At 37.3% G+C, this 72,089-nt stretch overlaps 1 protein-coding gene and 1 long non-coding RNA gene across 4 annotated transcripts; one reads left to right on the forward strand and one right to left on the reverse strand.

Moving 5' to 3' along the window:
- The first annotated feature begins 3,097 nt into the window (after positions 1-3,097).
- AdipoR (adiponectin receptor) lies at positions 3,098-33,320 on the forward strand. 3 transcript variants are annotated; one of them, XM_067760476.1, is made up of 8 exons: positions 3,101-3,245; positions 29,482-29,545; positions 29,611-30,118; positions 31,672-31,770; positions 31,858-32,210; positions 32,391-32,692; positions 32,759-32,838; positions 32,908-33,320. In XM_067760476.1, the coding sequence occupies exons 3-8, from the start codon at positions 29,744-29,746 to the stop codon at positions 33,040-33,042; spliced, it is 1,344 nt and encodes a 447-aa protein (XP_067616577.1). In that variant the 5' UTR covers positions 3,101-3,245; positions 29,482-29,545; positions 29,611-29,743; the 3' UTR covers positions 33,043-33,320. The 3 variants fall into 3 exon arrangements, with proteins under 3 accessions (XP_067616576.1, XP_067616578.1, XP_067616577.1); XM_067760475.1 differs by lacking the exon at positions 29,482-29,545 and having other exon boundaries at positions 3,098-3,245; XM_067760477.1 differs by lacking the exon at positions 29,482-29,545 and having other exon boundaries at positions 3,098-3,245; positions 29,653-30,118.
- Positions 33,321-37,023: 3,703 nt separating this feature from the next.
- On the reverse strand, positions 37,024-38,080 carry LOC137242232 (uncharacterized). The gene is made up of 3 exons (XR_010950140.1): positions 37,876-38,080; positions 37,446-37,808; positions 37,024-37,390 (listed from the first exon to the last, which is right to left on the reverse strand). It is a non-coding gene; the product is annotated as an uncharacterized lncRNA (long non-coding RNA).
- Positions 38,081-72,089: the final 34,009 nt, after the last annotated feature.

A 72,089-nucleotide genomic window follows, 5' to 3' on the forward strand; every position in this document is an offset into this window, starting at 1 on the left:
GATATGGGTATCAAATGAAATGTGTTAATGATAATTTTAAAAGGGAGTGGGCCTAAGTTCTATAGGTGGACGTCTTTTCGAGATATCGCCATAAAGGTGGACCAGGGGTGACTCTAGAATTTATTTTGTACGATATGGGTATCAAATAAAAGGTATTAATGAGTATTTTAAAAGAGCGTGGACCTAAGTTCTATAGAAGGACGCCTTGATATGGGTATCAAATGAAAGGTGCTAATGAGTATTTTAAAAGGGTGTGGGCCTTAGTTCTATAGGTGGACGCCTTTTCGAGTAATCGCCATAAAGGTGGACCAGGGGTGACTCTAGAATTTGTTTGTACGATATGGGTATCAAATGAAAGGTGTTAATGACTATTTTAAAAGGGCGTGGGTTTTAGTTCTATAGGTGGACGCCTTTTCGAGATATCTCCATAAAGGTAGACCAGGGGTGACTCTAGAATTTGTTTGTACGATATGGGTATCAAATGAAAGGTGTTAATGAGTATTTTAAAAGGGAGTGGGCCTTAGTTCTATAGGTGGATGCCTTTTCGAGATATCGCCATAAAGGTGGGCCAGGGGTGACTCTAGAACTTTTGTGTACGATATGGGTATCAAATGAAAGGTGTTAATGGGTATTTTAAAAGGGTGTGGGCCTTAGTTCTATAGGTGGACGCCTTTTCCGAGATATCGCCATAAACGTGGACCAGGGGTGACTCTAGAATGTGTTTGTACGATATGGGTATCAAATTAAAGGTATTAATGAGGGTTTTAAAAGTGAGTGGCCCTTAGTTGTATATGTGAAGGCGTTTTCGAGATATCTACCAAAATGTGGACCAGGGTGATCCAGAACATCATCTGTCGGGTACCGCTAGTTTATTTATATATGTAATACCACGTACAGTATTCCTTCCAAGATTCCAAGGGCTTTTGATTTCGCCCTGCAAAACTTTTTCATTTTCTTCTACTTAATATGGTAGGTGTCACACCCATTTTACCAAGTTTTTTTCTAAAGTTATATTTTGCGTCAATAAACTAATCCAATTACCTCACCATGTTTCATCCATTTTTTCGTATTTGGTATATAATTATGGCATTTTTTTCATTTTTCGTAATTTTCGATATCGAAAAAGTTGGCGTGGTCATAGTCGGATTTCGGCCATTTTTTATACCAATACAAAGTGAGTTCAGATAAGTACGTGAACTGAGTTTAGTAAAGATATATCGATTTTTGCTCAAGTTATCGTGTTAACGGCCCAGCGGAAGGCCGTCGACTGTGTATAAAAACTGGGCGTGGCTTCATCCAATTTCGCCCTTTTTCACAGAAAACAGTTATCGTCCTAGAAGCTAAGCGTCTACCAAATTTCACAAGGATTGGTTAATTTTTGTTCGACTTATGGCATTACAAGCATCCTAGACAAATTAAATGAAAAAGGGCGAAGCCACGCCCATTTTGAAAGTTTCTTTTATTTTTGTATTTTTTTGCACCATATTATTACTGGAGTTGAATGTTGGCATAATTTACTTATATGCTGTAAAGATATTAACTTTTCTTTTAAAATTTGAATTAAAAAAAAAATTTTTTTAAAAAGTGGGCGTGGTCGTTCTCCGATTTTGCTAATTTTTATTAAGCAGACATAAAGTAATAAGAATAACGTTCCTGCCAAATTTCATCATGATATCTTCAACGACTGCCAAATTACAGCTTGCAAAACTTCTAAATTACCTTCATTTAAAAGTGGGCGGTGCCACGCCCATTGTCAAAAATGTTACTAGTTTTCTATTCTGCGTCATAAGCTCAACTCACCTACCAATTTCATCGCTTAATGCGTATTTGGTAATGAATTATCGCACTTTTTCGATTTTTCGAAATTTTCGATATCGAAAAAGTGGGCGTGGTTATTGTCCGATATCGTTCATTTTAAATAGCGATCTGAGATGAGTGCCCAGGAACCTACGTACCAAATTTTATCAAGATACCTCAAAATTTACTCAAGTTATCGTGTTAACGGACAGACGGACGGACGGACGGACGGACGGACGGACATGGCTCAATCGAATTTTTTTTCGATACTGATGATTTTGATATATGGAAGTCTATATCTATCTCGATTCCTTTATACCTGTACAACCAACAGTTATGCAATCAAAGTTAATATACTCTGTGAGCTCTGCTCAACTGAGTATAAAAACATGACAAACTCGCTAGTTATGGGGGAATAGTGGCCTCGCTTTTTCATGATAGAATTTTTTTTTGTGTTTTGAAGTTTCGATAAAGTTTCGTTAGTTTTTTTAGCTTGTAATCCAAGCAAAAATAAAGTAGCGTCATATATAATTTTGAAGTGACCAAAGCGTTTTATATAATTTTGCACTTATGCATTTGTGTAAACAGCCTTAGAAGTGAAATTTTTCCATGTTACACGTGTGGCGCTTTATATTTTGACTCTAATTTAAATAAATTTTGCTTTCTTTCCGCATTGTTGCAGGCTACAAGTCTAGTATTCTTATTTCCGCGGAAATATATGCAACTATTACATCTGTAAATACTACAAAGTTTTATTTAGCTATTAAATGCAACTCAGCTTGAAGTACTCTTACGTACCAAAAATGCAACTCTAGACCTTAGATTTGCATCAGGTGAGCGAGGCTGTTTGTAGTTTTGACGTTCATCGCTTAGTTGACACACTTGGTATAGGTACACTATGGTTTTCACCACTATGAGAGTTATATTTTGCCCAAGGCGAATCTATACCAGGTGGTGTCAAAGCGAATTCAATCAATTCGCCGTGCAGATGAATGTCAAGTCAAAAGAAAATTTTCATAGATTTCGATCAAGGCGAATTCATTACAGGTGGTGTTATCCCATCAGCTGATTGCTTCTTCTTGATAATTTTCCATACAAAGTCTTGTACAGCAAAATGTCAGTTAATCGAAATCTATGAAAATTTTCTTTTGACTTGACATTCATCTGCACGGCGAATTGATTGAATTCGCTTTGACACCACCTGGTATAGATTCGCCTTGGATTTCGATTAACTGACATTTTGCTGTACAAGACTTTGTATGGAAAATTATCAAGAAGAAGCAATCAGCTGATGGGATAACACCACCTGTAATGAATTCGCCTTGTATTTTGCCTTGCTAAAAAAGAAAATTCCGTGTTTTTTCGATTCTAATTGTGAAGTTTCGACTTTAATTTTTCAGCATTTTGCTGAAATTTATAATCAAGTAAAACTAATGCTATTTTGCAAGGTATTGTTAAATCTATAAACATTCATATGCAGATATTTGTGTGTCTATTATATTTGCATTCCGGAAGTGCGATGTCGGTAGTGTTATCGAAAACAAACTCAGTTATGAATGAAATTGAGGAGGCATATAAGCAAGTTAAAGGACTTGACTTGGTCTTCCATCCTAAGAAAAATATTTGAATTTATATAAGTTGCACCATATGGGGTTGTTTAGGGAAGAGTATGTATGAATGTGCCTGCCAGATACGTCAGTTGTTTGGCTGTTACCAAATCCATTGCATATGTATATATATTTACATATAACTAATTATATGCCTTTTATCATTATGTCTTATTTTCTATACCAGCTACCATGAACGCAATTATATAAACTTGTATGTCGAGTGGCGTCGCAAATAAATTTATATTGAGGCACAAACAATAAAAGGAATGGAGCTACAAATGCTTTACTGTGTTGTTGTCGTTGAGGGACTCCTTTTTTTTCCTTTTTAACCTGCTGATGCCCCATTTGTAGATCCCCAACAGATCTCAGTATTCGCCCCAGGCCTCTTCACTTTCCGCAAATTTTTCCAGCTTATAAATCTTTACCCGCCGTCTAAGAAGACTCAACTCCATACTCCACGATCGTGGTTTTGCCTTTCCATTGAATTCTCTCAGAGGACAAGCTCTGCTGTTAGTCTTAAGTTATTGCACTCCTCCAACTCCTCTACGGTGGTAACAACTTAAGGTTGCCCAAGTCTTTCTGCTGCATATTTCTGGAATTTGTCTATTGTATTATGCCCGGTTTTTCAGTGCGAGTTTAGCCCTGCCACTTCAGCCGCTTAAGCTGAGATGAGCAGGATTTTTTTGTGCGTTGTCTTATTCCTGGTTTTTCAGTGCGGGTTTGAACTACAGTTAAAGTTAGCTTCATACGGCTGTGTTCTCAGGTGCCGTATTACCTCATAATGCTTACGGAGATGACCCCTTAAGCCCCCTTGGCGTTGTAGGCTCATTAATCAGATGTCTGTTAGGATGCCCAGGTTTCGCTTCCCAAGGCAGTCGGTTCTATGTACCGGAGCGACTCGGGATTTTCCCCGAGCAAAGACTGTCATTTCAGTGTAACCACATTTAATTTGTTGCGTCCCTCCCACAAATTGTCATCCTCCCAGCAGCTCCTTGCAGCGGGACTGCTCCATATTCTCTTGCTCCGGGAAGGTATCGAATCCAATCCGGGTCCGTCTCCTGACCCCTGTCCTGAGAAATGGTTTTAATGCATCTGCCGGAAAAGAATCTTTTTTAGGACGGTCATACTCTGTTCAGTGTGTCTCGTATAAGGGATGGTTGCATCGGACAGGTTGTTTGGGCTTGACCCCAAAACCTGACTTCCACGTAACTTATATAAATCTTTTGTGGCTCCTTGCTGTTCCCGTAGTCTACGCCTAAGCGCCCCACTACCTGCCAGCAGCCCCGCTGCTCAGCAAGCCACAACAAGTACCTACTGCTGCTCGCGTCCCACGGCGACAACAACTCAAACAGCTGCCACCAATCATAACTACTATATCTCGGTAGCAATGCTGAGCATCAGCTCCTGCCCCCGTCTTCTCCCTCTCTCTTTTCCGGTAGCAATCGTGTAGGTCAGGTAAACAGACTCTTAGTCCCTACCTCCGTTTGCACCGTTTGCCAGCACAGAATATATATGTTTGCGACATCCGCCCAATGCAGCTCCTGCCTTGGGTGGTGCCACTTTCCTACATGTTCTGGTCTCCGCGACGGCAACCCCCCGACGGGTTTCATCGCGCCATGTTGCCAGCTCGCAAACCCAAATCATCCGGGTACCCCAATGCTTGCCCAAGGACGCCCAGTCCCAGGGCCACAACAGCAATTGCGTCCTAGCCTTCCTCAACCCAGGCGTAGCTACCCGTCACTTACCCCCAGAGTGGCGACTTTTACAGACAACTTCTTTGCTGCCCTCCCTATCCCGACTGATGCCCGCCAAGGGGAGCGTGCCTTCCGCAAGGTCATTGAATCCGCCTCGGCACGTTTCATTCCCGCCGGGAGAATTCCCGAAATTCGGCTCCACTTCCCGGCGGAGGCCGCAAACTTAGCGAGAGAACGTGACCTTATAAGACAGCTTGATCCAGGCGATCCCCAAATAAGGGATATAAACCAACGCATCAGATTGCTTGTGGATGAACACAAGCGGGCGAAATGAAAGGAGCACCTAATGGCTGTAACCTCTCTACCGGTGTGGGCAAACTTTGGTCCACCGTAAAGTCCCTATCGTATCCGTCTAAGCACAAAGACAAAGTTTCCATCGCCTTTGGCGATAAAGTGCTCTCGGATGCGAAAAAATGCGCGAGCGCTTTCTGCCCACAATATATATGGCATTCTACGGTCGACAAAGATAGACGGAGGGCCAACAGACACGCACATAAACACAAATTCAGCGCGTCACCAATCACTATCACCGCTAAAGAGGTTGAGGACGCCATTGGTCACGCTAAACCATCCAAAGCAGTGGGCCCAGACGGCATAACCATGCCGATGCTTAAAAGCCTAGGGAAAGAGGGTTTCAAATATTTAGCGTATGTCTTCAACCTGTCTCTTTCCACCTTTGTCATACCTGAGAAATGGAAAATGGCCAAGGTGGTCCCACTACTAAAGCCTGGGAAACCAGCTAACATAGGTGAGTCGTATCGTCCGATATCTCTCCTATCGCCAGTGGCAAAGACGCTTGAAGCCATTCTGCTCCCTTATTTCCAAGCAAATTTGCAGCTAGCCTATCATCAGCATGGCTTCAGAAAACTCCATAGTACTACCACCGCGCTAAATGCCATTAGCACCCAGATAAATTGCGGTTTAAATCAAAACCCCCACTATAGAACAATACTCGTAGCGCTAGACCTATCAAAAGCTTTTGATACGGTCAACCATGGCTCGTTACTGCAAGACCTGGAAGGGTCTACCCTTCCCCCATGTCTTAAAAGGTGGACCGCAAATTATCTGGGTGGTCGGCAGGCATCGGTGCAATTTAGAAAAGATACATCAAAACCAAGAAGAATTAAATAAGGGGTGCCACACGGTGGTGTCCTCTCCCCACTTTTGTTTAATTTCTACATATCTAAGCTACCTTCACCACAGGAAGGAGTCACAATCGTTTCCTACGCCGATGACTGCACAATAATGGCCACAGGCCCAGGCCCACAGATCGATGGCAATATGCAATAGAATAAACGGCTACCTCCCTGGTCTCTCCAGTTTTTTCGCCTCGCGAAACCTGGCATTATCACCGAATAAATCTTCCGCAACCTTATTTACAACATGGACACCCAAATATCGACCATTTTGAACATCTACGTCGACGGCACTACGCTACCGACTGTCCTACACCCCAAAATCTTGGGTGTGACGTTTGATCAGGATCTACGTTTTGGTGAGCACGTAGCCGAAATTGTTCCGAGAATTCAGAGCCGTAACAAAATCCTCAAATCCCTCGCTGGCAGTACTTGGGGAAAAGATAAAGAAACGCGCATGACTACATACAAAGCAATTAGCCAGCCGATTACGTGCTACGCGTCACCCATATGGTCGCCAAGCCTAAAAATTACCCACTGGAAGAAGCTACAGGCCTGCGAAAATACTGCTCTCAGAATCGCCACGGACTGTCTTCTTATGTCCCCAGAACACCATCTGCATAATGAGGCGAGAATACTCCCCTTCAGGGAGAGAAATGAGATGCTGACCAAACAGTTCGTGTTGAATACCCATAAACCTGAGCATCCCAACAGACATCTGATTGATGAGCCAGCACCGCCTAAGGGCTTAAGGAGTCATCTCCGTAAGCATTTTGAGGAAATACGGTACCTGAGAACCCAGCCGTATGAAGCGAAAAAACACAAGCAGGTCCTTGGTGAACTCCACAAACAGGCGTCGGAGCTTTATGCCGGGAATTGCCCGGTGAATCCATTACTCAAATAAAAGTATCCAAAACTCCCGGAAGAGGAACACATACTCCCCAGGGAAATGCGTGTCACTCTTGCTCAACTTCGTTCTGGATACTGTAACAGGTTAAACTCTTACATATCCAGAATCAACCCCTACATACAAAATATATGCCCGCTTGCAATGTGTCCCTACATGACACCAACCATCTCTTTAATTGTAATGTGGTGCCAACGCCTCTAACACCCCTTTCCTTATGGTCCACCCCTGTTGAAACAGCAAGTTTCCTTGGACTCCCGTTAGAGGATACTGATGACAATTTGTGATCGGTCGCGGCTGTTAGGTGAGGCGAAGCACTGCTACAACAACAACAATGCCCAGGTTTCTGGGTATTCAACAGAAAATGTTAGGCTAGCATTTCATTTCTCTCCCTAATTGGGAGTATTCTCGCCTTATTATGTAGATGGTGTTCTGGGCACATAAGAAGACAGCCCGTTGCGGTTCTGAGGGCGTTATTTTGGCAGGCCTGTAGCTTCTTCCAGTGAGTATTCTTTAGGCTTGGCGACCATATCGGGGACGCGTAGCAAGCGGTGGTTTATATTTACCGCAAGTACTGTCGGCAAGAGATTTGAGGATTTTATTGCGGCTCTGGGTTTCGGTACAATTGCGGCTGCATGCTCTCCAAAATTTAGATCCTGATCGAACGTCACACCCAAGATTTTGGGGTTTAAGACAGTCGCTAGCGTGGTGCCATCGACGTGAATGTTCAATATGGTCGACATTTGGAGCGGCCATGTTGTAAATAAGGTCGCCGATGATTTAGTCGGTGACAATGTCAGGTTTCGCCAGGCGAAGAAATTGGAGAGATCAGGGAGATAGCTGTTTATTTTGCTACAAAGCTTATCGATCGTAGGAAACGATAGTGCCTCCCTCTGGTGATGAAGGTAGCTTTGATATGTAGAAGTTAAACAAAAGTTGGGATAGGTTTGAATGTTACATTCCGTATTTACTCCGATGCTTGCCCTCCAGACAGATAATTTGCGGTCCACCTCTTAAGACTTCGGGGAAGGGGAAACCCTCCAGCTCTTGCAGTAACGTGCCATGGTTGACCGTATAAAAAGCTTTTGCGGAGTATTATGTTGCAGCGATAAAGACAGTCCCCATAGGTAAAGGCAAAGGACCATCAACATCGATAACACTCCCCAAGGCCTTCGAGGAGTGTTCTTATCGCTACAAAAACAACAACAACGTGATCACTTCGGTATGACCACATGAAACTTGCAAGGCCATACCGCCCTTCCACCCACTAGATGCATGAGGAACTTGGGGTCGCCAGAGCGTCGGAACGGTTAGGTGAGTTTTCAACCTCAAAAAGCTATTAATTGCGCTGGCAACCCCTTGAAAGGATTGCGCTACACAACCCCTTCAATCGTTGGTATTTTAGTCGCCTCATACGGCAGGCGTACCTGCCGCGGGTATATTCTAAGCGCCCTAACCCGTTGGGGTCTGGTTCAGCAGTCTTTAGTAGCGGTACAGCTTTCCGAGGAGACAAAGATGGACAAAGACAGGGTGAACACATGCGCTAGATTTTGCCTCTCTGCTTTAGATGGTTCCCACTCAGCATTTAGATGATTAAATTTTGAATTTCCCTACATACATATAAATACAATTTGATTACTCTTTCTGACTAAATAATAGGGGGACTCATGTAACCGTATAAACGCCTTATAAAGTGTGTAAACGTATAATAGTCCGGGAGGCAGCGTTATTTTCGAGCTTGTTATTTTACCATCGTTGGTTTTTTTTTTTTAATAGTAGTTTAATCTGCGTACATGTACGAAACAGCGGTGGATGTAGGCGCTGGAGCGCCTCCCACGCGTAAAAAATGTTTTTAAATAAAAATATATTACCATAGCTGAAACTTATTTTTTTATTAAATTGTATTATAAAATAATGAAAAATGATAGTCAGCTGTTGATATGCAAATGGAAAATGCATCAGCTGTGAATATAAAGAGTGTAAATAAAAAATAAAAATATTTTACCATCGTTAAAATTTGTTTACATAACAAGAATTATTATTTAAGTGAGGAAAAAGTAAGTCAGCTGGCTGTTAGGCGGGGGAAAGACCGTCAGCTGATGCAATAAACATCATTCGCGGCGAGCGAAACCCAGCGTCCCGCATTGTTTTCTTGGCATCAGCTGACTAGTTTTCCCTTGCATAACAAGCAGCTGATGAGCATTTTCTTTAAATACATGTTAAATAGTATAACATATTTCATTTTCAGCGATGTTAATATTTAATTCGCTTAAATATTTGCACACAAAGGTTCTAAAATATGCAGTAAATGAGAAATATTCTATTTTTTATTTGTAAAACTAAAGTCTTTGTATTAAAATATTTTAATTTGAGAGAACACCAATATTAACATTTTGATCATGAAATTATTAATAATTTTTTAAATAATAATTATTCATCTTCCGAATCAGTTGACTCATTATTTACTTTGTCCGCTATCCTCCTCGTCGCTCGAAGGTAAGGCTTCTGAGGTGTCTAGTTGATTCTCATCATTTTCTATAAATAAAATAAAAATTAATAAATTAATTATTAAGTAAATTTTATTAAAATATATAACGTAAAATATAATACCTTCAGTATTATCTTCAGTTGAGTCGAGTGTAATTTCTGACACTTGTGATGGCAATTGCGTGCCTTCGAACCACTTGAAAATGTACTTCTCTTCTTTTTCTTCCCAACCATAATTTTCTGGAAAAAAATGGAGAAGGATTTTTACAAAAAGCATGAGCCCAGAGATGTGCAATGTAACACGTTCTTAGAAAATGTTGCCGCAATTCGGATTGGCATGGTGGCATTGCATATCCGTCGATACTTTTTTTTGGTAGTTGAAAGACGTCATCGTTGTCCAGTATTTTGTAAGTTTTTACGAAACTCGCTACACGCGCTTTGTTAATCTCATTTATCTTTGTGAAGCCATATATGCGGCAAACATATTCCTCAATTGTTGAAAATTCTTTGTTAATATCTATTTCAGAAATATTACTAATTTTTTTAAAAGCATCTATATATTTTTGTGTTTTCTGTAGCAACTGAAATGGTCGGTTTTTGCCTTTTCGAAAGAAAGCTGGATTGAAGTCGCAACCTAAGAAGAGAATTAAATATTTAATAACAAAAGCATTTTTCAGAAGATATATTTTGTAATATTAATGAACAGTTTATCAGTTTTACCTGTGAGAGCATGAAAACCTGGTAATGCGGCGCTCAACTGTGGACCCAAATTTTTGTACAATTTTGTTATATTAATGAATCGTTGATGATTTCCTATGCCAAATTCCATTGAAATATTAACGTCTTTACGGGTATTTTCCATATTTGCTAGCATTATAATTGCAACATCAGTATCTGAACATCTTATAGTAATATTAGCTTCAAAATTTATTTTGCAAATGTGATATACTATTTTTGTATCTGCCTCCTCGTGCGCTGGACAATTTAAATTAAAATCTTCCGTTCTTTGTACGCAATTATTTACGACCTCATTTTTATAACATTTATCAAAATTTAAATAAATTTGCCTATTTGCTATAAAAGGAGCCATGTAATCACTGTTCCAATCGTCGATAATAAAATTAACCAAAGCCTCTTTGAAATTAAAATTTTTTAACTCAGCTACGAAGTCGGCCGGGCGAATTTGATCACGTCCGGTAATGTGAAAGTTGGAGCGTCTCATTCCTCGTAAAATATGCTCATGATCTTTTATGGATGGAAACATGTATCGGTCAAATGCTATTATAACAATAGAGGCTTTGTTCATGAGAAACATTTGCAAAATTTTTTCCTATACGTTGCCAAACGTTAACGGTACTTCTTTCATTAAATGGAGAATAAAAAAACCATCGAAAACTATGATGTCAGTATGTGCAGGAGGTATATTGTCCGTTTTTTTTTCTAATAATTTCAAAAGAGCTGATTTAGCAGTCGTACAAATAGTACGATCTAAATGGCACAATGAAAAAGGTACAGGTGTTAATGGATATGTCAAGACTTTATCAATATCTAAAGTTTGTTGTAAAGATACGGACAGCAATTGGCCGAATAAATCTCGTTCCATACGGACTTCTACAACTTTACCAGAAACTGACATCTTCTTCTTCTGTACAGTATTACTGAAATTAAAAATTTTATTTTGTTTTATAACTTTTTCAAAGCTGTCTTTATCTGCAGCCCATTCTTCAATAAATCTTTCTCGCTGTTCGTTCCCATTCTTCTCGATGTTCAATAAAAATGTCGCAATATTATCTGGTACTGATTCACCCGTTGAAATGTTAAATAAACAATTACGATCGATATTATTTGAAAAAGGATTAATATTTTCATTAATCGCTTCAATTAACTTATAAATTTGCGTAGAATTTTTTTGAATACGATTTTTTTCAAGATCAGCAGTAATATCCTGGCGCTTCCTTATGCCTGTCTCTTCCATAACAAAAGCAATTATAGTCGATCTAAAACTGTGGCTTTTACACCATCTTTGACGGGCTGCAATAGAATTCGTCATGTGACTTATGCCTGTTAACTTATTTGCAGCATCTGTATTTATAGTTTGCTCCAATGTTAAATCGACAGGTTGTCTGGAAAACGGTTTTTCTGTCCTCTTGATGCCAAACGATCCTTTTCGGAACTGTTCTCCTAAACCAGGATGAGATTCGTCCACCTTCATTAGATTGTCATGATATTTAACCAAATATCGAGAATAATTTTGTAAGTTAAATATAAAAAATAAGTTACTAATTTTTGGTAAAACATACAGAAATGTCTCGAAATTTGCCGCTCTTATGCTGCTATTCAACATGAAATAGTAATCTATTAAATTTATATATATCATGTAAAATTGCGCTGTTTTTCCATATTTTCCTTCGAGCGTTTCTTTTTTATATGTTTCATACAATTGAAATAATTCTATTAATTTAGTTTTGTAACATTGGCATACTATATTTTTCTTTGGTAAAATCTATTAAGTAATTTTTCAATTAATCGGCCACCGTGGTGTGATGGTAGCGTGCTCCGCCTATCACACCGTATGCCCTGGGTTCAACTCCCGGGCAAAGCAACATCAAAATTTTAGAAATAAGGTTTTTCAATTAGAAGAAAATTTTTCTAAGCGGGGTCGCCCCTCGGCAGTGTTTGGCAAGCGCTCCGGGTGTATTTCTGCCATGAAAAGCTCTCAGTGAAAACTCATCTGCCTTGCAGATGCCGTTCGGAGTCGGCATAAAACATGTAGGTCCCGTCCGGCCAATTTGAACGGAAAATCAAGAGGAGCACGACGCAACTTGGAAGAGAAGCTCGGCCTTAGATCTCTTCGGAGGTTATCGCGCCTTACATTTATTTATTTTTAAATAAATTTGCCTATTTGCTATAAAAGGAGCCATGTAATCACTGTTCCAGTCGTCGATAATAAAATTAACCAAAGCCTCTTTGAAATTAACATTTTTTAACTCAGCTACGAAGTCGGCCGGGCGAATTTGATCACGTCCGGTAATGTGAAAGTTCGAGCGTCTCATTCCTCGTAAAATATGCTCATGATCTTTTATGGATGGAAACATGTATCGGTCAAATGCTATTATAACAATAGAGGCTTTGTTCATGAGAAACATTTGCAAAATTTTTTCCTATACGTTGCCAAACGTTAACGGTACTTCTTTCATTAAATGGAGAGTAAAAAAACCATCGAAAACTATGATGTCAGTATGTGCAGGAGGTATATTGTCCGTTTTTTTTCTAATAATTTCAAAAGAGCTGATTTAGCAGTCGTACAAATAGTACTATCTAAATGGCACAATGAAAAAGGTACAGGTGTTAATGGATATGTCAAGACTTTATTAATATCTAAAGTTTGTTGTAAAGATACGGACAGCAATTGGCCGAATAAATTATCGTTCCATACGGACTTCTACAACTTTACCAGAAACTGACATCTTCTTTTTCTGTACAGTATTACTGAAATTAAAAATTTTATTTTGTTTTATAACTTTTTCAAACCTGTCTTTATCTGCAGCCCATTCTTCAATAAATCTTTCTCGCTGTTCGTTCCCATTTTTCTCGATAGTATAACATATTTCATTTTCAGCGATGGTAATATTTAATTCGCTTAAATATTTGCACACAAAGGTTCTAAAATATGCAGTAAATGAGAAATATTCTATTTTTTATTTGTAAAACTAAAGTCTTTGTATTAAAATATTTTAATTTGAGAGAACACCAATATTAACATTTTGATCATGAAACTATTAATAATTTTTTAAATAATAATTATTCATCTTCCGAATCAGTTGACTCATTATTTACTTTGTCCGCTATCCTCCTCGTCGCTCGAAGGTAAGGCTTCTGAGGTGTCTAGTTGATTCTCATCATTTTCTATAAATAAAATAAACATTAATAAATTAATTATTAAGTAAATTTTATTAAAATATATAACGTAAAATATAATACCTTCAGTATTATCTTCAGTTGAGTCGAGTGTAATTTCTGACACTTGTGATGGCAATTGCGTGCCTTCGAACCACTTGAAAATGTACTTCTCTTCTTTTTCTTCCCAACCATAATTTTCTGGAAAAAAATGGAGAAGGATTTTTACAAAAAGCATGAGCCCAGAGATGTGCAATGTAACACGTTCTTAGAAAATGTTGCCGCAATTCGGATTGGCATGGTGGCATTGCAGATCTGTCGATACTTTTTTTTGGTAGTTGAAAGACGTCATCGTTGTCCAGTATTTTGTAAGTTTTTACGAAACTCGCTACACGCGCTTTGTTAATCTCATTTATCTTTGTGAAGCCATATATGCGGCAAACATATTCCTCAATTGTTGAAAATTCTTTGTTAATATCTATTTCAGAAATATTACTAATTTTTTTAAAAGCATCTATATATTTTTGTGTTTTCTGTAGCAACTGAAATGGTCGGTTTTTGCCTTTTCGAAAGAAAGCTGGATTGAAGTCGCAACCTAAGAAGAGAATTAAATATTTAATAACAAAAGCATTTTTCAGAAGATATATTTTGTAATATTAATGAACAGTTTATCAGTTTTACCTGTGAGAGCATGAAAACCTGGTAATGCGGCGCTCAACTGTGGACCCAAATTTTTGTACAATTTTGTTATATTAATGAATCGTTGATGATTTCCTACGCCAAATTCCATTGAAATATTAACGTCTTTACGGGTATTTTCCATATTTGCTAGCATTATAATTGCAACATCAGTATCTGAACATCTTATAGTAATATTAGCTTCAAAATTTATTTTGCAAATGTGATATACTATTTTTGTATCTGCCTCCTCGTGCGCTGGACAATTTAAATTAAAATCTTCCGTTCTTTGTACGCAATTATTTACGACCTCATATTTATAACATTTATCAAAATTTAAATAAATTTGCCTATTTGCTATAAAAGGAGCCATGTAATCACTGTTCCAATCGTCGATAATAAAATTAACCAAAGCCTCTTTGAAATTAACATTTTTTAACTCAGCTTTGATCACGTCCGGTAATGTGAAAGTTGGAGCGTCTCATTCCTCGTAAAATATGCTCATGATCTTTTATGGATGGAAACATGTATCGGTCAAATGCTATTATAACAATAGAGGCTTTGTTCATGAGAAACATTTGCAAAATTTTTTCCTATACGTTGCCAAACGTTAACGGTACTTCTTTCATTAAATGGAGAGTAAAAAAACCATCGAAAACTATGATGTCAGTATGTGCAGGAGGTATATTGTCCGTTTTTTTTCTAATAATTTCAAAAGAGCTGATTTAGCAGTCGTACAAATAGTACTATCTAAATGGCACAATGAAAAAGGTACAGGTGTTAATGGATATGTCAAGACTTTATCAATATCTAAAGTTTGTTGTAAAGATACGGACAGCAATTGGCCGAATAAATCTCGTTCCATACGGACTTCTACAACTTTACCAGAAACTGACATCTTCTTTTTCTGTACAGTATTACTGAAATTAAAAATTTTATTTTGTTTTATAACTTTTTCAAACCTGTCTTTATCTGCAGCCCATTCTTCAATAAATCTTTCTCGCTGTTCGTTCCCATTCTTCTCGATGTTCAATAAAAATGTCGCAATATTATCTGGCACTGATTCACCCGTTGAAATGTTAAATAAACAATTACGATCGATATTATTTGAAAAAGGATTAATATTTTCATTAATCGCTTCAATTAACTTATAAATTTGCGTAGAATTTTTTTGAATACGATTTTTTTCAAGATCAGCAGTAATATCCTGGCGCTTCCTTATGCCTGTCTCTTCCATAACAAAAGCAATTATAGTCGATCTAAAACTGTGGCTTTTACACCATCTTTGACGGGCTGCAATAGAATTCGTCATGTGACTTATGCCTGTTAACTTATTTGCAGCATCTGCATTTATGGTTTGATCCAATGTTAAATCGACAGGTTGTCTGGAAAACGGTTTTTCTGTCCTCTTGATGCCAAACGATCCTTTTCGGAACTGTTCTCCTAAACCAGGATGAGATTCGTCCACCTTCATTAGATTGTCATAATATTTAACCAAATATCGAGAATAATTTTGTAAGTTAAATATAAAAAATAAGTTACTAATTTTTGGTAAAACATACAGAAATGTCTCGAAATTTGCCGCTCTTATGCTGCTATTCAACATGAAATAGTAATCTATTAAATTTATATATATCATGTAAAATTGCGCTGTTTTTCCATATTTTCCTTCGAGCGTTTCTTTTTTATATGTTTCATACAATTGAAATAATTCTATTAATTCAGTTTTGTAACATTGGCATACTATATTTTTCTTTGGTAAAATCTATTAAGTAATTTTTCATCTCATCCGTAAATTCAAGGTTGCACAATTCCAGGAAACTTTCAAAATGCAATATTTGAATAGAAGCTGAAAAAACTGTGTGTAATCGTTTGCATCTATTAAAGTGCTTTCCACTGATGAAACTATTTACAGATCCTCTCGCCAATAATTCACTATTGACCATAATGGTTGGTAGGCCGCAGTTGTCAATAAATTTACCTACGGCTTTAAAAAAAGCCATCATCACGTGAAATGTGCCAACGTGTATAAAAAGATTATCGAAACGTGGTTTTTCGGAAGCCTGTATTTGGAGAGCAATTTTAGCTATCGCTAAATCAACTGTCACTTGCATATGCTCTTCATCGCACTCCAAAGCAACTTTTTGGGACTGTTTCATTATCTCTAATACAACACTTGCGTTTGTTGGTGACAAATTTATTGTTGTTAAATACGAAATTTTTTGTTTTAGCGATAGATCGTTAAAAATGAGGCTATTGAAACCAACCCACATCGGCGTATTTGATATTTTTAAGAAATGCGATACGAACCATATAAAATTTGTTTGCTTCAGTGATGCCAAATTTTCTGGAATAAACGACCGTGGTGGACTATTTAAAGGTTGCAAATATTTACTAAGCTTCGGTTTTTTTGAATAATTTTCTATTTCCGAGGTAACTACGTCAAATGTTCCCCGTCTTTTCTTTGCAATTTCAGAAGGTTCTTCTACATCAACGCAGCGAGTATCATCATTGCTTCCGCTACTTTCAGAAACATTACTAATATTTTGAAATATAATGCCAACAGTGTCATGAAACGTATCTTTTCCAGTCGCTGTATCTACAAATCTATCAAAATTATTAAATGCCAATCCAGTGCCTAAATTTTTATTACGAGAAATATCTTCTGGGCAAATATCAGTGCGAAGGCAAGAAGTGAAAGTAGATTCTGTTTGTAACTCCTCTACTGTTGTGTAACTACAGCAGTGACCATATCTGTGTAAAATATCTAAAATTTTTTTACTATTTGTTAAACTATTTATGGTTATTCCAAGAGAAATGTGCTTTGATGTTTTTATGTTGCCATTAGAAATCGCATATACGTAATCTTCAGAAAATGATTTTGCTAGTCGCTGACAATGAGCACTACGTACACGACGATAATTTCCACCAGAAATTGATTTTAAATGAAACTGAATAATCGATTCTGGAATATTACACTCCCCTTTCATTAAATCAGTAACTGACTGGGCAACTTTTTACGTTCCATTTTTTTCACTTCTGCATTTAAAATGAGGGCTGCTCTCTCCAAAACGTTATTATACTCAGTTGAGCAGAGCTCACAGAGTATATTAAGTTTGATTGGATAACGGTTGGTTGTACATATATAAAGGAATCGAGATAGATATAGACTTCCATATATCAAAATAATCAGGATCGAAAAAAAATTTGATTGAGCCATGTCCGTCCGTCCGTCCGTCCGTCCGTTAACACGATAACTTGAGTAAATTTTGAGCTATCTTGATGAAATTTGGTACGTAGGTTTCTGAGCACTCATCTCAGATCGCTATTTAAAATGAACGATATCGGACTATAACCACGCCCACTTTTTCGATATCGAAAATTTCGAAAAACCGAAAAAGTGCGATAATTCATTACAAAAGACCGATAAAGCGACGAAACTTGGTAGATGAGTTGAACTTATTACGCAAAATATAAAATTAGTAAAATTTTGGACAATGGGCGTGGCACCGCCCACTTTTTAAAGAAGGTAATTTAAAACTTTTGCAAGCTGTAATTTGGCAGTCGTTGAAGATATCATGATGAAATTTGGCAGGAACGTTACTCTTATTACTGTATGTACGCTTAATAAAAATTAGCAAAATCGGAGAAGGACCACGCCCACTTTTAAAAAAAAAATTTTTTAAAGTAAAATTTTAACAAAAAATTTAATATCTTTACAGTATATAAGTAAATTATGTCAAGATTCAACTCCAGTAATGATATGGTGCAACAAAATACAAAAATAAAAGAAAATTTCAAAATGGGCGTGGCTCCGCCCTTTTTCATTTAATTTGTCTACGATACTTTTAATGTCATAAATCGAACAAAAATTAACTAATCCTTTTGAAATTTGGTAGGGGCATAGATTTTATGGCGTTAACTGTTTTCTGTGAAAGTGGGCGAAATCGGTTGATGCCACGCCCAGTTTTTATACACAGTCGTCCGTCTGTCCTTCCGCATGGCCGTTAACACGATAACTTGAGCAAAAATCGATATATCTTTACTAAACTCAGTTCACGTACTTATCTGAACCCGCTTTACCTTGGTATGAAAAATGAACGAAATCCGACTATGACCACGCCCACTTTTTCGATATCGAAAATTACGAAAAATGAAAAAAATGCCATAATTCTATACCAAATACGAAAAAAGGGATGAAACATGGTAAGGTAATTGGATTGTTTTATTGACGCGAAATATAACTTTAGAAAAAACTTTATAAAATGGTTGCGACAACTACCATATTAAGTAGAAGAAAATGAAAAAGTTCTGCAGGGCGAAATAAAACACCCTTAAAATCTTGACAGGTATTACATATATAAATAAATTAGCGGTATCCAACCGATAATGTTCTGGGTCACCCTAGTCCACATTTTGGTCGATATCTGGAAAACGCCTTCACATATACAACTACCCCCACTCCCTTTTAAAACTCTCACTAATACCTTTAATTTGATACCCATATCGTACAAACTCATTCTAGAGTCACCCCTGGTCCACCTTTATGGCGATATCTCGAAAAGGCGTCCACCTATAGAACTAAGCCCCACACCCTTTTAAAATACTCATTAACACCTTTCTTTTGATACCCATATTGTACAAACAAATTCTAGGGTCACCCCTGCTCCACCTTTATGGCGATATCTCGAAACGGCGTCCACCTATGGAACTAAGGAATACTCCCTTTTAAAATACTCATTATCACCTTTCTTTTGATGCCCATATTGTACAAACAAATTCTAGGGTCACCCCTGGTCCACCTTTATGGCGATATCTCGAAAATGCGACCACCTATACAACAACCACCACTCCCTTTTAAAACCCTCATTAATACCTTTAATTTGATACCCATATCGTACAAACACATTCTAGAGTCACCCCTGGTCCACCTTTGTGGCGATATTCCGAAAAGGTGTCCACCTATAGAACTAAGCCCCACACCCTTTTAAAATACTCATTAACACCTTTCTTTTGATACCCATATTGTACAAACAAATTCTAGGGTCACCCCTGGTCCACCTTTATGGCGATATCTCGAAACGGCGTCCACCTATGGAACTAAGGATTACTCCCATTTAAAATACTCATTAACACCTTTCTTTTGATACCCATATTGTACAAACAAATTCTAGGGTCACCCCTGGTCCACCTTTATGGCGATATCTCGAAACGGCGTCCACCTATGGAACTAATGATTACTCCCTTTTAAAATACTCATTAATACCTTTAATTTGATATCCATATCGTACAAACGCATTCTAGAGTCACCCCTGGTCCACATTTATGGCGATATTTCGAAAAGGCGACCACCTATAGAACTAAGGCCCACTCCCTTTTAAAATACTCATTAACACCTTTCGTTTGATGCCCATATTGTACAAACAAATTCTAGGGTCACCCCTGGTCCACCTTTATGGCGATATCTCGAAACGGCGTCCATCTATAGAACTTAGGTCCACGCCCTTTTAAAATACTCATTAATACCTTTCATTTGATACCCATATCGCAAACGCATTCTATAGTCAACCCTGATCCACCTTTATGGCATATCCCTAAATGGCGTCCACCTATAGAACAATGGCGCACTCCCTCATAAAATACTCTTTAATGCCTTTCATTTGATACACATGTCATACAAACACATTCCAGGGTTTCCCTCGGTTCATTTTCCTACATGGTTATTTTCCCTTATGTTGTCACCATAGCTTTCAACTGAGTATGTAATGTTCGGTTACACCCGAACTTAACCTTCCTTACTTGTTTTTTTCTATTTTTAAAATATCACTCCGCAGTAAACCGCCACCGTAAGGTTTAACAATTTTTTTATTGTCTATTTCTACTATTGCAATTTTTTTTGAAAATGTATTCTCCAATCGTTTTTCCAAGTGATATGGCTTTATGTACGAATACTCTAATTTATTCACGTCTTGAACATTTTCCATAAAAAGCGTGTGTAAAAAAGAAAGAAAAAATGACTTCTGGTTTTTAATAATATTTTCGGAAATAAATTGGCACACTTCTTCATAGGCCTTCTTGTTTACATTTCTAACTTTATGCCAGTCTGTCTCCTCACGTTTTGCCGAGACTTGCGAAATAAATTATTTTCATATGCTTTTTTGCAAGTGGAGTGATAATAGATGTGATTATTTTTACGAATAATACTAACTTTATTAAAAAAATTCAAATCGTCTAATTGGACAGCTAAACTTTCTAAATTATCAACTGTTTCTTCGTTACACACGCGTAATATTTCTTCACGGCTTTTAACCTTTTTCCGTTTTTTATCGCAAAATATACATACAGTTTCATTTAATAACTCTATAACATTTTTTTTAATTAAAAATGATTTTAATTATTATGCACTAAAATAGTTAGTAATAAAATCTGTTATAAAAAAAAATATTACTAAACATTAAGAAATAACTATTATTATTTAGAAAGCGATTTTAGAGTCAAATGTAACCAGAAAGTTATTCCAGGTAGAGAGTTCAAGCGGACCCTAAACGCACTTCTCTCCGTCTTCACAGGTAAATAAGCAGGTATACTCTCGGCTGTGTATCGTACTGTATACGCTTTGACTACGAAACTTTCAAATGTATATTTTGCAATTATTTTAACGGTAATTTTAAATTCTTAATAATGTTCGCAAATAATTTAAATTTATATTTCAATCCGATTAACTAAATGCACAAATATAATTAACAGTACAAAATAATTTAAAATTTTTTTATTTGATTCTTCATTTATGTTTTATTAACAGTTCAGTAGTTTTCAATGTACTTACTCATTTTCCTTTGCTGATGATGTTGATGCTTCGCTTTCTTCGATTTCACTCACAATCTCTTCACGTTTGCGATATTTTGGCGGCAAAGCTGTAAATGTTCTATAACACTTGGCATGGTATAATTCAAAGTCGTTTATTTGTTTCGGTAATACTACATTTTTTGACGACAAATTATTTTCTTTACACACACTTAAGATCATTGTTTACTATATAGTTTGGCAGCTTAAGTAGAGGTTATGTTGCGAATAGAGTGGAAGGCAGTGGACTAGGCAGTCGAATGTCATATAATGAAGGAATGGTGTTCGGAGATTTTTCAAAGTTAAAAAAAAAATGATAAAAGCTTTAGTATAAATAAAACTATTGTTTTAATAACAACAAAAACGCCATATGTATTCTGTATACATAAATTTGTAAGGAGTATCTCACTTTAAAATTTGAATTAAATAATCTAAAGTCGAGAACTGTGCGTGTGAATGTTCGAATTTTCATCGATCAGCTGTTAGTTGCGCTACTTGGTAAAATTTACAATGCTTAAGATGTCATTGCATTTCAATAAATTTGTCTCATTAAAGTTTATTAAATTACCCGTTTTTTGCAAACAAAATACACAAAACCGTTGCACTTTAGACATTTTGATTTTACGTTGTACACTGAGGAACAGTTACTTGCGATCTGAGAGCGTCCCCACGCTACTGACCTTCCAGTACCGTACATTATTGTGCAAATATTTATGTACATTAAATATTACCATCGTTGAAAAAGAAATATGTTATACTATTTAACATGTATTTAAAGAAAATACTCGTCAGCTGCTTGTTATGCAAGGGAAAAGTAGTCAGCTGATGCCAAGAAAACAATGCGGGACGCTGGGTTTCGCTCGCCGCGAATGATGTTTATTGCATCAGCTGACGGTCTTTACCCCGCCTAACAGCCAGCTGACTTACTTTTTCCTCACTTAAATAATAATTCTTGTTATGTAAACAAATTTTAACGATGGTAAAATATTTTTATTTTTATTTTTTATTTACACTCTTTATATTCACAGCTGATGTATTTTCCACTTGCATATTAACAGCTGACTATCATTTTTCATTATTTTATAATACAATTAGATCAGAAAACAAATTTCAGCGATGGTAATATAGTTTTATTCCACAAGATTTTTTACGCGTGGGAGGGGCTCTACCGCCTACACCCACCGTTAGTGTGCCAGCTGACCGTCGTTTCCTGAGCGTACGCACAACCAACTACCTTATATGTGAGAGCCAAGGGTAGTAACTTTTGTGCCAAAAATGTGTCGCTGCCTCCCGGACTATAAATTTATCTAGTGCGTAAACGAGCTGTCAAATTTTGTATGAAAAATCATTTACACAACTTGTATAAATTTACGCGCACATTTCATTAGGGGGAGTCATGAAAGCATATAAACTTATAAGGTGTAAAATTATATCCATTTACACACGCTGTTATATGAACGCACCTAGAAATACTCTTGATAAACTTGATTGGTTAGCCGCTGTATTATTGCCAAAAAAAAAATTTTCGATTGTTATACAAATTAAAAAATGCCAAGATTAAGTGAAAAATCAAAACTAAAACGTCTTTACTAAGATATTCTTGTAAATGACTTGCTGATGTTGGAGATTTCTGATGAAAATGCCTGCTGTAATGTCTGCAAGGTTGCATTCCTTTGAGTTTACCGCGTTTACACAATGAAATGTGCATGTAAATTTATACAAATTAGGGGGACTCATGATAGCATATAAACTTATAAAGTGTAAAATTATATCCATTTATAGATTTGATTAAGCTGGTCAACACTTTTTGAATATGTATGTAATAGAAATAGGCTGCAATGACCAAAATTTGCTTTAGTGCAAGTCAAAGGACTCCACTATTCAAGCCCTACGTTTCGCTAATCTTCTTAGCTTCTTCAGGGGCAGACTGCATTTATTAAATAATAGTATAATACACCACACACTTGCACTAAAGCAAATTTTGGTCATTGCAGCCTATTTCTATTACATACATATTCAAAAAGTGTTGACCAGCTTAATCAAATCTAAGAATTTTCGGAAGGCCTGCCGATACAACAAAGCATATAAAATGTTTTGTAATCACACTAGAAACAACAACAACGTGCACCAATTTCATAATGAAGCACTATTATAATCATATAAAATACAAATATGGAGAGCATGTTTGCATAACACTAAAACACTATCAGGCCTGTTCTGGATTCCGATTCCGATCAATTTTTTCGGAATCGAAATGGATTGGTGTTCTCAATTTCGATTCCGACCAAAAATTATCGGTTTGAAAAGTATTGCCTCTGAGCAGTCGGAATGAAAATTAATTGGCAGATTATACACAAATGTTGCGATATTTGTCTTTCAAATAATTTTTTTTAAATTCTTCATTTTATTTGGAAGAGTTGTGTGTACTTTTTGTTTAAATTTGGGTTAAATTGGCATAATAAATCTTTCTTTAAAAACTTCTATCAAGAAATCTATTAGGCAAACAAATCGATGCTGATCGAAATGAAGCCGACCTGTTCTGAATTCCGATCCAGCGCATTTTTACGATTCGCACGCACAATAGCACGTATTCTTGCGTCTGCGCATCAAAAACCATATCTGCAGGCATTTTTTAATTAAAATAAAATTTTATGATACTTAAACCAAAACACATAAACAAAAACAGCTGATTAAACTGGTTACCGAATCGGAATGAAAACGATTCGAAATCGACTTCGAATCGATTTTTTACAATCGGAATTGAGAACACCAAATAGAAACCGAGTCGAAATCAATGTCGTTTTACTTTTCGGAATTCAGAACAGGCCTGTATAGTAAGCAAAAACAAAAACTTGCCAAGCAATTAAACCAATTGAAATTCTTGCTTGAATGCAAGAAATACGATTTAATCCCGAATCATCTCACTAATATCACTAAAGGACTTACTATTAAAACTACATCTGAGAGGGTTAAGCAACAGCTCGAAAGATCCAAACATCTGTTTCTCAAAAAAGTAATAAACGTAGAAATAACGCAAACAAACATAAACATAAAAGCCATTAGGAATAACATATACAACTCCGATCAACAGATAAAACGATACATGAATGATGGAGATTACCGCGCGTTTGTAGATAAACAAGAGTTACTGTACAAAAGAATAACTAAGGAGATAAAAGAAACACACAATAAAAAATTAAAAAAACTTAATCATGAACAAATTTCCAACATGGGAATCCATATGAACAACGATTGGTTCGTAAACAAAATGGACATTGTTTTTCCAGAGGAAGTCAAGTGGCTACTCTCTCTGGGTAGGAAGTTCACTATCCCAACGACTAAAAGAAATTTTACACCAATACATGTCATAGCGGAAATGGAACAAATAATACAGACCTTTGACGATGATAAAACGAAAGACGTAATTAGAAACAAGCTAAGTAATAGAATACTACAATTCAAACGAGGTAATAAGCATAACTCCAAAGAAAAGTTTATTTTGGAAACATTTAAAAAAACCAAATTATTTTTGAATGCACACAAAAATATTATTATAACTGACGCCGACAAAGGAAACAAAACCGTGGTACTATACAAAGAAGAATATACCGAAAAAATGAGTAAAATAATAGACGACAAAAACACATATAAAATACTTAGGAATGATCCTACTAATGAACTCCAAAGGAAAAACAATAGATTAGTAGAAGACTTATACAAAAACAAAGCCATTACCTTAAAAGAAAAACAACAGCTTATGTGCTCAACTGCTAATGCCCCCAGAATGTATGGCTTGCCTAAAATACACAAACCTGGTCATCCATTCCGTCCAATAGTATCGTCCATAAATGTACCATGTTACAGATTATCTAGATATGTTGGAGATATCCTCAAAGATTTAATATCTGATGAACTTAATATAAAAAATGCCTTTGAACTCAAAGAAAAAATCAACAATATAAATCTTTCCGACGACATACTGGTGTCGTTTGATGTAGTATCATTGTTCACTAATATACCTACGATGCTCGCGATCAAGATAATAATGAAAAAATGGGATGAGATCTCCAGAAGAAACTCCATCACAAAAAAACAATTTCTGGGATTACTGAACTTTTGTTTAAAAGATAATAATTATTTTCTGTGGGGCGATAAGCTTTACGCTCAAACCTATGGAATGCCGATGGGAAACCCACTCTCTCCTACTATAGCCGACTTGGTGATGGATGACCTATTAAATTACGCTATGGCAGAACTTAAAGAAAGGTCAAATATAAATATAAAATTCTTATGCAAATGCGTGGATGATATATTTGCTATCGTGAAGAGAAGGGACTTAGATCAAATCCTACATACCCTCAACAAGTACCACAACAAACTCAATTTCACGGTGGAAGTTGAAAATAATGGCAGCATCCCCTTTCTAGACACACGTATCTTCAGAATGTACAATAAACTTGTGCTAGATTGGTATACCAAACCCACTTCATCTGGGCGTTTAATTAATTATCTTTCAGCCCAGCCCTCTAAATATAAAGTGAATACCGCAAAAAACCTCATATACAAAGTGCTGAAAATTTGCCACCAAAAATTCTGGGATAAAAATTTGAAAAAAATCACTAATATATTAATACAAAATAATTACCCTCACACACTCATACAAAATCTAATAAATCAGGAAATGGAACAGATTAAACACACAAAAATCAACAACACTACAGAAAATACCGATGGCAGACCTAAACAATTTTACAGTGTAACATACATACCTAGGCTAACAGACAATTTTAACAAAAGCTTAATCAAAAGCAACAACAACGTATGTTTGGCATATAAATCTAACATAACCCTGTCAAGTATCTACACCAAAACAAAAACCCCGATTCCAACGTCACAACAAAACAATGTAGTTTACGAAATCGAATGTAAGGGAACAGAAAACCAAACATGCAATAAAACATACATAGGAACAACAAAACGTACACTAGGCGTAAGATTAAAAGAACATGCTGCAGACATTAAAAACAACAAAAACAGCACAGCACTATCGCAACATACAACAGCCACTGGCCACATAGCTGACATAAGCAATGCGAAAATATTAGACAAAGAAAAAAGAGGAAAAGTCAGATTGACACTGGAAAGCTTGCGAATAATGCAAAACAGAAGCCGAACTGTAAACAGGAAAGAGGACACTTATGACATTTCATCCGCTTATTTATTATGTTTATAATTGTTGGTTTTTTCTACTTATTGACAAAACGCGGTAAACTCAAAGGAATGCAACCTTGCAGACAACAACAGGCATTTTCTTCAGAAATCTCCAACATCAGCAAGTAAATGCATTTTAGTTTTGATTTTTCACTTAATCTTGGCATTTTTTAATTTGTATAACAATCAAAAAAATTTTGTTCGGTAATAATACAGCTGATAAACATTCAAGTTTATCAATAGTATTCTAGGTGCGTTCATATAACAGCGTGTGTAAATGGATATAATTTTACACCTTATAAGTTTGTATGCTTTCATGAGTCGCCCTAATGAGTTATTATACAATTTAACAAAAGAAATAATCAAATATGAATACTTTTGATGATCAAAAACTGAAAAGTATTTTTCGATCACTTTTTGGAATCATTTTTGAAATCCTTTGATGATTAAATTTTAATATTTCAAAAAAATCAACAAAAAAATAATCAAATATGCTTACCTTTTGATGATCAAACACTGAATATAGTTTTTCAATCACATTTTGAATCATATTGGAATCAAATTGTTTACTTTAGGTGATCAAAAATTTATAATCATTTTTAATTCAGCTTTCTGAATCTTTTCTGATTATATTTGTTGACTGAATGAGTTATACTTGTTAAAATTCTACTTTTCATTGAAGATCTTATTTTTTTCACATACACACATTTTTTCAATCATGAAGTTCAGAAAAAATATGTATATAAAATTATTATTAAGACATTCTTCAAGACAATTTAATGCAAATGCTGCTCGTGCCCGAAGATTTCCCCAACCATTTCTCCACCTTCGGCTTCCCAGAAAATACATAATAGTTATTTGACCAGGTAAGTGAAACTCTCTTGACATATGTACCTGGATATTTCTTCAACATCCCGTACCGTATCGTATTTTAAGATATTGACGATCATAGCTGATGTTGGATGTTGCAGTCGCAGGTATATATCGGTCAAGTTTGATTGCGAGTGACCTGTGGTTCGAATAGCTCACTTCCGCATGCTTTCTTCCCATGATGAAATAAGTTTATTATTTAGTATCTTATTTTGAATGAGATATGAAGAATAAATGCATCGATTGAAATATGTGCACAAGTATGATCAGAAAATGACTGTGAAAAGTAGTCAAATATTACTCTAAAACAATTAAAGATCAATTTTACAATGATACCAAATATGTATAAACGAAATATGAATCATAAATGATTATTCAAGAATAATCACATTTATGGTACATTTTTCTCCCGACGATACATTAATTTTCGAACAGGAAATGCTTTTAAATTTGAACGTTTTTAATCATCTTGGGGTATGATATTTATATATTTTTGATCAAAATTTTCAAAAAATGCTGGCTGGGTTTAGAATAAACGACATCTTCAATTTCTGTGGCTGTGATAGTAATAGGAGACACGGTGTGGTTGTGTTTATGTCCGACTTTGATGGCCTGTCGTTTGGATTTTTCTACCGAGAAATGCATTACATACATATTGTCGGCAAAAACACTGCGAATTTCTTCGCATCCGATAGTATTTTATCGTTGAGGGCGGGATGGTTCCTAACGTGAACCTGGGCCAAAAGAGTGCTTTTGGGGCGCCTGCAGGAAAATACCTTTATATTAGGCGGTGACACTCTTATCAGTCAGTCTCGTGCAGTTTTTTTCCAAACTGTTGTGCCTTCTTGCTACCCCCGCCTAAAAGTCCCTTCATCACCTTCTACATAGCACCAAACCGCATCGACTACCCAGTGCTACGGCGCGAATTTCTATGATTCAGGCATCGTTTCTGTGCAGCTCATGCCTTGGATGATGATGCTTTCCTTGATGTTATATGCTGAGCAACGGTAACTTACAGACGCGTGCATTTGTTGCGCCGTGCTGCCAAGATCAGCATCAAACTTCACCGGGTACCTCGAAGCCATTCTTAGAGTTCACAGCTCAAGCGCTGAAAAAGTAATAGCGACCCAGCCTTATCCGATAATATACATTCACCTGTCCCCGACCCAAAGTGCACGATTCCTTCTTCGCACACTTCAAAATACTGCAAAGCTATCCACACAAGGATATCACAGTTTCTGGTAAAACGTATTTTTTCGAAACTTCGGGTCTGTGTAGTGTTGTTGTTGTAGCAGTGCTTCGCCCCACCTAACAGCCGCGACCGATCACAAATTGTCATCAGTATCCTCTAACGGGAGTCCAAGGATACTTGCTGTTTCAACAGGGGTGGACCATAATGAAAGGGGTGTTAGAGGCGTTGGTTCCACATTACAATTAAAAAGATGGTTGGTGTCATGTGGGGACACATTGCAAGCGGGGCATACATTTTGTATGTCGGGGTTGATTCTGGATAGGTAAAAGTTTAACCTGTTACAGTATCCAGAACGAAGTTGAGCAAGAGTGACACGCGTTTCCCTGGGGAGTATGCGTTCCTCTTCCACAAGTTTTGGGTACTTTTTTTTGAGTACTGGATTCACCGAGGCAATTCCCGGCATAAAGATCCGACGCCTGTTTGTGGAGTTCACCAAGGACCTGCTTGTGTTTTTTTGCTTCATACGGCTGGGTTCTCAGGTGCCGTATTTCCTCAAAATGCTTACGGAGATGACTACTTAAGCCCCTAGGCGGTGTTGGCTCATCAATCAGATGTCTGTTTGGATGCCCAGGTTTCTGGGTATTCAACAGGAACTGTTTGGTTAGCATCTCATTTCTCTCCCTGATGGGGAGTATTCTCGTCTCATTATGTAGATGGTGTTCTGGGGACATAAGAAGCAGCCCGTGACGATTCTGAGAGCAGTATTTTGGCAGGCCTGTAGCTTATTCCAGTGTGTAGTCGCCTCTTCCGACAGCCATGATCCCCGTTGGAATATTTTAGTCCCTTAAAACTGCGAGGAGCCGGTAAAATATAAAACTTGTATCCATCTCAACGCTTGTCAACGATATCTCGTTAGTTAAAGAAGTTCAAAAAACTCAACATTCTGATATTATTTACCACAGTGAACCTTTTGAATATGCCATAGAATTTTGGATTTATTTAAAAAAAAAGAGTTTTAAAACAAATGACAGTTACAAGAATTTACTAAATTTATATGTATGGATAATGAAAATTCAAGCTCATCACTCAAATTAAATAGGTAAATCCATAGATTGTAGAGAAGCTTAGAAGATCCGAAGGGCGCAAGTGTGGAATTGCAATTGGTAACTTTTTATAAGAAATCTTCAAATTGTATAACTGTTTTTAATTTTTTGCGTTTATTTTCCAGTAAAAAATATTACAAAACTTCTTTGTTGCTGAACTCAAACAGATCATCCTCACTTATTGAGTACACACCCAACATCGGAATACAACTCGCTGCGCATCCAAACTCAATTCGTAGTTTTAAGATTAAATAAACAATGGAAAAGGAAACACCGGTCGCAGCAAGCTTAATGACACAAGATGCTGATAGGAAAATTGATCATTTAATAGTTGATGGAAAATTTCCGCTTGCATGTGCCCTGCCAACAGATAATGGTAGTGACTTTGAATCACCTGTGCATTCGTGCGTCGAATCAATAGAACGTAGTGATGAAGATGACGAGGATGAGGAGGATTTCATTTTCCGGGAAGTTAAAATGATTTTGCGCAAACGTCGAGGTTGGGGACCTGAAGATTCTCTTAGTGCTAACGATTTGGATTTGCTCGAATATGACGATGAGTTAGTAGAGGAAGATGATCCTGGTTGCCCGTTACCTTCAACGCCTGAGGATACACAACTTATTGAGGCAGAGGTGAGTAAAGATATGTAAAAGGAGGAATTGTATGTATGAGTGTTATATTGTATTGAAAGTATATTGATCTTGAGTTTTTGTAACACCGTATTGTTTATAAATTAGCTATTTAGTTTAGTTTATTTAATTCAGTCTTGGATCAAAAAGAATCTTACAGACTAGATAAAAAGATATTAAAACTATATAATCAACTTATAAACGTAATTAACATGAAAAAAAGATAAACAATGAGTTAAAAGAATATATAAAAATAAATTAAAGGCACAATTCCAGAGTAGACTTGAACGCAATTCTCGACAAAGATAATTCAATAAGTAAACTCTCTGAGAGTTTATTAAATTCAGTAAGTGCGCGAAAATCGGGTCGGACATGCAATAATTAGCTCTACAAACACGCAAGTAAAAAGGCGAGAATGTACGAAGACACCTATTAGGCACATTAAAATTACCTTTTGCTAGGAGAGCTGAACAATCCAAGAGCCAGCGATGAGATCATACACAAACATTAGTAAATGCACAGCTCTCCTGGTTTCAAGAGATTTGGGATTGATAAGCCTGCAGCGCGAGTAATAGGATGGGGTTTAATCGTCAAAGTTAATAGAAAATAAACAAAATCTAATAAATTTTCTTGAAACCTTTCTATTCTGGCTAAGTGGCCACACTAGATAGGATTCCAGATAACTGAGGCGTATTTTAGTTTTGAGCGAACTAAAGAGATAAAAAGTGCCTTCCTGGTATAAGGATCCTTAAAGTTTTTGGCATATCTACGAAGGAAGGCAAGGTTTCTGTAAGCCTTCAGAAGGACGTAACAGATATGATTAACGAAAGAGAAAGAAGTGTCGAAGACATCTAGATCAATAAATTCTTTGACCGCTTGAAATATCATAGGGCGTGGTATGCAGTTTAGGCGACCTAGAAAACGACATTTGAAAACATTTTTTGACATTTAGGTAGAGAGGATTGGTATTACACCAATCGACTAGATTATTTAGTTCATTTTGTAGGAGCACTCTGACGGGACATTAATTCTACGAAAAATCATAAGGCCGTCTGATTCCTTATATGATTTTAAGTCCAAGTATGAGACAACTGACATTGTGAGCACGCTGCCGCTTACTGTTGCGAACTAGTCTTTTGCTACATCCTGCATAGCTAAGCTGGTTCACAAAAGACACCACCATAGTTTATTATATTCGTTGTGAGTAGCTCCTGTTTTTTTCTCAATAGACGTTCGTACTAAAAATTACTTAGTAAGTAGGAATCCGAAGAAAAACAACATTTTTAATGCAGAAGTCTGTGGCTTTACTGTGGCCGAACGTTTTTTTGGCCTGCGTTCAAATTGAAAGTTCTTGCAGTCCAAATCTTCCATTTGCCGCTCTTATTTGTCAAAGCTAAAGTAACACGTAGAGCTCTATGTGTTTCCAGATAAAGAAGCGATTTGCAAAATAAGTTTTCGTGTCGATAATTAAGTACATATGTAAATGTGTCATATCCTTTAACAAAAACTCCACCGTGTTCAAATTTTGTAATTCTCTTTAATAAAAAAAATTTCAGATGACTGAAGTTCTCAAGGCTGGCGTTTTATCAGATGAGATAGATTTGGGTGCACTTGCCCACAATGCAGCGGAGCAGGCTGAAGAGTTCGTTCGTAAGGTGAGACTTGAATGTTTTTGTTAAAATACTTGGGGTTTGTTGTTAATTAACTGTAATACATTTTTCTTAATCCAAATCAATCTTTAGGTTTGGGAAGCCAGCTGGATGGTGTGCCACTATAAAAATTTACCTAAATGGCTGCAAGATAATGATTTCCTACATCGTGGCCATCGCCCACCACTGCCCTCGTTCAGTGCGTGCTTCAAATCTATGTTTCGTGTGCATACCGAAACGGGCAATATTTGGACACACTTGTTAGGCTGTGTAGCTTTTATCGGTGTGGCATTGTACTTTTTGTCACGCCCCTCTGTTGAGATACAAATTCAAGAAAAGATCATATTTGGCGCATTCTTTGCTGGAGCCATTATTTGTTTGGGCTTTTCATTCGCTTTTCACACGCTTAGCTGTCATTCAGTAGAGATTGGAAAACTGTTCTCAAAGTGAGCAATGGATAATTTTTGAAATTTTTATGCATTTTAAAAATAAGTAAATAGTAGTTATGTGGTTTGAAGGTTGATATAACGAAACTCCCGACTTGATGTATAATGTTCTGTGACTTTCAAACATACTGTTTCTAATTTTCTAAATAAATTTCTTATGATTGGCTATTCATATTTTAGGCTAGACTACTGTGGAATTGCGCTTTTAATAATGGGTTCATTTGTACCGTGGTTATATTATGGATTCTATTGTCATTACCAGCCAAAAGTTATCTACTTATCTGTTGTATGCGTATTAGGCACTATGTCAATTATAGTTTCATTGTGGGATAAATTCTCTGAGCCTGCGCTGAGACCACTTCGGGCTGGTGTCTTCATGAGCTTCGGTTTATCTGGCATCATACCAGCTATACATTACAGTCTGATGGAAGGTTGGTTTAGTCAAATCAGTCAAGCAAGTTTGGGTTGGCTTATTTTAATGGGTAAGTGTATTTAACATTTATTTCTGCTGCAAAATAAACATCAAAATTTTTTTTTTACTTTTTAAGGTCTCCTTTATATACTTGGTGCTATGCTATATGCTTTGCGTGTGCCAGAAAGATGGTTCCCAGGGAAATTCGATATATGGGTTAGTTTCATTCAACCTTTTTATATAGGTTTAGGTTAAACTATAATTATCTTCTATTTTCTTTAAAAGTTCCAATCGCATCAGCTTTTCCACATACTAGTTATTGCAGCTGCGTTTGTGCACTATCATGGGATTTCAGAGATGGCAATGTACCGAGTAACGGTTGGCGAATGCACTGTACCTCATGAGCCTATTACGTTCTAAGCTGAAAGGCGCAAGAAAAAAATTGCCAGATAGATTTATGAGTTAAAATAGGTGACTTTCAAGTAAATCGCGTTTTCCCATTCTATTAAAATCAAAAGCAAATGAAAAAGTTGTAAGCTGATGGCGTATAGAATTGAAATTTTATAAAGAAATATGTAGGAGTCGAAAGTTATATAAGAGTAGTTATTATAATTTGTATGAAACATTTCGAACATTATAACCCAAATTTAAAATAATGTCGTCTAAAAATAGAAAAATTGTTAAATTTAAAAACAAAACTCACGCTTTCATACTTATTAGAGGGAAACAAACATTTTGTTGGTCATTTTCTTATCCAAACTTTCTGTGCTGTATAGAGCAAATTATTTAAATCAAACATGCACATATTTGATATGACATTGAATATGAAATTATTCGAATCGAATATGCAATATTTGAAACTCAATTGAATACTTTCATATTAAATTTTACTACATAGTTTTTGAAAGTGATCTGAATACGAAATATTTGCGTGTTATAAGATGATATTCAAATCCTATTCAAATACGAAATTTTGAATTAAACAACTTTCATGTTTAATTGGTTTTTGAATATTAAATAGTATATTTAAGTTAAAAAATATTTAAACTTGCTTTTGCTGGAATTAAAAAAACGACTTTTATGGTTTTATAGAGACTTATTTTTATTAAATACTAGCTTTACCAGGCGTACCTTGTAACGCCCGAGATCGAATGGATGTTGCGTTATTTTTTCTGTTTTGTTTGTTGATAATTTAATTTATTGTTCTGTAAATTGAATTGAATTTTGTACGCATATTTGGTGAAATTTTCTGTTATTCTTGTATCTTGCTTTGATTACATTCCGAAGAAGCATGACTGGTTAGCCAGTTTTCAAAGTTGATATATGCGCAGGCATTCCTTTTGGTTCTAAGGAGTATAGAAATTCATTTGGATAATTCACAATTTTATCTTCATCTGTAACTGTGTCGATCGATTTATATTTCGTCACTTCACCAGGAAATTGATTTTGAAAGCGATCATTGATTTTGTTAACATGATCATTTTTGGGAGCTAAGATAGTTCGTTCGCATAGCCAAAAAACAAAAACATTTAAATTTAAAATTCTTAATTCTGAAATATGAAAAACTTTCGTCTTGATCGAAGGAACCTCGAGCCAAAATTTGGTGATGATCGAAGTATAGCAAACACGTTTTCATAGGGAACACACACACAGAATTTGATTTTTATAGAAGATGTAGATAGACTGAAGCTAAACATTTTTTTTTAACAGCGGCAGATTACTAACGTCCAAAAGGCATAACAGCTAAACTCAACAATGCAGTCAAACTTTAGGTGTTAAAATAACTTAAGTTTGTACGGCAGTCATAGTTTTTCCCCATTCCACATTTTACTGGAGGTTTTAGGACTTAACGTCACATAGCTCCTTACCAATTTTAATTATCCTACCATTACGACGTCCAGATATATGCAGTATAATATATTCCATTTGTATGGGAGGTTCCACGCCCCCTTTTTCCCAATTCCGCCTTTTCTTGGTGGTGTTAGGGATTGACCTCATATAACTCCTTACTGAATTTCAATGTTCTGGCATGTATACTTTCAAAGTTATGCAGTACCAAAGATTCCATTTGAATGGGAGGTTCCACGCCCCCTTTTTCCCAATTCCGCCTTTTCTTGGTGGTGTTAGGGATTGACCTCATATAACTACTTACTGAATTTCAATGTTCTGGCATGTATACCTTCAAAGTTATGCATTACTAAAGATTCCATTTGTATGGGAGGTGCCACGCCCCTTTCTCGAAATTCAGCATTTTCTTGGTGGTGTTAGGGATGACCTCATATAACTCCTCATTGAATTTCAATGTACTGGCATGTATACCTTCAAAGGTATGCAGTACCAAAGATTCCATTTGTATGGGAGGTGCCACGCCCCTTTTATATATCGAAATTATTTTTAGCCTAAAACCTTCCCGTTGATTGAAGGAACCCATAACCAAAATTTGGTGATGATTGATGTGTGGGAAATACGTTTCCATAGCGAACACACACACACACAGAACTTGGTTTTTATATATACATATATGGCTAAACCGATTTGGGATTTCAAAATCAACTAACCATCATCTCTCCTTCCTGTAGCTTTTCTAAAAATTTCATGGCAATCTCGAGTTATGGAGTGACAATCAAAATGTACACTTCTTTTTATATATATATAGATAACTTTGGTTGTACATATATAGTTATATTAAGGCACAAAATAAGCTTAAATGCTATTACTATATCTAATAAAAGTTCTGCATAATGGAAATCATCTTGATAATTTTTTTGTGGAGCTCATCACCAGCACAGATCTACATATATATAAATAAATATATTATTATTTATAATAACCAACATTTTTCTCTTTTATAACGCTAATAATGCACAGAGTCTTCAAAAAATGCACTGTGTGGTTATTCAGCCACAGAAAAACTGCTCTGCTACGTCCAGCGCTGGTATCATGAACGACGTGGGCAAACATATGTAGGTATGTACATATGCACATGCATATTTGTGCTTACTATTTTGCTTCCAAATGCATTATTTTCTTTAATAAAATACACTTGCACTTTCAATAACAATTTCACAGTTCAAAATATAGTATTACTTACGTTTTTCTTTCGCCAAGCAAAAAAGCTTTTCTCGAAATTCAGCTCTTTTCCAAACTTTCTTCGCAGCACCGGCAATATCACCTTCATTTAAGCAGAAACGATATAATATAGAGACATTGCATAGACGAAAAATCGTGTGAGGCAAGCTTCACAAAATTCTAGTAGGTCACATTCACCACTTACCACAGCAGAATTTGTTAAACTACCACTGTCTGTATTTGTTATTTAATAATTATTTGTACACTTTTTATTCAGCTAATGTGTTCAGAATTTTAACTTTTACTCACTAAAACTTCAATCAGTGTATTTCTGTGCTTAAATTATGTTAAAAATTGTGTTAAAGTTTTTGGTGTGGTGAAAGTGACCTACTAGAATTTTGTTACGCTCCGCTGCTTTCCGCGCATGCAATATCTTTATATTCAAAAATTTTTGATTTAAGTAACTTAAATGACAGAGTTCAATGCCAGCGACTATAACAAAGAATGTTACATGTTTTTAATAAATATTTTACAAAATTTTTTCAGTTATCGGTTAATTCTTTTAGCAGTTTATCTAATTGAAAAAACCGCAACATTCTTTCAGTTGTTCACACAAGTTTCCTTTTCCTTGAAGCTGCTACAAAACCATACCGCTATTAAAAGTTGCCACCTAACTATTATTCATTTGGTAGGTACCGAATTGAATTAAATTGCAGATGTTTCTTCCGCAATATAATTTTAATTGACGAAGCGCACTAATTATAGAACTTCGTTATCTAAATTAATATTTCGATTGAACTTACGTTCTGGATCATTTGGGGACCCTTCTAGGGCCATTTCTGTACGGTAATTTCGTGATCATTTGGGGACCCTTCGGGTATAATTTTTGGATGGTTTTCGGGATCCCGTCAGTTTCATTTCGGGACTAAAGATATAGTTTAAAAAATAAAACTAAAAAAATCTTATCAAACTAAAAAGTGAAAAATAAATACTAACCATATCAAAATAAAATTATAATAAAATCTATGATATTAACAAACAAATTCAATTCAGAGTAAAAAAGCTTTTCATAACTTTCCTCTCATAGATAGTTGCCAATAGGATTGTTAAATTTTATTTAAATATATCAAGGTCCCCCCGCGCTTTTAACTCTGAATTTAATTTTTCTGTGAAAAACTTTGATTTTATTTTGAGGTGATTAATTATGATTGATTGTTCGATCTTCTACTGCTGCAATATTTACTTTTTGCACTTAAACAAATATTTTCTATAATTTAATTCGGTTAGCTATTCACCTTTATTCTGCATTTCGATTACGTTCCCGTTCTACGCTCCGCTTCAATCGAAGTTTGGTATTCTGCATTACGACGGAATCGTAAAGAGAAGAGGAAGATCAAATGATTTTTCGAAATCAGCTGTTGGTACGAAATGTGTGAACATTGGAACAAAATAAATTAAAGAAAATTTGTAAAAAACACTGAAAAACGTTTATATTTTATTATCCACGACATTTTGTACATTGCCGCAGTGTTATATTTTTTGAGTGAAGTGCTTTCATAATTGTAAGTGTGTTTTTGTCGTTCTTTTGGCCAATTCCCTGCCGTGGCCACCAAGTTTTGTTAAAACGGATTCCTGCACGAATATAGTTCACATTTTCTGAATTTTAAGGATGGTAATTTCATTGCACTGGCCTAAAATACTTTATAAAGGTTTATTTATTCTTTCCGCAAGGATTGTTTACGTTTTCGCTTTACCTTCCTCTACGCCGGCAGATTGCTTTGGCATATAACTGGACCCAACGAACAGACACAAATTATAGCTGTCTATTATAATGGAATCAATAGCCGCGGCATTATTTATGGAGTTGGAAAGCAACGCATACGAAAATTCCCAGGCGACAATGGAAAGGCAAATATTGCGAGATTTGTGTAATCCATTTGAGATGAGTGACGAATTGTAAGAAATTGAACTTAAAAGTGGTAAAGTTTAATGACTTATTTTCTTATTTAGGTTCAAAAAGAATTTTCGACTTAACAAGGATGCTTTCAAGTATATGTTAGATACTTTTGCGGGGCAAATACGTCCAAGGACTTCGACATCGACATGTTGTTTTTGACCTGAAAACATATAAAAAAAAAACAATCATCATCAAGCCTTCTACGTTTCTTAACAAGTTTTACTTACATTTTTGTTAAAATTCTGTTATAAATTAATAAAAAATAAAAAGAAAATATTTTTCCGCCAACTAATTTGCAACTTAGAAAAACGGAACTACGATCGAAATGCAGAATACAAAAAATCGAACGATTCGAAGTTAGATCGAAAGAGATTGGAACACAGAATACCAAAATTGCCAAATCGAAAAAATTCCAATCCAATTCGAAATCCAGAATAGGGCTGATTAAACCTTGTTTCTTTTCAGTTTTTAAACTGTTAATTAGAAACGTATAATAGCAAAACGAGCCCAAAAGTCTCGTTCCAAAACGGGCTGAAATGTGTATCAATTTTGAAGTTTATGAAGCACACTGCATAGAATAAATGCTCAATATATGTACATTTGTATGTACTTGCTCCGCTCCGCTCATCTACAAGCATACAAACGTATGTACGACATATATAGGGATGTAGGTAGGCATGTACGCCTGAACACGGTTGCCGTTTACGCCCCGATTCTAGTGTGGTAACAACATTCTTCACCACGGTAACGAAATCATGTGGAAACTTTTACACCCTTTTGGTATTCTATCCACGAAAGTAGCCGGATAATTTTTTACCCACAAAAGTAGGTGGTTACATCGAAATAACCAGACAACAGCTGTTGTTTAGAAAAAGGCAAAACTGAAAAATAAAGAATTGTAAGCGCAAATAAGTAAAGATAATAGTAAAAAAGTGTTGCCTTTTGCTATATATTATATATTTGTTTACATTATGTACTTTAACAGAATAAATTACAATATAGCTATGTAAAATCTTATGCATGTATGTACATATATACACATCGTCTCGTTTATACGTTAACTTCGTATCTACGAGTGACACATTTTCGGTAAAGCCATGGCGGAACCATATAAGGCGGCAGCATGGTGACATACCTACAAACATAAATAAAAATTCCATGTACTTTGTTTTTGTAAATTCGATGGACGAATGTCAAAATCGTACTGCGCCGGAGTTTATATTCAGCTGTCGTATGCTGCCACTTTGTATCGTTCCGCCATGGGTAAAGCGAAGAAAACCAACTTTTAAATTTCACCACAGACATTGGTGAGTTTTTCAGTGATGACATCATTACCACTTTGGCCAGAATCGCGAATAAAATAACTGGTAAAGATTTTCGGTTACATAATGTTCTGAGTACTATTTTACCGGTAACGCTCAGAATCGGCCCGTTAAGCTGATCATGCTTGGTATGCTTATATAAATACGTACGTATTAAAATTTGGTCTGATCGTATTATTTTTGAACACGGACATATTTAAACGCCAATCAAGTAAAAAATAATCATTTTTACTATGCACGCTCATATACCATTCGCCCTATATGTTGCATGTATATATTTGCCTCGATAAGCGGTTACGATTTAATATTGCATCCTAAAATGTACTTGTATGTAGAAATTATTCCGTGAATGCAACAAACAAGATTTTTTCTTTCAACAAAGCAGAAAAATAATCAAAAGTAATAAAAAAAAAAAATCAAAAATAAGCAAAAGTAATCAAAAAGGCCTTTTTTGATTACTTTTGATTATTTTTGATTTTTTTCAATAATCGTAAAAATTCATGATTTTTTTTTGATTATTTTTTTAATCAATTGAAAAGTAAACATTAAAAATAGAAAATAATGGCAAGTAATCATTAAATGGCGTTTAAAGAAAATAATCAATGGAACGGCTAATCATTACCTTTAGTAATCATTATTTAACAGGTCTGCTCACCAGTAGCCGATGCGGACGACAGCAACAACAGGGCTGCTACGACAACAACAATGATAGGGACTGTTCTTGTGAGTGGTCGCACCCATTGAATAGCACAACAACAAGGACAAGACCTTCTATGAGAAATTAGAAAAAACATACGATGACTGCCCCATTTGCAGTAACAGGTTCCAGCATAAAAATATACACCAAGCTACTTGGATGTCCCCTGATCGAAGTACACGAAACCAAATATTTCTGTTACTTTTTGAAAAACGAGCACAAAACCAACATCACATTTGTTTGGTGGCTTTGCAAACTCTTCGACTGTTTCTGCAATGAAAAATTTTTCAGCAAGAGTCATCTGACTTGACAAGAAACGTTCGCAGTTGGCCAAAAACATGTAAGATGACCAATTAATGGAAACAATTAAAAACAGCACACCAAATACTGGAAGAGAAGCGGGCTTAATATCCCCGGATATATATTGCGAAAAAATATTATTACTATAATTTTGAAACGATATACAGGACCATAATTAACAGTAGACTCGGCTGCTTGCGGTTTACCATATATATTTCATGTTCTCGTAAATTAGTACATGATTGTAAGGTTTGGTTAAATTTTTCCTATGAAGAAGCTTCCTTGTTTTAAAAAATCTTTTAATTTTTAAAAACACCACCCTCTACTACTACTGACTCAACGTACTTCATCTTTATATAAAATTTATAGAAGTGCTGTATTTTGAATTTTGGCAGGACTTACAGGTCGCGTAAGCAAAAAATACATTTTACTCCCATTCTCATTCCGTCCGAAAAAGTGCAAAAACGGCGAGCAAACACGTCTTAAGACACGAACAGTGAGTTTACGCCAAACAAAATTCTATCCATCTATGCGTATGCAATGAGAACATCAACAAACAGATATTACATGATATTTTTCAGTTTTCAATTCGACCCAAAAAACGTAGTAGTAGTCAACGAACTGATTTGATATTTTCAGTGGGGCTTCAAACCCGATAAATCTAGTATCGACCAGATGTTCACGATGCGCTAAATTCTGGAGAAGACTCAGAATAAGAGCGACACTCACCATCCTTTTGTCGTCTTCAAAACAGCCATTGTCAGCACGTAAAGCAGTTGCCTATATGCTGATGTGTTTGAACTTAAGCTCCCTGCAATGTTATAAAGGGCTCTGGAAAATGACTTTCAGCAACACTACCAGTTTTGTAAGGATTAGGAAGGACCTCTCCGAGCAGTTCGAAACCAAACGGGGCATCAGAAGGCGACATCCCCTTTCGTGGGATTTGTTTTACCTAATGCTGGAGAAGATACTTCTAGCAGCAGAACTATACCGCGATGGCACAATCTATTAAAAGAGCAAACTATTGATGGGTAATGCTGATAATAATGATATTATTGGCCTTAACAAACGCGGAGTGTGTTCTGCATTCTTGCATTGGATTAGATAAAAAGACAAAAACTGGGTCTTGCGGTGAATGAGGATAAGAACCTTTTGCTGTCATATAAGAAAGAATCGGAGCAGTCGAGCCTTGGCAGCTTCATCATTGTTGACGGATATAAATTGGAGACTGTGAACGATTTCGTCTATCTGGGAACTAGCACTAACAGCGAAAACGACGTCAGCTTAGAAATCAAATGAAGAATAACTCGTGCCAATAAGTGATACTTTGGACTGAGTAGGGAATTGAAAAGCAAAGTCCTCTCTACGAAGGAAAATTACGCTCTACAAGTTCATCATCTCACCTGCCATGAGGTATGGTCCGAAATCATTGACGGTATCGATATTTTTGCTGTAGTTCAGCGGTCCTCATTTAGTTGAATAATTATTGGAGCTACTTCACACGTATTATTATTCTCTTTCGTCTTTAGTTGTCGCTGAACAAGCAGAGTAGCAAAATCGGCTTAGGCTATTGTTTATTTGTGCTTTTGCGAAAAGATATTTTGCAAACAAACGCTCATGCGCAGACTATTTTCATTGTTTAATGTTAACAATTTACTTTGTTAAAATTTTTCCTTAGACTCAAGCTATAAAGTAGTATTTGTATGGCATATTTACGAATTACTTTTTGCGTGTTAACAGACATGCGTTGCATACGTCCTACTTTATTGATTTTTCATCAACAACTAAACCACTATCAATAAGATGATTTTAGTTTTACTCACACAGCCACAGTTTTGATTTTGGGGACCCCTGCTGTAGTTCAATCATTGGTTGCATTGTCGATTGAGTGACTCAGTAATTTCGTTCTAACAGCACTTATTAAGTATCGAGTCATTTTGAGATAAAGTGGTATCCTCTGGTAATAGAATGTCAAAATTTACGAAAAGATCAACGAGGAATTGAAAAAAAATGCTCGTGCTAAAAACTTTGTAAAAAGTAGTTTTTATATTATTTGAACATTTACTGCCCCTTTTTGAATCGCGTTACCGAACTATGTGTAAGGTTACATGTTTATAGCTCAAAGAGTAGTTACTTAAAAGTTGATCGGAATATTCCAGAATTCTAAACGGACCTTTTAATACCTTTAAATATATCCATTCCTGTTCCATATAGATATATACTCTTCTTCTAAATATCACAACCTAATTAAGCCTGAAGTTTCGTTTAAAGTTTTAGGTCGCTGGGTTATCGGGAAGTTCCTTAAAACTCGAAATTAAAATTTTCAAGTTCGGACCACCTGGCAAAAATTTGTTTCCCTGATGTTGCATTGTCATGGGGTTCTGATGTATACTGTAAACATCTCGATCCCTGTTCCATTTAGAAAACTGCTTTATCCTGAATACTCCAACACAATAAAGCCCAAAGTTTCGTTCAAAGTTTCATGTTTCTGGGCTACCAAGAATTTCCTTAAAACTCGAAAGTAAAATTTCCACGTTCGAGCGATTTTTTGAATTTTCACGATACCTGAAGCACCTAGCGAATTTTTTTCCTTTGTGTTGCATTGTCTTGGAGTTCTGAAGTAAGTTCTTAGTTTCAAGAACTTAGCTGTACGGGAAGTTTCTCAAATAGCGGCCGCAAGATTCCACATGTTGTAAATGGGCTTTCTAAATGTCTCGATCCCTGTATCATCTAGAAAACTCTTTTATACTAAATATTACAACCTAATAGAGCCCAAAGTTTTAGATCTCTGCGTTATCGGGAAGTTCCTTAAAACTCGAAAGCAAAACTTCCAAGTTCGAATGAGTTTTTGAATTTTCAAGGTCCCTGGACCACCTAGCAAACTTTTTCCCCTCGTATTAGATTTTCATCGGGTTCCGATGTTTGTTTCAAGTTCCAAGACTAGTTCTCAGGGAAATTATTAAAAATTGGATTGCATTGGATAGCCGAAAACTTGAGCCAACATTTTTATATCTTCGCCAAATTGAGTCCACGAGCTTGTATGAACTCAAATTATATTGGTATTGAAAAAGGTCCTGACAGGATCCCGTCACACTTTCTTAAAAAATGTGCTGCATCTATCAGCCGCTAACAGATTTATTAAATTTTTCTTTAATATATGGTGTTTTCCCAACAATGTGGAAGGAATCTTTTCCGATCCCGCTTCTTAAAAATGGAAGCAGGTCTGCAATATCCCCTATCTTAACGTTCTCTATTTTCCCATAATTGGAAGCTCGCAACATTCTGTAAGGGCAAATCAACTATCGCCAATTTACTGGAATTTACCACTCACGTTTCTAGTGCATTTAGAAGAAGCCTTCACACCGATGTAATATACACCGATTTCAGTAAAGCTTTCATACGCAGAAAGTAATCTTTAAATATAAACTTTCTGGGGTCGTCAATGTTTCTTCTGGTGTTCCTTAGGGCAGCCATCTTGGTCCGATTCTGTTCTTGTTGTTCATAAACGATTTATCCAATACAATATAAAATACTCAAAAATCTTGATGTACGCTGACGATGTAAAACTTTTCAAATCATACGCGTCTGTTGAGGAACATTCCTTGCTTCAAAAGGATTTAAATCACTTGGTTACCTGGTGCAATGTAAATTATATGCCGCTTAATCTTAAAAAATGTAAAGTTATGTGTTTGTCTCGGAGAATTTCGCCGCCAGCTTCATATACAATTAACAACTATAGTCTAGAAATTGTAAATAGTTTTGTTGACTTGGGAGCCATGATGGATTCCAAACTTAGTTTCAATCTTCATATTAATGCTACAGTGAATAAAGGCAAAGGTGTTTTTGTATTTGTTAAACGGTGGTCAAAAGAATTTAACGACCCTTACGTAACTAAAGCACTTTTTACAACATTAGTTAGGCCAATATTAGAATATGGCTCAGTAATCTGGAATCCGCTTTATCAAGCCCATGCAGACAGTCTCGAATCAATACAAAAACAATTTTTACTATTTGCCTTAAGAAATCTTCAATGGGACTCTATATAATCTTCCACCTTATACTAATCGATTAAAGCTTATCAATCTTCCAAATCTTGCTAGTCGAAGGGAAATGCTTGGTGTAATATTTATGACAAAACTTTTAAATGAATCAATTTCCAGCCCATTCCTTCTGAATGAAGTGAGCTTTTGTGTTCCCTCTCTGATTTCGAGTCACTTCAAAGCTCTCCTGCTGAAACAATGTAGAACGAATTTCGAAAAAAATGAACCTTTTCGGTAACTCCCACTCAAATACATTTGATAGCTCGGACTCCCTTTTTCTATAAAAAAATACTGTTCTCACCACTCTTAATAATTAGTGTATAGAAAGATTGCTTCTGTTTTCTTTAAGCATTACGCTTGGCTGATGATATCTCTTCTATAGCTGAGCAGTCTCAGACGATTGACAAACCGCTCCCCATCAAAGACTCGTAAAAAAAAAAAATGAAGTTATTATAAAGATATATATATAAGTTATCTCCCGTCTCGTGGGAGATGTAAAAAAATTAAAGGTGCGGAGGAACTCACTGTCCTCCGATACTTGTGAAATGAAAGAAAGAACGATTTCAGATTAACGTCACAACTTATTTATTCGTGCCACTTGCACGCTAATTAACTACTCCGCTAAACATACGTTGTAACTTACTTAAATAACTTCTTAGATTAACTAAAATGTTTACATTGCAGTTCCCATGCTTTACCCAGAACTGCTCGCTTGTGTAAACAGGAAATGCTTAGCGTGCGATTCCCATAACTAATGTAAGGTGACCTGATCGATGGTTGCGCGTGTGCCGCGTCAGCGACTTTATTCTGTTGAACTAAATAAGTCACATGCTTAGCAACGTGATCGTAGGGTGTGCCGTATTATGGTACCTATGCGTGTAACTCCTCCCCCTTTAAAGATCTGCGTCTCGTAGATCAAATGTCGAAAAGCGTGAGGGGGAGAAATTTTGTAAGGAGTTATTGCGGCCTTCTGGTGATGATTTAGTACTGACGCTTGTGACTGGCAGGTTAGGATCTGAGCGATAAAATGCAGGTGCAGATTTGCCTTTGGGGGTCCTATTTATGCTAATGTTTCCCGTCCAATGCGTTGGAATTTGAACCGGTGGAAGGTCTAGTTTCTTTGTGTAACATCTCCACAGTGTTCCGGCAATAAGGGCTATTGCGCAAATCGAGATAGCTTCTGTAACGATAGAAAAATTGATTTTTTCATTGACATAGCCTAGATACTTAACATTCTCCATTGTGATGTCGTGGATGTACTCCAAGTTGACTTTCATGGTATGGTTTTTTATGTTAGAAAGTACGGCTGGGAGGGCGTGTGCGGTAACAGCTTCATTGCTGGAAAATTCCTGATCGCCAATCTTGATTGACTCGTTGTTGAATTGAATTACGTATGTGCCGTTAATAGTAATTGTGGCATTGTTGCTCCTTATTATGCCCTGGTAGTTTGAAATGAAAATGGTGTTTTCGTTTACCAGCTCTATACGGGATCCGTTTCGTCTAATAAATTGACAACTAGCAGCCCCACCTTTTAAGAGTCGTGGCAGGCAGCTGTTTTCTTCCAGCGCAATCAAGGACTCGGAGCTGCATACTGTGGATGAGCCGATAACCATGCAATCCTTCGTCAACCCGTATGTCTCCTCTTGATTGACCAGCATTCTGTCGAACGGTAAGTCCACTTGTTTACCAGCGTAGATTCCAGCGCGGGTAATCAGAAGATTGTATTTACTGGCCGTCACTTTCGGCATCGATAGGACGTAAAGTAGAAGTGTCCCGTTTGTGAGGACCGATGGTTGGCCATATTCGATTGCCTCAATTACATTCTGGTATGGGAGGGTTTCTGTTTCGGATAGGATTTGGTTCACTTCGTCTATGTCTAGCAAGTTGGTATTAACAATTCCTCGCTTTGCCAATTGACATGCTCGCACAAATTCATTGACCTCTTCACGAATGAGGACAATGTTGCGAAGTGCGCTTTGCTCGAATTCGATTCCTTCTGTTTCCTTTACTACGTAGTTGGTGCGGTTCACCACTTCTTCAATTCGTTTCAATACTTCTTCGGTGGTTGTGAATAGCTTTCTATTGACCTTATATTGATGGTTGTTGTTCGCTATTATCTGGTTTTGGCTGTGGAGGATGTTATTCCAATCTGTTGCGTCAGGCGATCCTGCCAGCCATTTCCATGCTGACCCAATCCAGTCAATGGATCGGGTGACTCTAGTCTTGCTTGTGCTTCCCATCAACTCTTCGAGGCGTTCGAGTGTTTGGTTGATGTAGTGCTGGGCTAAGAGTTGCTCGTCGGTTCGTTTGATTAGATGACTTGCTAATTTATCCATTTGAGTCACCATCGTGGTGTACTTTTGTTGGTCGATGACGTGTATGAGTTTGAATGAGCCCCCTATGATCCACCCATCCCCGCTCTGGATGGTTATTATTGAGGCCTTGTAGTTGAATATGTGAAGTGCGCTGATGGCTGATGCCAGCAGTGGGAATCTGCAACGCAAGATGTTAATTCTAATTTAATGTAGTTAGTAGTTGTTATGTTCTAAGTACTAAGTTACGGTTATCTATTTAATAAAAAAGAAAAAAATGTTATTGATAGTAGGAAAGTATTATTAGTAAGCGGAATTCTTAAGATTAGATTGATTATCATTAAACTAGCGTTACTGTTTTAGTTTAGGATTTTCGCCTTTCTAGCGATGTTAATTTGTTAATGTGTCGGTGGTTTACAAATTATGATTAGTGGGGAAGATTAAAATAAAATTTAAAAATTTTGCTTTATACTGTTATTACAAAGGGTTTCAAAAATAAAAAGGGAACAAAAAATTAGGAAAATTAAAAAGGTGAAAAATTTTGGTTGTCTTTTTTTTTGTATCCTTTTTCATTGGATTAATATTTTAATTTTATTTTTATTTGTTTATTTGTTTTTGTTAAAAAAAAAAAAAAATTTGTTTTATTTTTGCTTAGCGGATTAGGCGCATAAGCTTAAGTTTTTTTTTTGTTTTTAAATATTCATTTGCTTAGCGGATTAGGCGCATAAGCTCAAATTTTTCTTTTTTTCTTTTTCATCTACGGATTAGGCGCAGAGAATTAAATAAATATTTGCTTAGCGGATTAGGCGCATAAGCTCAAATTTTTTCCTGTTTCATCTACGGATTAGGCGCAGAGAATTAAATAAATATTTGCTTAGCGGATTAGGCGCATAAGCTCAAATTTTTTCTGTTTCATCTACGGATTAGGCGCAGAGAATTAAATAAATATTTGCTTAGCGGATTAGGCGCATAAGCTCAAATTTTTTCTGTTTCATCTACGGATTAGGCGCAGAGAATTAAATAAATATTTGCTTAGCGGATTAGGGGCATAAGCTCAAATTTTTCTTTTTTCTCCTGGACCATAGGTGTTAACATTTCTCGAACCAGCTATGGGGAGATCGCCAGAATCCCGTTTGGAAGTAGTGTAGCCATTTGTCAAATTCGATGGCACTACGAGCCTACTAAGGCACGATTTGTCCCACTTACAAGCCCGCTCTTGTTAGATAAACTCCCTCTTGGTGCCAGATCTTTTATAATTTCTTTTCATGTTTTTTGTATGTTTGTTTGTTTTATTGTGTGGGGGCAGTTTGTCCCCTTCTTTTTATATTTTTAATGTGGAGTTTATGAATTTTTTTCCCACTAAGTGTGGTGACTGAAACTTTATTGTCTTTTGAAACGATTTCTTTCTTGTATAGAGGTTTTTGCTTCCGCTAGCATCCTTTTTTTATTGTGTCTTTTTATCTGAGCCATTTGCTTTTCCCTAAATAGTGCTTTAATTTGGATATTCATTTTTCTGCTCTGGTCAAGGAGTTCTTGGAAGTTGGAGGCTTGTGAGCGATTAAAAAATATGTCTGTTGGTCTTTTGTTCGTTACCGAGTGGACTGAATTATTATAGCGAACTACAGCTATGATAACAAGTTCCTTGGTCCTGAGGGCTTCAGTCTCCGCCTTTAGGCATCTAAAAATTTCAAGTAACGTAGAGTGAAATCTCTCGATTTGGCCGTTCACCTCGCTCCTCTGAGTTGGGGTGCGGTAAAGCTGAATTCCTAGAGATTCTAACAAGCTTTGTATAACAGGGCTAATCAATCCGCGTTCGTTATCAGTGACTAAAATTCTAGGGGTGGTGAAATAGTGCAGAAGTTTCACTATTTTTTGCCTAAGGTGCAGGGTTCCTTTGTTTCTGATGTGAAAAAGCTTTGCGAATTTAGAAAATTTATCGATGCAACTTAAAAATTTTTCCCCTTGAATTTCGAATATATCTAAGTGAAGGATCTCGCATGGTCGCGATGGGATTGGTGTAGCCTGTAATTCTGGCCTATGGGGGTGCCTGTCGTACTTACTGAGTCTACACGTCTCACAAGCCAGTACATATTTCCTAATTTGACTGCTCATCTTGGGAAAATAGCAACGCTCAAGAAGTTGTTTCCTATTCTCCGTGGCATTACGGTGAGCCCTCTTGTGCTCCTTTGCTATTGCTTCACACACACTATCTGGATTTCTTAAGTCCTCCACAAGGGTTTGCGCTATTCGTACCTTATAGTTTGTAAAATGGTCTAAATAAACTCTCTGTAATAGACCTAACTGATCTTCCGGTATTTTGATACCATTGATGACATTTGGGCTCAGTTTTTCTTTCAAGAGCTAATTAGTTCGTTTTCACTAATGTTTTCTATCCCTACGTAGTGGCGTGAGTGTCCAGGGTGCGGTTCTTCGTAGATTTGAAGTCTGCCCCCGAACACAATTTGGTTTCTGAAAACATTTAGTGGTACTTCCACGAAGGGGATCAGGTCTGTGTTATCCTGTTCTGCGCTATGGACTGTATCGGAATCTGATCCCATGGTTGCATTCTGACTACCGACCTCGGATGTGGGCGGCATTGAATCCGTCAATTGGTTTACTTGGGTTTTTAGACGAGAAAGGGCATCAGCCACGACGTTAGATTTTCCGGGTTTGTAGATAAGTTCATAATTGTACTCTTCGATCCGGGCTTTCCATCGCTTCAGCTTAGCATTGTAGTTGCGATTGCTGAGGGAGAAAGTTAGTGGTTGGTGGTCGGTGAATATACGTATTTTCCTGGCACCATACAAGTAATTTCGCAGATTGTCTAACGCCCAAACGATGGCGAGCATCTCTTTTTCATTTGTAGCGTACCCTTCCTCTGTGGTTGTTAAGCTTCTCGATATAAACGCAATTGGCTTGTCTCTACCATCATAGTCCTGCGACAATACCGCGCCAATAGCGTAGTCTGAGGCGTCTGTTGTTAAGTTAAAGGTTTTTTCGAAGTTGGGAAGTGTTAGGACTTCTGAGGTTGTCAACATTTCCTTAAGGTCATCGAATGCCCTAAGGGCGTCCCTGTCTAGTGATATTGGCACTTTTTTGGACTGCGTAGCCTTAACTTGTGCGTGTTCACCCCTTGTGAGGTTAGTGAGCGGTTTCGCGATTTTGGCGTAGTCCCGAATAAATTTCCTATAGTAAGAAGTTAAACCTAAAAAACTTTTGAGCTCTTTTAGATTTGAGGGTGGCAACAGATTTCTTATCGAATTTATTTTCTTAGGATCTGGCAGGATTCCTTCGGAGGTTACTATATAACCCAGAAATTCAACGCTTCTTTTTAAAACCTGTGTTTTTTTGAGGTTAACTTTGAGTCCCGCGTCTAGTAGTCTAAAAAGAATTGTTTCGATGTCCTCCAAATGGGTGGCCTCGTCCTTGCTGAAGATAATTATATCGTCGATATATACAAAACAAATTCGACCTATAAATTCTTTGAGGACATCGTCTATCATTCTTTGGAAGATAGAGGGCGCATTCTTTAGCCCGAAAGGAAGTCGCAGGAATTCATATTTTCCATTCATGGTGGAAAATGCCGTTTTAGGGATGTCACACTTTTTCATTGGGATTTGATGGAATCCTGACGTTAAATCCAGTGTGGTAAAATATTTGGCTTCGCCAAGGCTGGCAATAGTCCCGTTGATGTCCGGGATGGGATATGTATCGGGAATCGTTACGGCGTTTAACCTTTTAAAATCAATGACCATCCGGTATTTCTTTTCTTCATCCGAGCCGGATTTCTTTGGGACAATCCATAGGGGGGAGTTATAGGGACTCTTTGACGGACGGATGATGCCTTGCGAAAGCAGTTCTTGAATTTGTCTTTCGACCTCTCCACGCATATTGACGGGGTAGGGATAGCTTTTGGTGTAGATGGGGTTTTCGGTTACTGTTTTTATCTCAGCCTGGAGGTTGGTTTGAATTTCCGTGGATTGGTCGACTGGACCGAATAAAGTTTCGTACTTTTCTAGTATTCCATATAGCTTGCTTTTCGTATGTTCGGTGACATAGTTGTCAAGGGGGATGACTATATTAATGGAGTTAACTTGTTGCGCAGTCTTTCGCTTAAGAGGCAGAAGGATGTCTGGTTTAAGGATGAGGGTATTGAGTTCCCTATCTAACACCGCTTTACCCTATTATCCCGTCAAATGATTCTAGACCGGGAAGGACAAAGAATGTAGTCGGCAGATCCCTACCAACAAACTGAAAAAAGTTTCCGCAAACCTTCTTGTCGATTTTGATTCTACCCCCCGCCGATATTACATGGAATGGTTTTTCCACTGGGGTAGTGTTTAAGGCTACGCGCTCGCTAATGTAGTTTTTATTTGCGCCGGTGTCAACTAAGAACTCTAATATACCTTGGCCCTGAGTGACGTACTCTAAATATGGTACGCCGGACACGAGGCTCCCATTGTAAAATTTAGTTGGTCAATTGTTGAATCTTTTTGTTCATTGGAGGCATCTTCTCCCTCCTTTTCGTCTACGGCCACCAGATGAAACAATTTTTGTTTCTTGTTTGTTTCGTTGTTTGAAAATTTTGTTGGAAACTGACTTTTCCTTGGCCCGTCGTACCTAGAGAACCTGGAATTTCCTGTCTGGCGGGTTTGAGAGGATGCACCGGCATCCGCTCTTAAAGCCGTGGGGGGGTCACTGTTGTTGCGCCAGCTTTGCGCAGATTGGTGGCTATTCCTGGTTTGCCCTGACCTGGCGTATGGGGAGTTGAATCCCCTCTGATTTTGATGTCGGTCTATAAAGCTCCCATTGGAGTGGGTTGCATTATTGTACCTTGAATGGTTCGGGGCTGGATTCTGCGGTGTGCCAGAGTAGTCTGTGCTGCCGCGAGGAAAATAACGCTGTGATGGAGTTTGGTACGAATCGCCGAACATTCGGCCACTTCTGTTTAATACCTGTGGGGGGCGGTAAATAGCGTTTCGCCGATCCACGTTCATGAACGTGAGGCATGACGAATATGCCTCAGGTAAGGATTTTGGCTTCTGCATAAGAAGCAAGGTCGGCAAGTCGCCGTTTAGCCCCCTGATGAAGACATCCAAGGCTCTTCGTCTATGTGCCTCGGCCAATGCCTTAACCGTTTCTGTGTGCACATATTTATCAGTGCTTATTGTATTTATCATGAGTGACAATTGCTTGTTTATTTGGGCATAGAATTCGGACAACTTTTGCCGCCCCTGGGTCATGAGGGTAAGTTGCTGATCAAGGGTTTCGATATCCCTAACGTCCGCATAATGCAAGGAGAGAATCTCCTTGATTTTCTTCCAATCCGAATCTAAAATATTGTGAGACACCAAGGCGGCATTTGCCGCTCCCCTAATCTTGCATCTTATGTGCCTTAAAATTGCCCTATATATTGGCTTTTGCCGAACGGGCTTATAATCACTTAAAACCTGCTCTACACTATAGATCCAGGAGGTATAGTGCTCCCGAGATCCATCAAACACTTGAAGTTCTTTCACACAATCTGGTAACCTTGCTATTTCTTTGAGGTCCTCCTCCGTCTGAGGAGTCACAAGAGGCTCTTCTACTGGTGTTGCCTCACTATCGACAGATTGCCGATGAACTTCTTCTACCCTACTTTCTAGTCTCTCTAGGGTTTGGCTAAGTCCTTGTATGGACTCGTCAGCGTTCGTCGATTCTACGCTTTTGAGGCGTTCCTCGAATCTCCTCAGCTGAGCGAGGATGGCGTTCACGGCGCCATTCATTTCAGTCAGCGACTTCTTCATTTCGTCGGCGTTCATGATTAGGTATGCTGAAAAGATAAGAACTGTAAGAAAATATACGTGTGACCTACACAATCCAATGTCTCATTTGAGGATTCTTGTCGCGTTTAGATTGGAGACTTTTCAATTTTCTCTCTTCCTCTTTTACTTTTCCCTGTTAGATTGGGGAATTTTCAATTTTCTCTATTTTTCTTGCACTTTTCACTGTTAGATTGGAGAATTTTCAATTTTCTCTCTTTCTCTTTCACTTTTCCCTGTTAGATTGGGGAATTTTCAATTTTCTCTATTTTTCTTGCACTTTTCACTGTTAGATTGGGGAATTTTCAATTTTTTTCGTGCACTTTCCACTTAACACACGCGACGCGAACCCTGTACTCCGAAGCTCGGGCGCCAGTTATCTCCCGTCTCGTGGGAGATGTAAAAAAATTAAAGGTGCGGAGGAACTCACTGTCCTCCGATACTTGTGAAATGAAAGAAAGAACGATTTCAGATTAACGTCACAACTTATTTATTCGTGCCACTTGCACGCTAATTAACTACTCCGCTAAACATACGTTGTAACTTACTTAAATAACTTCTTAGATTAACTAAAATGTTTACATTGCAGTTCCCATGCTTTACCCAGAACTGCTCGCTTGTGTAAACAGGAAATGCTTAGCGTGCGATTCCCATAACTAATGTAAGGTGACCTGATCGATGGTTGCGCGTGTGCCGCGTCAGCAACTTTATTCTGTTGAACTAAATAAGTCACATGCTTAGCAACGTGATCGTAGGGTGTGCCGTATTATGGTACCTATGCGTGTAACTTATATATATATATATGTAAATCGATCGCGTGAAAAGGATTAGCCTGGTTTCATTGGGCCACTTGATGGCAGCGCGCTCTCACAACGTCCATAAAAAAGAAAGGTTCCATTTCGGAACCTCCGGAAAAGTTGTACTTACGTACACACCCTACTGCACACTCCGCAATCAATACCAAAAACCACGTATTTTTAGTTTAGTTTTAGCTTCTTTATTTAGGTTAGCTTTAGTTACTGTAATATATTTAATATACTAATTTATTTAGCAATATCCTTAGTTTGTAGTCTTAGTTTGATTTAATTTAATATTTTTGTCCGCACACACTTGTTCGGTTTAGTTCAACATCATAGTGTACCTATACAAGTGTGTTCACTAAGCGATAAACGTCAAAACTACAAACAGCCTCGCTCACCTGATGGAAATCTCAGGTCTAGAGTCGCATTTTTGGTCTCAACGACAACATTTTTGACTACCAATCGTATCGAATTTTTCAATTTTTCAATCATTCGGCGCATTCGGTAATGGTATCCATTTTGAATTCGCTGTCATTCCGAATCCAGCGAGTGCCTGTCAGAATGCTTGACAGATAAGTCAACACACTTGTACTTGTACACTATGTTCCATGGTTCAACTATATACAGGTTGGCTCATCTGTAAAGCAACAAAACATGTCTGTTCAAATTGTCAAAATCTGTGTATTGGTGTTGGTGCGAATGGTATGGAATGGAAACATAAAACTTAGCAGTTTTTGTATGTGTAAGTAAAATGTTGCCAATGTGTTGGTTTCATTTTGAGATTGCCATCTCCTTTTGACAATCCCTTCGACCATGCAATGACATAAATAAAATCAGCTGATGAGATGAGCCAACCTGTACATAATTGAACCATGCTATGTTCAACATTTATATTTGTGTGTATAACATTCTTTATGTCAGTGATGTGGGCCGCAGTTGTATTTGACATGCGCGTTGCCACCTGCACGCGCCTGTCAAAAAAAACTTAAGGACCAACCACATATCCCCCAACGGGTTAGGGGATCAGAATATACCCGCGGTAGGTATGCCTGTTGTAAGAGGCGACTAAAATACCAGATTCAAGGGGCTGTGTAGCGCAACCCTTCAGGTTGCCAGCGCAATATATAGCTTCTCCAAACCCAATTGTCAACCTCACCTATCAGCGGCGAATCCTGTTTCACTAACAGACGAGGCTCTGGCGACCACAAGCTCCTCATGGAATTTGGGGGTAGGGAGGGAGGAAATGGCCTGAAGGTTTAATGTGGCCACATAAATCGTTCCCGAGATGGTCGGGCTAGCGCCTTAATGGTGCTATGGTACCGGAGCGTACCGGATTTGTATCCGGAAAAGGACCATCACATCGATGACACTCCCCAAACCTTCGGGGAGCAACCTTATCGCTACAACAACAACAACAACAACACCAACCACATAGAATACCTTATTATATTTTGGTGTAAGGCTTATGTTCCTTATATCACCCTTCCTTTTCAAAAGAAGAATTTGGCAAATTAAACACGTGTGCCATATTCTTCTTTTGTATTCTATTAATTGGTTCGGATGAACGAAAATATTAGGGTGTACCTTCCTTTTTGAAATTCGTTCATCCGGAGCAATTTTATGACTATTTAGAATATGTTAATTAAAATTTTGGTATTTTTGAATTTTTGTTTGTACAATATTTACATTATATATATTCAACTTAAGGTTTTTTGTTGTTTATAAAATATTAATTTGTTTTTTTTTTCGCTTGTACTATACTATGGATAATTTCGAATTACATTTTTTCGTTTTGATATACAAAATTTTGTGTTCTATATATATATTCTTGTTGTGTTTTTATATATATATATTTTTGTTGCCTTCGTGGCTATTTAAAAATGACGAGTATGAAATTACTTCTAAACATTTTGGATTTTGTTCAATTAAAGTATTACGGTAATATTAATTTACTTTACTAAGGCGGTTTTTATGTACCACTTTTTCTTTGCTTTTAACTTCATCGAAAACAGTTACATTGGGTTCGTTAATTTTGGTTATTGTAAACGGACCTTGATAAATATTTTCGTGTTTATGATGTGGTTCTTTCTGTAAATGTACTTTATCTCCGATTTTTACAACTAAAGGACGTGCAATACAAGTTAAGGAGCCCAAGGACTAGGGCTCCAAAAAGTTAAAGTTGGGGGCCGCCCCGCGGCCCCATTGCATCCTAAAAAGATCCAAATAAAAATAGGTTTTTCCGCTTAACAATATTTACCATTTATTTACGTTCAATGCCAAAAACAGACTGACTCTATCATTCACTTAACCTAAGCTCTAAGCTTCTACATTAATCTAAGTGATTTCATAATTGCTGACACTGCACTTCCCACGGTTGGCCAAAATAATATTTTTCGCTTGTGTGGCGAATCACACGGCTTGCATTTTGTCCGCATATCATATCGCTTACGCTGCAGTTCCCATGGATTGCATTTTATCTGCTTACACAATATGATATCGGATCGTTGGCTTTGCTTGTGTTTGTTGAAGTGTGGTGTCAGCACATTCTTACAAGTAAGTGTGTCTGCCCCCTTGTTAAGTACCCCCCCTTTAAACATCTGCGTCCCGCAAATGAGCTCCTTTTTCAGAAGGATCCTTTGCATGGCTTGGCTGGTCCTGATCTGTGATCTGATTTAGTCTAGGAAAGTTGATTGTAGTAGTGAGTTTTCTCCAGATAATGTAGCATACGGCTGCTAGAACGGCCAAGGCAAGTGCGTCAAAAATTAGCGAAAAGTGAAAATTGTTGCCAAGTTGTTTAAGCTGATTAATATTTTCCATGCTCAGGCCGTGAATGTAGTTAAGGTTCAATTTTAGTCCTTCGCTCGTGATGTTTACCAAGGGCGGTGGCAGGGCCTGCGCTGTGCGTACTGATCTGCTGGTGAATGTTTGATTTCCCACCGTGACTGTTTCGTTGTTCAAAATAATGACGTACGTTCCATTTAGGGTTGTGGAGTAGTTCTTCCCTTGTAATAGGCCTTCAAAGTTTGTAACAAATATTGTTGAGTCTGTGATCATCTCGACGGTTTTGGTGTTGTCTGGTTCAAAGCGGCATTTGGCATCGCCACCTTTAACTAGCCTAGCTAGGCACCCGTTTTCCCGTAGTTTAGTCAGGGATTTGGGAGAGCAAATTGTTGTGTTGCTGATCGAAGGGCAATCCTCGGTCACCCCGAACGTTTCAACTTCGTTTATTAGCATTTTTTTATAGCTGAGGTCAACGTGTTGTCCTTTTATAACAGCGGCCCGTGTTATTAGGAGTCGGTAGCCATCTAGTTTTACCTTTGGCATTGAGAGTACGTACAAAAGTGTGCTACCGTTTGAATACACGGAGGCCGACCCGTACTCTATGGCTTCAATGGTGTTCTGATATGGTAGGGAATCTTCCTCCATTATGAGCCTTCCAATCTCGTCTTGATCAAGAAGATTTGTGTTGATTACGCCAGATTTCGCCATTTGGCACGCTTGGACGACTTCTGACACCTGTTCCTTCAAGATAAGGACTTTGCTTAGGTCAAGTAGTTCGATATTCTCCTCGCTAATGTGTTTGCTTATAGCGTTAATGTGGAGCATCGCTTCGTTTGCTTTCTCGATTGCCTCGCGGGTACCGTTGAATAGTTTTTCGTTGACCCGGTACTGGTGATTGTTGTTTATTATCACGTCATTCATGCTTCGAAGAATATAGTCCCAATCCGCTGCATCTGGAGACCCAGCTATCCACTTCTATGCTGAACCAATCCAGTCAATGGAACGTACCCTTCGTGATTTGCTTATTTGTAGTTCGTCGAGACGCAGCTTAGTTTGATTTAGGTGGAATTGTAGCACAGTCCGCACAGCCCTGCTTGTAATATCGTGCTCTGTTGACTCCATCAATTTGACCAAAGCCGTGTTGAAGTAGTTTAGGTCGACCACATGGACTAAACTGAAGTGTCCGTTCAGGATCCAACCACGCCCGTGCTCAATAGTTACTAGTGGGGAGCCATAATTGTAGATGTTGAGGCCGTACACGCCAGATATTAAAAATAAACTGTGTTCCATTATGGAGAGAAAAAAAACTCATTAGTGTTGGTAAGATTAGTATTGACCATTTTTTGTTTTTAGGCACTTTTATTATTTATCCCAGGGACGGTGAACTAATAATAAATGGTTACATAATGTAAATCTTGTTTTCTTTTGTATTTTTTCCTTTTATTATTATTATTTAAAGAACATTCTATTGTATAATAAAAAAATCTTTCCACACTAAGGGAAGAGTTAAAAAAAAAATTGAATTTTTGTGTGCTTTTTTGAATTTTATTATTTTATTTATGTGTTTAAATGTATTCCTATATCCTACCACCGTCCCCGGCTACCCATCGTGGTACTTGGAAGGTCCACAGGATCCGAGAGCATGGATATGAAAGGGAGGTAGTTTGTAATTCTTTACTTTTGTTTGAAAGGTAGCGTTAAAGGCTACTACCCTTGGATCCTGCCGCCTTACAAAAACTCCTGGTAAAGAAGCTGAGGAAAGAGGATAATATTTCTAAGAATTACTGAAATGTTTCCTCTTTACCCCCTTCTTTAAAGTTTTTTTTTTTTTTTCTTGTTTTTTTTTTTTTTTTCTTTTCTATTTGTCTAATTTGCCTTTTTTAGTAAGCGCATAATTAGTTTTTTGTTGTGGGCAGATTTCTTAAGAAAAAATTTTATTTTTTATTTTGCCTCTTTTATTAAGCGTGTAATTAATATTCTTGTGGGCAGATATTGCTTCATTAAAAAAAATTTTTTAAACGAAAAATCGTTTCCTCTGTTTTTTTGTATTTTTTTGTTGTTGTTTTTTTTTTTTGTTTTTTGCAATATTTTATGTTGCCTCTTTAATCGCTTATGTGGTTTGTTATAGAAAAGATCTTTGATCTTGAAATTGACGCCTTTTTCGCGTCGTCTGTGCTATAGAATTTCAAATCTTTGGGTCCCTTATTGGGACATCTTTTTGTTGTTGACTTCCCGTGGTGACCTTTTTATCTTTTTTTTTTTTTTATGTTGGCGTATTTTTTATCTGCGCTTTATGAATCCTTTTGCCAGTGTCTGTGAGCAATGTCACTGTATTGTCTTTACCAACCGTTTCTTTTTTGTAAAGTGCCTTTTGTTTTGATTTTATCTGTTTATCCCTGACGTAAATCTCATCTCCTGGCCTAAATTCCTTAGCTCTTTTCCTTTTTTTATTCAATCGGAGATTTCCTAACTCCTGGTTTCTCTTGATTTGTTCCCTAATCTCCTTGTGGACCCTACTTTTGAAGTTGGTTAGGCCTTGGTAGTTAATTCTTTCGGTTCTGTTGAAAAATATGTCGCTAGGCTTCCTCTTTGTTACAGAGTGTATTGTTGTGTTCCGATGGTGCTGTCAAATGGTTTGCCTGGCATGGAATTCTGGAGAGAGCATCCGCCACGACATTCGATTTACCAGGAGTGTAAATCAATTCGTGGTTATACTCTTCTATTCTAGCCTTCCACCTCTTCAACTTGGCGTTATAGTTTCGACTTCCTAACGCAAAAGTGAGAGGCTGGTGGTCAGTGAAAATTCTAACTTTTTTCGCCCCATAGAGGTAGGATCTCAAGTTGTCTAGAGCCCAAACTATAGCCAACATTTCCTTCTCGTTTGTGGCATAGTTTTCCTCTGTTCTGCTTAAAGATCTTGAGATGTAGGCGATGGGTCGATCTTTCCCTGTTTCTCCTTGGGATAGCACCCCACCAATGGCATAGTTTGAGGCGTCGGTGGTAAGGTTGAACGGTTTTTCGAAATCTGGAAATGCGAGAATATCTGAGGAAATGAGTAGTTTTTTTAGAGTATCGAAGGCCTGAAGGGCCTCGGAATTCATTTTGATACGCACTCTTCTAGATTGGTTTGCCTTGACCTGCGAATTCTCACCGCGTGTGAGATTGGTCAAGGGTTTAGCAACCTTAGCGTAATCTCGAATGAACTTTCGGTAATACGACGTCATTCCCAAAAAGCTTTTTAGTTCCTTAAGCGTTTCTGGGGGTGAGAGGTTCTCTATAGCTTGGACCTTTGAAGGATCTGCCTTCATCCCGTCGGATGTTATTACATATCCCAGAAATTCTACTTCCGTTCTCATAAACTTAGTTTTTTCCAAATTCACTCTCAAATTAGCATCCGCAAGCCGTTTAAACACTATCTCTAAATTTACTAAATGTTCGTCGGTACTTTTTCCAAAGACAATAATGTCGTCGATATACACGTAGCATATCCTCCCTATATACTCTTTAAGAACGTCATCAATCATTCGCTGGAATATAGCCGGAGCGTTTTTAACCCAAAAGGTAATCTCAGAAATTCGTACTTTCCATTCATTGTTGAAAACGCTGTTTTGGGTATATCTGTTTCTTTCATTGTGATTTGGTGAAAGCCTGAGGTCAGATCTATAGTTGTGAAATATTTTGCGTTCCCTAAACTGGCCAGCGTTGCATTAATATCTGGGATAGGATAGGCGTCTGGCACGGTGACTGCATTCAGACGTTTGAAGTCCACTACCATTCTATACTGCTTTTCACCAGAGGGTTTGGGTTTTTTCGGAACTACCCAAATAGGAGAATTGAACGGGCTTTTGGATGGTCGTATAATTCCTTCTTCAAGCAACTCAGTAATTTGTTTTTCTACCTCTTCCCTCATGTTTGCAGGATATGGGTAACTTTTCGTGTATATGGGCTCATTCGTGGTAGTCTTTATCTCAGCTCGAACTGTGGTTTTAATATTTGATTTGATGTTAAGTGGACCGAACAAATGAGAATACTTTTCTATCATGGCTTTTAGGCTTGGGAGAATTGCGTCGGGTATATCGTCAGTTTCGAAAAAATTTAGACTTCCTACGACTTTGTTTTTGAGCGGAATTCTTATATTGGGATCTATTGTAAGGACATGTTTTTTCCTGTCTATGACGGCACCCAGTTCTTTGAGGGTGTCATCGCCTATTATCCCATCAAACGAGCTTAAACCAGGAAGTGCGTAAAAGGTCACCATAGCTTCGTTACCAGCATTTTGGAAAAATCTCCCGCTGATTTTTTTGTTTATTACTACAGGTCCCCCTACGGTGGTTACTGAGAAAGGTGGATTGACTGGGAGTGTATTAGTTGCCAATTCAGGTTTTATAAAATTTTTATTTGCCCCTGTGTCAACTAAGAACTTTAGGGCTACTTTGTTTGGTGTCAAACAAGTGAGATAGGGTATACTGGATTGCGCGGTAGTGCTCATATGAAATAGGCTGGTGGCCCGTCCGCCATAAAATTTACCTGCTGGAAGTTGTCTTCTGTCGATTCAGCATACGTCGAAGGTCCGCTTTCTACATCTGCGCTGTTGGCTTCCATGTTGTAGAGCCTCTGCTGTTTGGGCATCTTTGCAATCGATGATGCAGGTCCCCTTTTGAAGGCGTTGTAATTCGTCGGTCGGTTCATGTAGTTCACCTGTCTGGTTTGGACACTGTCGTCGACATCCATTCTTTCCGCAGGTCTTGGGGCTGCGGGTCTAGCAGGAGGTGCGGTGTTCGTCCCTTGATTGCCTTGGAATCTGTTGTAGGATGACCGGCCATTCCCTTGAGTATTGTTCCGATTCGTCCAGTTGTATGTAGACCGTGATCGAGGAGGTAACGGTGGTCCCTGAGTAACTTGCGACAGGGTATTGGTGGGGACAACTACTCTATTTGGAGTGTTTGCATGGACTATTGTGTTCCTTAACGTTAGGTTCTGGATGTCAAGGCAGGCCGTGTACGCTTCTGGCAGTGTTTTTGGCTTCTGCACTATAAGCATACGTGACAATTCTGGACTGAGGCCCCGTATGAAAACATCGAGTGCCCTGTTACGGTACGTTTCCACAAGGACCGACACGGTTTCCTGGCTATAGTCATCGCACTTGATTTTGTTCACTATTAGAGACAACTGATGATTGACCGTTGCGTAGAAATCATCTAATTTTGAACCCCTCTGAGCTAGCTGATTCAGTTGGTGCTCTAAAGTCCTAATGTCTCTTTTGTCTGCGTAATGCAGTGATAATACCCTTTTTATTTCTACCCAATCGCTATCGAAAACATTATACGCTACCAGTGCTGCATCGGCAAAGCCACGGATTTTCTGCCTAATATGTTGCAGGATGACACGATACAGGGGCCTTTCCTTGACGATATCGTAGTCCGACAGAATTCCTTCAACGCTGTGAACCCAAGAGATGTATTGAGAAGGGCTGCCTTCAAAAACTTGCAGCTCCTTCACGCAGTCGGGGAGTCTGCCAATATCCTTTAGGTCTTGCTCCGACAGTGGTGTTCGCACCGCTGCCAATACCCCCTGTGGCTGCGTTCTTACGTCACCCTGTTCTACTCTTCCCAATCGCTCATCGATTCTGGCAAGATTTTGTTCTAAACTCGCGTTATTGCATTAAATTTCCCCTAGCTTAGAGTTCAGAGCAACACCGTTGCTTTCTATACCCCCAAGGCGTGTCTCAAGCCGCCTAATCTGCTCGAGCAGAGCATTAATGCCCCCATTAAGTTCATTAACTTTCGTGGCTAAAGCGTCCATTTCAGATAAAAAAAAAAAATTTTAGTTTGAGATTAAAAAATATATTTTTAAATTTTAATTTGGCACACGGTGGCTCTTTAAAAATTGTTTTTTATTATTTTTTTTTTGTTACTTACTGGCGTTCGCGATCACCTGACGGGATAGTCCTTATAGCACAGACGATTTATTTGTTTTTTGTTTTAGTTTTAAGGTTGTCCTTACACTTTGACAGTTTCCTGCAAAGAAAAAGAGGACTTTAGTTACATTTGTGAAACTTTTACCGTGTTCTTATGGCAACGGCGACATGTACCAAGTTGGCGTTTCACAGTACATTAGTCTTTAAATAATTATGGTTTTGGTCAGGGGAGGCTGTGTCACTCCTTTTTAGTCGTCGACAATCAGATTGAAGGCAACCTACTAAGGCACAGTTGCTCCACAACGCCCTGGACATATTGCGAATCTTTAGCGTGTTCTTATGGGTACGCTGAAAGTATCGCAAGTAACGAGTGACCGTTTCCAGTGTGCGCTGATGTGTACCCTGGAAACTTCACAAAAGGATAAGCCGCCCCAAGTGTGTTCTTATGTGTACGCTCAGGTTAACTTTTAAAGCCGGCCCAAGTGTTTCTTATGTGTACGCTCGGGTTAACTTTTTCAGAAGAAAATTTTTGCCGTATCCTGAAGGGAGCGGCAAGTTGCATATTGCAAAAAAAAATTTTGTGTACATGACACGGTCACAGGAGTCGTTAACCATTTTTCGGCCTTTGGTATGGTGAGGTCCGTCCTAGAAGTATAGGTATACGGACTCACCCAGCCAGTGTGATTATACGTGCACTTGGAATAGCAATAGTGGGGCCGTAGGATAATTCACTTATAAAATGTTTCAATTTTCGTGTTGAATTTTATTCGCGCGCCAGAGGATCTTAGGGGTCACAGGCTCGCTTCTTTTAATATTATTCCTGTATAGCCCTCTGAGGGCTTTTAGGATTGGACGTAGTAATTTACTGCGTGTAGCATCACTTTTCACTCAACTTTTTGTTATTCACTTGTTTTTTTTATTATTCGTTTTACCTCTCCTGGGGAGAGGAGCTTTTATACCCTGGAGGGTCCCGAAGGGAATCGCAGAGTTAAGCTATCGTTATAACCGGAGGGTCCCCTCGAAGGTGAATCTCGGTTTTGGTATTTTCGTTATTGGCTGTACAAGCCTTAAATTATCTATTTTTATTCCTTTATCGGTAAAATTTCTATTATTATTTTTTTTCTTAGCACTCCACTATCACTATCACTTTGTCATTAATCACTATGGACCTCACATTTAAGGAGGTCCTTTTTGAAGGACCCACTTGCCAGTGGGTCCCTGCTCGGGCGCCAGTTAAGGAGCCCAAGGACTAGGGCTCCAAAAAGTTAAAGTTGGGGGCCGCCCCGCGGCCCCATTGCATCCTGAAAAGATCCAAATAAAAATAGGTTTTTCCGCTTAACAATATTTACCATTTATTTACGTTCAATGCCAAAAACAGACTGACTCTATCATTCACTTAACCTAAGCTCTAAGCTTCTACATTAATCTAAGTGATTTCATAATTGCTGACACTGCACTTCCCACGGTTGGCCAAAATAATATTTTTCGCTTGTGTGGCGAATCACACGGCTTGCATTTTGTCCGCATATCATATCGCTTACGCTGCAGTTCCCATGGATTGCATTTTGTCTGCTTACACAATATGATATCGGATCGTTGGCTTTGCTTGTGTTTGTTGAAGTGTGGTGTCAGCACATTCTTACAAGTAAGTGTGTCTGCCCCCTTGTTAAGTTACATGTTTTTAGTTTGTAATTTATTTTTATTAATTAGATTTTGTGCCATTTTGTGCGTTTTCTGCATCCTAAACTTAACTTCTTTGGCATAGTTTTCGACATTATAGATCGGGTCAATTTTTTCTTTTGTTAATTCATTAGGCAAAGTTGCCTTTTTCCCAAAGACCAACTTGTAAGGCGAAAATTTGTTGTCGAAAACTGTGCTACTCAGTATTGTGTAGGAAAGTAAAGTATTTTAAATAAACATCCCAATCAGAAAAAGTGTCTTTTAGATATGCACGTAAGTATTCATTAAAAACTCTATGATTACGTTCAATCGCGCCAACAGTTTCATGATGGTATGCAGTTGAAAAATTATGTTGAATAATTAAAAGCTTTGTTAATTCTTCGAATAATTCATTTTTAAATTCAGTACCTAAATCTGATTTTATGGCATTCATTGTGGCGTAAGTTAAAATGAATCCTTCAAAAATAGCTGAAGCGATTGTTTTTGCCGATTTGTCTGGTACAGCGACTGTTACCAGGTATTTAGTCATGTCGCAAATCATGGTAAATGCGAACTTGTTACCATATTTGGACTCAGGTAGGGGTCCTATTGTGTCAATTATTAGTACATCGAATGGTTTACAAGGAGTTGGTGTTAAAACAAGTTTTTCTTTTGCTTTAGGCTTAACCTTGTTTAAAAGACAATCTTTACAATTTTTGATATATTTCGATACATCACGAGTCATGTTTTTCCAATAAAATTTTGTTCGCAATTTTGCGTAAAGTCTTCATTCCGCAATGTCCATCAGAAATGGGATCATTATGGTAATTTTTCATAAGTTTTAATTTTGTATCTTCATCTGTTACTGTCTCCACTGGATCTGTTAAAATAACTTCTAATAATTTTAAAATTTTATTTCCAATATTTTTGAAATTTGTAATAGTATAATGTTCGAACATAATATCGTTTTTAGGCCATTCAATTTTCTTAATCTTGTGTTTGCCGGCTTCTGATTCAAGCCTCGAAAGTAATTTCTCTAAAGTCATTATTTCGTTAACAAGCTCAAAACTAAGTAACTCGAGTTTCTTATGTTTAATATGCGCAAAAATTCTTAAATTTGTTGTTTTATTATTTTTATCGTACGTAATTGCGGATCTTATTCGTGGGACTTTTTTCGAAAAATTAAATGAAAATTTGTCGTAGACATGTAAAGTAATTTGTATTTCGTCGTTTTTGCCTGTTTTTCTATATACATTTTTGTCGTTTGCCTTTTTTGTCATGGCTCTTGTCTGTACTGCCAAAATTTGTTTGTTAGTTCCTTTAATCTCATCGAATGTTATACGCGATAGTGCATCAGCACAAACGTTTGATTTACCTTTTATATATACAATAGTAAAGTTATATTCAGACAGTTCCAGTCTTATTCTTGAAGGTTTTGAAGATGGGTGTTTCATATTGAATAAGTATACTAGAGGTCTATGGTTGATTTTACAATGAAATGGGTGCCATAAACGTATGGTCGAAATTACTTGATTGCAAAGTAAATAGCTAAAAGCTCTAATTCTATAATGGGTTTTTTCTGTTCGGATTTATTAAATGCTTTGGAAGCGAAACAAATTTGGTAAATCACTACCTTGCTGTTCCACATCCAGTTGTGGAAGCATCAACGGTAATAATGAATTGTTTAGTTAAATCTGGATATTGAAGTAATTTTAACGCTGCTTTCAAAGATAAAAATGCTCTTTCACACTCAACATCCCATACAAATTCAACTCTTTTTCTCCTTAATCGATTCAGAGGCGCTGCCAGAGACGCAAAATTAGGTATACACCGTCTGTAATAGTTTGCAAACGCGACGAATCGTCGTACCGCGTCTTTTTCCGTCGGTTTTGTATACTTTTTAAATGCGTTTATTTTAGAGTCGTCTGGCAACAAACCTTTGGCTGAACACTTGTGACCTAAAAATGTAACTTCTGCTCGTAAAAAGTTGCATTTATTTGGGTTAAGTTTGAAATTAAAAGACCTACAAGTATCGAAAACTTTTGAAAGATTTTTAATATGGTGTGCTTCGCTACAACCTATGACGATAATATCGTCGACGTATAAAAATGCGACGTTGGGTGGTATACCCGAAAAAGCTATTGTTATCATTCGTGAGAATGCATTTGGTGCTATATTTAAGCCGAATGGAAGCACTTTCCATCTAAATGCGCCACGGTCAGTGCTGAAAGACGTAATGTCACGAGAGTCAGGATGCAAGGGGATTTGATGAAATCCTGAAAAAAGATCAAATGTGGAAAAATATTTTGCTCTACCGAGATTGTCTAAAATATCGTCAACTCTAGCTAGTGGAAATTTATCAGCAATGAGTTTTTTGTTTACTGTGCGAAAATCTACGCACATACGATATGCTTTTTGACCATTTGTATCTTTCTTTGGGACTACAATCAAAGGACTATTATAATTCGAGTAACTGGGTTCAATCAAATCATTGTCTAATAATTTATTTACTTGGCGATTTATTTCTTCGCGTTGAGAGTATGGCAATCTATAGTTTTTAACATATACCGGTTCGTTGTCTGTCAGTCTTAATTTTTGCTCGTAAAAGTTATTTAAAGTCATTTTGTCCGTGTCAAGAGCGAAAATGTCGGCATAATCTATGCAAAGGTCAATTAGTTTACTATGAGCATGTTGAGGTATTTGATTTTTTAAAATTGAGGTCAGTTTTTTCGTATGTTTGTCTTCTGTTTCTGTCTTGTTAATTGTATAAACATTGTAGTTTGAAAGTTTTTCAGTCCGAATACTTTTTCTCTTCACATACTTTATATCATCCGTGGTATTTATAACTTTAATTATAGGGTTACTGGAATTAACAATGCACCTAGCTGTGAAAATACATTTTTCAATTTCCTGCGAGTCCACGAAAAGTGGTTCGGGTGAATCTCCTAAATCAAAAAGTCTGAATATTTCACATCTTGGTGGAATGATAAAACTGTCGCTTTCTGTTCCGTGTAGGATTGGTATCACAACTTTTTCATTACCTACCCAAAAGGAAATACTAATTCCTTCATAGTTAATAATGCATTTGTTAATTTTCAGAAAATCTTTACCCAGTATGCCATCGGATGGAATATTAAAGTCTTCCTTTACTACATGTAAAGTATGTTTAATAGAAAAGTTAGAAAAATTTAAATTTACTGTAATTTTACCTAAAGTGGAAACTGAATTGGAAGTGACACCGGTAATGTTAATAATGTCGTTCGTATTTAATGAAATATTGCTGTCTAAACAAGATATCTTTATGAAAGAAATGTCCGCTTGAGTATCTACTAGGAAAGAACAAAATTTTTGTGACTCGTTAAGTTGTAATTATATGTAATCAGAGTAATTTAAATTTAAACAATAGATAGCTATTGGTGAGGGAAGTTCGCTTACTCGCTTAATTCGTCCTCCCTCAGTATTCGCTCCTGAGGGGCACTGGCGTTTAGAGCGCGAACGTTTGCGTTTATACCTCTACCGTTGGATGTTCTAGAATTGTTACCTCTATTGTTACTATTATTTGTATTTGGATTAGAATTTGTATTTGGACGCATATTATTATTGCTGTTATTCTGGTATCTGTATCTGTTATCATAGCGATATCTCTGATTATTGTTACCGTTATAGTTACTATTATATGAAAATGAACTATTATTTCTATAACCAGTATAGCCGCGGTTTGGGTAAAAACCTCGATAACTACCACGTGAATTTCTGAATGTACTATTACCACATGATCGAAAAGCTAGAACCTGACACTCAGTTACTTCGTTGTTCTGTTCTACAATTAATTTTGCTACTACGTCTTTCGGATCAGTAAATGCTGTTGAGGCTAAAATGGTTTTTACTAAATTTGATTTTGCATTTAAACGACACACGTTAACAGTTTGTTCGACTGCCATTTCGTGAGCTTTCGCTTGAGTGATCCCTTCAATAATAAGAGACCGCTCAAGTGAGTCAGCTAAATCTTCAACTTTTTTGGCAAAATCTGTATAATTGTTACCGTTAACATGCAACGCTGCAATTCTCCCTGCTACAACTTTCGAGTTGTCTGGTTTGATCCTATTACGTAGAGCTGTTTTAATATCATTGACTGAAGTTACTTGTGTTGGTATTGCTTCACGGGCTTTACCCTCTAATTTTGATTTTAAGAACGCTATAAAAGTATCATTTAAATCTGCAGTAGCGAATTGTTCAAGTAATGCAATTTTGTCTATAAAAGAATCAAGTGCTAGAGGATCACCACTGTAGTTTTCTCTAATAGGATTAGCACATGTGTTAATACAAATTTTCTTTTCCTCAAGTGTTGCCATGATTTGATCGTTAAAATCTGGAGCTGAATAAGCAGAAGGTGAGGCCACGTTTGTACTATGTGGATCGTTAAGATCTGATTTTGAAGTAAAAGAAGTTGAAATTAGTTTTGCGCTATTTGAATCGTTAAGATTTGAATCTAAATTAGAAGTTGAATTTTTAATGGAAGAATTTTCGAAGCCTGGAGAATCTGTTGATAAAGAAAATCTATTTTCCTGGTTTGTGACTGCTTCTGTCGAGGATGAAGCTAAACTTTCGTAGCTTGAGGCTGAATTATCGGAATCGGATTCTGAGTCTGAATTTTTTTGCACTTGCTTACCACTTCTAAGGTACATATGTAGTTATCACAATAGCACCAATAATTCAGTTCAAACTATGAAATTAATGAAGTACTTATTTGAATGTCTAAATTTATATTTGAAGTTGAATTGTTGAGGAAAAAGAGAGAAAAATTTTATAAAAGGGAACTGATTTGCAGGTGAATATTCACTTAAGGAGTATTTAACTATTTATCGGAAGAATTGATTAAAACTGCAGTAAACTTGTATGAAAAATCTATAAAAGTAATTGATTTTAAAATGGCTCAAAAGTATGTGTATGAATTGGTAAAAGTCTCAAAATGTAATCACGGACGCACCGCTTTGTTCAAAAAAATCTAAATTTGGTTTTTCATGGAACCACCTGTATTAAAAATTGAATTGGTTTTTCACGGAACCACCGCATGTAATAAAAAATTAATTGGTTTTTAACGGAACCACCGCATATATCAGAAAAAAAAAAATTTTTTTTTGGTTTTAACGGAACCACCGCATATATCAAAAAAAATTAGTTGGTTTTTTTCGAAAACCACCGTATGTATCAAAAAAATTAATTGGTTTTTTCGAAAACCACCGTATGTATCAAAAATTAATTGGTTTTTTCGAAAACCACCGTAATATCAAAAATTTATATTATATGCTAATGCAACAAGTATATTATATGAAAAGCGATGCATTGCATTTAATGGGAATTAAATGTTTTATATACGTGCATATATGTGTAAAGAAAAAAAACTGTAAGCAAAAGAATTTTAAATACATACATATATATATATTTAATTGTCGCTGCTGCTATAAGATGGTTGCCGCTGATGTCATCGATATTACTGCTGCCGGAGTTGTTCCTGCCGCCGATGTTGCTTTACGTGTTAAAGATGGTGGTGGTGGAAAATTACGTTGAATTGTGTTTGTATGTTTTTGGGTGCCGTTATGCGTGGCGTGGTGCGAGTGCCGTTATGTACAGGCCCGTTGGTTTTTCAGATTTGTTAAATTTTGAGTAATTTTGTTGAATTTTTATTTAAGAAAATATGTCGTAATTTGTTAGATTTTAATTAGAAAGAAATATGTCGTAATTTGTTAAATTTTAATGTAGGAAATTATATCGTAGTTTAGTAGAATTTTATTTAGAAAATTATGTATTGTACTTTTATTGTTAAATTTTAATTAGAAAATTATTAAATTTTTTGTAGGAATCGTAGATTTAGAAATTTTTATTAAATTTATTTATTTTATTGATTTTATTAAATTTTAAGTAGAACACCACACACTTTACTTCACACACCAGTAAAAAAAAATTTCCACTCACCACTCTGCCAAGCAAAAACGTCCGATCCAGCACGATGCCAAAATGAAAAGAGACCGGGCTCCAGCCTCACAGTCGCCATGTAAGGTTCCATTTCGGAACCTCCGGAAAAGTTGTACTTACGTACAAACCCTACTGCACACTCCGCAATCAATACCAAAAACCACGTATTTTTAGTTTAGTTTTAGTTTCTTTATTTAGGTTAGCTTTAGTTACTGTAATATATTTAATATACTAATTTATTTAGCAATATCCTTAGTTTGTAGTCTTAGTTTGATTTAATTTAATATTTTTGTCCGCACACACTTGTTCGGTTTACATGCCAACCTAATAAAACCGCACTGAATTTTTTTAGCGCACGCAAACACCCGGCGTTTTTTGCCCTGACCCAAATAAGCATGCGTTGCGACAATGTAAAGCATGTGTGCAAACGTCAAATCTAAATGTCACGCAGAACAAAAATTGGAAATCGAGTTAGGTTTTCACGCAGCACATTCAATTTGGGTTGCTCTCATACAAGTTGTATGTGCATGAGACATTTTTGACAGAAAATGACTTGCGTGCGTTTATATTAGGTTGGCATGTTAGTTCAACATTTATATTTGTGTGTATAACATTTTTTATGTCAGTGATGTGGGCCGCAGTTGTATTTGACATGCGCGTTGCCACCTGTACGCGCCTGTCAAATAAAACTTAAGGACCAACCACATAGAATACCTTATTATATTTTGGTGTAAGGCTTATGTTCCTTATAAAATTATTATTATACATAGAAAACGACTAAATTAGAAAAAAAACAAAGTTCATAGACCATATTTTTTTTATTGGACGTTGGGGTAGCACACTTAAGTGGCCCAGTGAAACCAGGCTAATCCTCTTCATGTGTCCCGCATTTCTCTGCGCTCGCTTTCAGCACGCATCAATTTCGTCATGCTCACAGCAATCCAACAATCTATTTGTCCACACATTCGGGCAACTAAATTCCTGATGGAAGGTTTTAAAAACTCTGTGTAGAGAGAGTCTTTCGTCGTAAAAACGAGGGCAGTGAAACATTACCTACATGTTCTGCGCTTTCCAATTCGAAGGAACAGTGTGGACAGAAAGGATCCTCCTTTATCCCACGCCTATGTAGATATTCCTTGAAGCTGCCGTGCCCGCTCAATGTCTGTGTGAGGTGGTAATTTAGTTCGCCGTGTTTTCGCTCATACCATTCCGCTATATGCGAACTAGCGTGAAGGTCCAGCGCCCTTTTCTCGATTCTTCCCACCGTTCTTGCCACCTAACTATTGTGCGTAACCTTGCGTTTTTCTTAGGATCTTCAGATGATCGGCTGTCTCCAATGCCATACAGATCGGCCATTTCATCTGAGAGTAGATCTACTGGGATTTTCCTGGATAAAACATGGATCACGTCGTCGGACACCGTGCGATACGCACATGCTATTCATATAGCAGTAATACGGTAGGCTGCTAGTATATGTTTTTGGTGAACCTTTTTGGATCCGTGCCATACTGGTGCTGCATATAATATTATCGAGCTGGTTACGTTGAATAATAGCTGACGTGTAGCTTAGCCGGGGCCGCCAACGTTGGGCATTTTTCGCGTCAGGGCTCCACTAACTAGAAACTTTTTCCCCCACCGCCCTGAAGTGCCCCTTAAGAGTTAGTTTTGAGTCAATGATTAATAAATGTAAGGCGCGATAACCTCCGAAGAGATCTAAAGCCGAGCTTCTCTTCCAATTTGCGTCGTGCTCCTCTTGATTTTCCCTACAAATTGGCCGGTCGGGACCTACATGTTTTATGCCGACTCAGAACGGCATCTGCAAGGCAGATGAGTTTTCACTGAGAGCTTTTCATGGCAGAAATACACCCGGAGCGCTTGCCAAACACTGCCGAGGGGCGAGCCCGCTTAGAAAAATTTTCTTCTAATTGAAAAACCTTATTTCTAAAATTTTGATGTTGATTTGCCCCAATGATTACTCCTAGATATTTCAAGAAAGGCTTTATTTGCCAATCTCCTATGGTTAGGACTAACTCATCCACAGTCCGCTTTGAGCTCATCAAAACCACTTCTGTCTTATTGCTAGCCATCTCCAGCCCCATGTTCGTCAGCCATTCCTTTATTCTTCCCACGGCGTCATTACATAATGCTTGGAGCAGATCTAGTTTCTTGGCCACTGCTACTACGACAATATCATCTGCATAGCCGACAATTTCCGTGCCTCCGGGAAGGTCGATTTGTAGGACACCCTCATACAACGCATTACATAGCGTTGGACCTAGAACAGATCCCTGGGGGACACCGCCCGTGATGTTTTGCTTTCTTGGTCCCCCATCTGTATCAAAAAGGAGTACTCTGTCTCTTAAATAGCTACCAATTATTCTGAGCAGATAAGCAGGAGTGCCAAAGTTTGCAGCGCTCTCATTATCTGCATACAGTTCCAGGTGTTAAAAGCATTTCTAATATCCAAAGTTATCAGTGCACATAGCTTCCATTTACTTTGGCCACCAGTTATGGCTCCGCGGGAACTATTTGGCAACCCATCTGGGCTTTCCAGGGTCTGCTGCAGACGTTCACTAATAATACGTTCGAGAATCTTCCCTATTGAATCCAACATACAAAGTGGCCTGTATGAAGATGGCTGGTCGAGCATCTTACCACGTTTCAGCAAAAGAACCAGTCTTTTACGTTTCCATGAACAGGGGAAGACGCCTTCTTGGATACAGGCGTTGAAGATATCCGTAAATACCGATGTTCTAGACCTTATCGCTGATTTAAGGGCTCGTTTATTTCTGGGATTTCCATACCTTCGAGGTCCTCACTTTGATAGATCCAGTAATCT

This window comes from Eurosta solidaginis, chromosome 1 (genome assembly GCF_040869045.1).
Source record: "Eurosta solidaginis isolate ZX-2024a chromosome 1, ASM4086904v1, whole genome shotgun sequence".
In the NCBI taxonomy this organism is placed as follows: domain Eukaryota; kingdom Metazoa; phylum Arthropoda; class Insecta; order Diptera; family Tephritidae; genus Eurosta; species Eurosta solidaginis.

What these genes read in the sequence shown, in the direction of transcription:
- AdipoR (XM_067760475.1), top strand. Translation starts at nt 29,744, where the DNA reads ATGGAAAAGGAAACACCGGTCGCAGCAAGCTTAATGACACAAGATGCT. An exon ending in CTGAAGAGTTCGTTCGTAAG is followed by an intron (nt 31,771 to 31,857) that starts GTGAGACTTGAA and finishes ATCAATCTTTAG; the next exon opens with GTTTGGGAAGCCAGCTGGAT. An exon ending in GGGTTGGCTTATTTTAATGG is followed by an intron (nt 32,693 to 32,758) that starts GTAAGTGTATTT and finishes TTACTTTTTAAG; the next exon opens with GTCTCCTTTATATACTTGGT.